Source organism: Myxine glutinosa, chromosome 10, assembly GCF_964187855.1.
Source record: "Myxine glutinosa chromosome 10, kmMyxGlut1.1, whole genome shotgun sequence".
NCBI lineage: Eukaryota > Metazoa > Chordata > Myxini > Myxiniformes > Myxinidae > Myxine > Myxine glutinosa.
In genome coordinates, this window is record NC_136270.1 from 123,740,203 (window position 1) to 123,811,666 (window position 71,464).

General features: G+C 47.0%; 3 protein-coding genes and 2 long non-coding RNA genes across 11 annotated transcripts in view; 3 read left to right on the plus strand and 2 right to left on the minus strand.

Moving 5' to 3' along the window:
* The first annotated feature begins 3,116 nt into the window (after positions 1-3,116).
* Positions 3,117-46,425, plus strand: ST3GAL2 (ST3 beta-galactoside alpha-2,3-sialyltransferase 2). Of its 7 annotated transcripts, none has more exons than XM_078786050.1 (8): positions 3,180-3,431; positions 3,545-3,568; positions 15,326-15,614; positions 17,630-17,823; positions 24,000-24,179; positions 24,289-24,334; positions 42,904-43,023; positions 43,162-46,425. In XM_078786050.1, the coding sequence occupies exons 3-8, from the start codon at positions 15,354-15,356 to the stop codon at positions 43,333-43,335; spliced, it is 975 nt and encodes a 324-aa protein (XP_078642176.1). In that variant the 5' UTR covers positions 3,180-3,431; positions 3,545-3,568; positions 15,326-15,353; the 3' UTR covers positions 43,336-46,425. The 7 variants fall into 7 exon arrangements, with proteins under 7 accessions (XP_078642175.1, XP_078642176.1, XP_067982272.2 ...); XM_068126171.2 differs by having other exon boundaries at positions 3,192-3,431; positions 42,904-43,071; XM_078786049.1 differs by lacking the exon at positions 3,545-3,568 and having other exon boundaries at positions 3,117-3,431.
* A 6,425-nt stretch (positions 46,426-52,850) lies between these two features.
* On the minus strand, positions 52,851-53,953 carry LOC144894089 (uncharacterized). The gene is made up of 3 exons (XR_013624803.1): positions 53,804-53,953; positions 53,043-53,140; positions 52,851-52,883 (listed from the first exon to the last, which is right to left on the minus strand). It is a non-coding gene; the product is annotated as an uncharacterized LOC144894089 (long non-coding RNA).
* Positions 53,954-54,016: 63 nt separating this feature from the next.
* Positions 54,017-59,098, plus strand: LOC137433563 (uncharacterized). Its single transcript, XR_013624655.1, has 3 exons — positions 54,017-54,194; positions 54,441-54,545; positions 59,005-59,098. It is a non-coding gene; the product is annotated as an uncharacterized LOC137433563 (long non-coding RNA).
* A 6,631-nt stretch (positions 59,099-65,729) lies between these two features.
* Positions 65,730-69,344, plus strand: NDUFB9 (NADH:ubiquinone oxidoreductase subunit B9). Its single transcript, XM_068126156.2, has 4 exons — positions 65,730-65,874; positions 65,991-66,183; positions 67,811-67,924; positions 69,082-69,344. The coding sequence occupies exons 1-4, from the start codon at positions 65,789-65,791 to the stop codon at positions 69,208-69,210; spliced, it is 522 nt and encodes a 173-aa protein (XP_067982257.1). The 5' UTR covers positions 65,730-65,788; the 3' UTR covers positions 69,211-69,344.
* A 1,209-nt stretch (positions 69,345-70,553) lies between these two features.
* LOC137433797 (1-acylglycerol-3-phosphate O-acyltransferase ABHD5) overlaps positions 70,554-71,464 on the minus strand; it is a 36,220-nt gene continuing 35,309 nt past the window's right edge. Inside the window, exon 7 of the mRNA XM_078786051.1 lies at positions 70,554-71,464. This exon is cut by the window's right edge and continues 577 nt beyond it. The gene's annotated coding sequence lies outside the window, so the exon portion shown is untranslated.

Here is a 71,464-nt window from a genome sequence, read left to right on the forward strand (position 1 = left end):
AGATATTGAATTTCTTTTTTTTGAAGTGGAATGAGTTGGAGAGGAAATTGAGAAAAGCCTTTTAAATAGGAAGAAAAACAGCGTGTTGTAATATACCACTGAATAAAAAACAGAAGGGGAAAGGTTAAACATATTTTAAAATATTTAAACAGAACTATGAACAATCTTATATGCACAAAAATACCAACGGGGGGAGAGCCGAGAGGGACCACCGCGAGTCACGTGAACAGGGCAAACGGTGGATGGCAAGGAGATAATGGGGGTGGGGCGAACAGCACACCTGGACAGAAAATACAGGATGAGACAACAGTACACGTGGAGAAAATAAAATAAATGTTTTTGTTTTTTTTTGTTTTTTTTTGGGGGGGGGGGTGGGGAATTAGAACGTTAGACAGTATTATGTTCGGGGTAGAAGGGAAAAAACCAAGAGCCAAGCAAAACACACTTAAGTTAACAAAACACCGACGGGGGTACAACTACAAGGCCACACACGAGGGGCAGAAAACGATTAATTAATTACGAGTTACAGGAAATTCAAACCAAAACTAACTATAATCAAACAATATCACATGGACGATAAAATAACGAATTGAAATTTGACAATCTATCTGGGGAAATGGGGGAGAAACACGTGGTCGAAGAACGAACGAACGAATAAGAATGAATAAACGAATGAGCACAGAGAAGGTAGTCTTTTTTTTTGTTTTTTTTTTAGTTGAGATTTACATAAGGAAGTAGGCTTTGGGGTGGAAAGACTGCGAAAACAGAGAACGAAAGTTATTGGATCACAAACGACAGGCGCTGAGAGAAAAACAAAGCCTCAAGGTTGTACAGTGTACACTGTACAAGACCTCGAGACGACACGAATTAACGCGATTTTCAATACAGGTATGAAAGATTTGCACCGAAAATCTTTGACGGGACAATAAACGTACATACACCATAAAAGAAATACAGTTATAACGAAAATACAAATTGGAACAATGACTTAACTTCGATTTCGATGGAGAGCGTGGAGACCTGCGAAAAAACGAACCGTCGCCAGCAAGACCGGAAACTTTCCTCGCTTTTCCCGGGTTGATTCCTTCAAACTGTCTGGAATGTATGTGTCCCACACAACATCCAACCTTGTGGCATTCTGTAGCTGCTTCACCAGGTAGGGGATGAACACCTTGTCTGCATACTCAATGAACGTGCTGACTGCAGTAGTCGGCAGACAGTGCACAATGACAGCACCATCCAGTACAATGCAGTCATAGGTTGAAGGTGGCTCAGGCTGCTCGGGCTGCTCAATACATTTCAGTAGATCGGACTTTGTGTTTGGTAAATGCAGATTACCAAAGTCTGAGAGAGAAGGTGGAAAGGGTTGTATCTCATGGGCAAAGAATTCCTTCAGGTCACCCTCGCGACTTTGCATGGCAATGTACAACTGGCCAAAAAGTGCCACATTGTTCTGGAGCACTTTGATCTTCTTCCCCTGCTTTGTCGGGGCCTTGGGTTTAGGTCTCTTGAAGAGAGCCAGTGAGTTCTTCTTGATTGGGTCATGTATAGAGCAGCTGCGATCTTCAAGTACACTCTTGACATACTCCTGATATTGCTTTATGCCTGTGTCTTCCAATGTGCGTAGTGCGGATACTACAGACTCATCCATGCAATTGCGACTGTCGAGTGTCACTAGCTCTTCAAAATCATCAAGGAAGGGGTTTCCCATTCTGTTGAAGGTTTCAGAAAGATTGTTTACTTCCTTCTGAAATGTTTTTTGTGATGCAAGGCCCTGTTCATGGTTCCGAAAATCTGGGTCATCATTGGGAAAGTATTCTTCCTCAAACTGTGTTTGCAATCTGGCCAACTCGGGACCTGTTAACATCCAGCGTCTAAATGCGACAGGGTTTCCTGTGAGTCCAATACAACCACCAGAGCCTTTGACTTTCGCGTTCTCCTGTTCATGAGCTTGGTCAAATGGGATAGTAGAGAATATTGTAGAACTAGAATATTGTAATTGTAGAATATTGTAGAATATTGTAGATAGTAGAACTTGATCACTGAAGTTCTGTAATTAAAGATAAGAACTTGAAAAGTTGCTTACTTACCATAAAATATGTAGATTGTTAACAAAGGAGGCCAGAAAACTTTCCACCAATACATGTGCTTAGCAGTATAGTAAAGACAGCCTGTAGTCACAATGTCGCCCTCTAAATTAGGTATATAACTACGGATACCCACAAGGGTCACATTAAGGTTAGGATAAAAGCATAATTAAAACATTCACATTATTTCCATGTTCAAACCCTTGTCTCAAGAACGCACTATCGTGAGAAAAAATAGTTTAGATCACTTTTAAATTCAATTAGTTTGGATGTTGCAGTCAATATTATGTAGTTTGATTTCTTTGATCTTTAGACCTACGGGAAATAAACAACCATGTTGTCCATATGTGGTAGGTTATTTGTGTATCTTTTTTAAAAATAGGGCTTCAATAAAAATATTCCGGTATAATATAATCATACTTTGGTACAATTTAGCCATCGTATGACCGCTAAAAACCAAGGAAATTGCTATTTCAGCATAAATGGCGGCCATTTTGGATTTTTATGTTTTACTTTAATATTTCAGGAGGGTGACCGAACATGTTGAGGACATGGTTCTGATATTTAAGTAATATTTTGATACAATTTGGCTTTCCTCTAACAACTACAACCCAAGAAAATTGGTATTTTATCATGAACGGCAGCCATCTTGGATTTGTTTGTGTTACCATGGTTACGTACATATTTCGAGAGGGCTCCTCGGCTAAAATCAACTGATATACCCTAAGGAAGCCTCACACCAAAAATGGCGCTTTTGTCCGCCCGGTAACGGTAATCTTGAAAATTGACCCCAAGCCACCCCGCTACCAAATGCAATACCCTCTCCTCCTGCGAGTGAATAACACCACAATCTCTCCACACTACAGCACAATGTTGCCCCCCCCCCCCATCTCCACCATCTCCACCATTTCTCATGCAAAAAATTCCACGATTCCAATCACCACTTAATTGTAGCTGTCTGAAAAAAAAAGTAATATCAATACAATTCGTGCTCTAACCACCAGTTCCACTGATATTGACATCCTTGCTGCGCTTGAGCATTTACAGCGCTTTGGCAGTCTCCTCTTATGCGCTGAAGAAAACCATGACGGTATCGTTAGCGGCAGTACAGATGTCCTTTTTTTTTTCTTTTTCTTTTTTGTTCTCCTGCATTGTCGGTGTGTAAAGTTTTGCTTTGTAGTCTAATGTTAGTTATCGGTGTGTTTTAATTGGTGACACGGAAAGACTTCATTAAGCCGATAAATCAATTCATAGGTGTATTGAACGCAAAAGGGCGCAGGGCGCAGTTACGGAGATGGAGTCTGCTTAGTGGGGCCTCATAACTCGGCTCTTCATCTGCATAAGGTCGGAATATTTTTTTAATTTACCCGATCAGATATTCATTCTTTCATCATCATTCACCCAATGCAATGTTTGCGCTTTACGCTCCCTACCTTATTTTTTTGTTTCTCTTTCAGTTTGTGTGAGTTTTGTTTCTTGAGGTAAGTAAAATAACGGATGTTCTGGACCTGGTAAACACAATTCAATCATTATTAATTACATAAATCACAGTATTGTATTGTTCGTGTCATTTGACGAACCTTTCCCTTTGGATTCGCTGGTTAGTTAAAATTTTAATTGTGTGGAAATTTTCATTGCCTTCGCAAACTTACCAGGGCAGGGATGAACAGCTTGGTTTTCCTAATGTAATACTAATGGTAATAGCGTTATTACCCTGCGCCCGCGAAGCGAAAAGCGGTGTTAAGCATTTAGTGCCGTGTGTGCCGTGTGTGCCGTGTGTGCCGTGTGTGTGTGTGTGTGTGTGTGTGCCGTGTGTGTGCGTGTGCCGTGTGTGCCGTGTGTCGTGTGTCGTGTGTGTGTGTGTGTGTGTGCCGTGTGTGTGTGTGTGTGTGTGTGTGTGCCGTGTGTGTGTGTGCCGTGTGTGTGTGTGCCGTGTGTGTGTGCCGTGTGTGTGTGCTATGCGCGTGTGCGCCGTGTACGTGTGCGTGTACGTTTGTGTGTGTGTGTGTGTGCCGTGTACGTGTGTGTGTGTGTGTGTGCCGTGTACGTGTGTGTGTGTGTGTGTGCCGTGTACGTGTGTGTGTGTGCCGTGTACGTGTGTGTGTGTGCCGTGTACGTGTGTGTGTGTGCGTGCCGTGTACGGCGTGTGTGTGCGTGCCGTGTACGGCGTGTGTGGGCGCGCCGTGTACGGCGTGTGTGGGCGCGCCGTGTACGGCGTGTGTGGGCGCGCCGTGTACGGCGTGTGTGGGCGCGCCGTGTACGGCGTGTGTGGGCGCGCCGTGTACGGCGTGTGTGGGCGCGCCGTGTACGGCGTGTGTGGGCGCGCCGTGTACGGCGTGTGTGGGCGCGCCGTGTACGGCGTGTGTGGGCGCGCCGTGTACGGCGTGTGTGGGCGCGCCGTGTACGGCGTGTGTGGGCGCGCCGTGTACGGCGTGTGTGGGCGCGCCGTGTACGGCGTGTGTGGGCGCGCCGTGTACGGCGTGTGTGGGCGCGCCGTGTACGGCGTGTGTGGGCGCGCCGTGTACGGCGTGTGTGGGCGCGCCGTGTACGGCGTGTGTGGGCGCGCCGTGTACGGCGTGTGTGGGCGCGCCGTGTACGGCGTGTGTGGGCGCGCCGTGTACGGCGTGTGTGGGCGCGCCGTGTACGGCGTGTGTGGACGCGCCGTGTACGGCGTGTGTGGACGCGCCGTGTACGGCGTGTGTGGGCGCGCCGTGTACGGCGTGTGTGGGCGCGCCGTGTACGGCGTGTGTGGGCGCGCCGTGTACGGCGTGTGTGGGCGCGCCGTGTACGTGCGTGTGTGGGCGCGGGTGTGCGCCGTGTGTGTGTGTGCGCTGTACGTGTGCGCGCGCTGTACGTGTGTGCGCTGTACGTGTGCGCGCGCTGTACGTGTACGTCGTGTACGTACGCGCGCCGTGTACATACGTGCGCCGTGTACATACGTGTGCCGTGCGCTGTGTACGTGTGTGTGCACCATACGTGTGTGTGCGCCGTACGTGTCTATATTTTAAAAATCAATTTTCTCAGCAACAGTTGGTCCGATTGACACTAAATTTTACCATGGAAGCCCCTCTGCCTGTAGAAAGTTTTTATTCATAATTATGACGTCATAGGTCAAGTGGTACGGACGCCATCTTGGAAAAACGTTACACCTCTATCTCCCAAACCGCTGAATGGAAAAATATTGAAACATGGCTCATTGTCAAGTACTCACCATGGGAAATAAGATATGTTAACGATGATCTTCTGACCCAGCTATGTTCCCTCTCCCCCTCAATCCTCCTTGGTGATTTCAATATCCACATGGACTCCACTGACTCCACGCTAACCACTGACTTCACTGATTTACTCACCTGCTTTAACCTCACTCAACATGTCAACTTTCCTACCCATAACCGTGGTCACATTTTGGACCTTGTCTGCTCTACTGGACTAATTTTGCACCATCTCTCTGGCTCCGACCTCACTCTCTCTGACCACCTAGCCATCACTCTGACCATCAACATCCCCACCCCAGCACCAAGGCATTATCGCACTATCAACTTCCGTAAGCTAAACGCTCTTTCACCTGCCTCATTCTCATCGACCCTCTCTGAAAAAATGTCCACTTCTCCCTTCGTTGACCTCCACACCCCTTCTGACCTCACTGACTACTACAACCACACTCTCTCCTCCTGCCTTGACCAACTTGCGCCTATAAAAACCAAAACAGTTTCTTTCACCCATTCTGCTCCCTGGTTTACCCCTGAACTCCGCCTGATGAAAACTCGTGCTCGCCAACTTGAAAGACTCCGCAATAAAACAGGTCTCACAGTTCACTCCCAGGCCTACAAGGACCACATACAACACTATAAAGATGCCCTCTCCCGCGCCCGCTCCGCCTACTACTCTCAAATTATCCACCCTGGCTCCGGAAACCCAAAAGCACTCTTCTCTACAATAAACAAACTCCTCAGCCCCCTGAACACCACCACCCAGTCATTCACAATAGACAACTGCATCTCCTTCCTTTCATTCTTCCAACGCAAAATTGAAAACATCTACAACAGCTTGACCACCGCCACACCCGCTCCCCCTCAAACCACATGCCCCCCCTTATCCTGCCATCCCCTGTCTCAATTCTCCCCAGTCTCCCCTACTGACCTCTCTGAACTCCTCATTGGAATGAAAACTGCCACCTGCACTCTTGACCCCATCCCCTCCAGCTTTGTCAAGGCCTCCCTTCCTGCTCTCTCTCCACTTATCATTGCAACAATAAACTCCTCCCTGTCTACAGGCATCGTCCCACCATCCCTCAAAATTGCTGCTGTTACCCCCATTCTGAAAAAACCTGGACTAAACCCTGACACCCTAAATAACTTCAGACCCATCTCCAACCTACCCTTTCTGTCAAAGGTTTTGGAACGCGCTGTAGCCACTCAACTCAAACATCACCTCTCTGCCAATAACCTGTATGAAACATTCCAATCCGAATTCCGCTCCAACCACAGTACTGAAACTGCTCTCCTCAAAATCACCAACGACCTTCTCCTCTCCTCTGACGCTGGCAACCTCAACATTCTCATCCTCCTCGACCTCAGCGCCGCCTTTGACACCATCGATCACACCATCCTCCTCACCCGACTTGAAACCACCTTTAACATTACCGGCACTGCCCTCTCTTGGATTAAATCATACCTCTCTGACAGACGTCAGTTCATCTCCATCAATAACTGCAAATCCCCCACTGCTCCCCTCCCCCAAGGTGTCCCCCAAGGTTCAGTTCTTGGCCCCCTCCTCTTCATCCTTTACCCGTCCCCCCTCGGTCACTTAATCCGCCGTCATGGTCTCCAATTCCACTGCTTCGCCGATGACATCCAGCTTTTCATCTCCACCAAGTCCATCTCCACCGCCACCCACTCTATCCTGACAAACTGCATCACTGAAATAAAATCCTGGCTTCAAATCAACTTCCTCAAACTTAACTGTGATAAATCTGAAATAATCATCATTGGCCCAAAAACGCTCACCAAGTCCACCCATAACTTTGCCCTCAACATCGACGGTTTCCCAGTATCCACCTCCCCTCACATCCGGAATCTTGGCATCATCTTTGACCAAACCCTCTCCTTCGACAAATACACTAAACAGATCACAAAGACAGCCTTCTTTCACCTGAAAAACATCGCCCGTCTCCGTCCATCCTTCTCCTCCGTGGCTGCAGAAACCCTCATCCACGCCTTCATCACTTCCCGTCTGGACTACTGCAATAGCCTCCTTTATGGTTCACCCTCAACAATCACCAATAAACTCCAATACATTCAGAACTCCGCTGCCCGTCTACTCACCCATTCCCGGACCCGTGACCACATCACCCCCGTCCTTTACAAGCTTCACTGGCTCCCCATCTCCCAGAGAATCCAGTACAAAATCCTCCTCTTGACCTACAAAGCCCTCCATAACCTGGCCCCATCCTACCTGGCTGACCTCCTCTCCAGACACACTCCCACCCGCAACCTCCGCTCTGCTGGTACCAACCTCCTGACCCCCCCCCCATCCGGACCAAATTTAGATCCTGGGGGGACAGGGCCTTCTCCATCGCTGCTCCCACCCTCTGGAACTCGCTACCTCACACCATCAGAGACTCCTCCTCACTCACCACATTCAAAACATCACTCAAGACCCACCTGTTCAACACTGCATTCAACATTTAACCCACAGCATCTAACCCCTGACTATCTCCTCTCCTTCTCCCTCCTTTGTGCTTTGAATATTTCCCTATTGATTCTTCTTTTTTTGCAATTGTCTTTATGTTTTGCTATGCATTATGTTTTGCACTCTGTCAAAGCGTCTTTGGGCTTCCTGAAAAGCGCTATATAAAATAAATGCATTATTATTATTATGATATCATCGGTGCCTTCGTTATGACGTCATAATTAGACAAGTACAACACATCCGATCATTGTGAATTTTTTTTTTTCAGCAACTGTTGGTCTGATGGGCACGAAATTTTCACCATAGGAGCGCCTCCTCATGTAGAATATTTTGATGATAATAATGACATCATAGGGCATTTGGTACAGGCGCCATCTTGGAAAAACCGAAAAATGTTGCACCTCTATCTCCAAAAACGCTGCATGGAAAAATTTTAAACATGGCTCATTGTAAAGAACTTTATATGGGGAATAGGTGTTGTTAACGATGACATCATTGGTGCATAATTATGACGTCATTCGACAGGGACAACGTTTAGTCTGATCAGTTTGAAATGTATTGAACGTGATCTATGCAACAATTATATTGGAGAATATAAATTTTTGATGTCATCACTCACGTGGTCTGGCAGCCATATTGGATCAAAGAAAAAAACAAAATGTTCAAAAACAGAAGAGTTGGCTCGCAACAAGTTGAATGCGCAGGGTAAGTATTCGATGAACACCATGTAGTTTTATTGTCTGTTTTTTCGGTTTCTATCGTGGAGGAAAGAAAACTCGCTCTGCCCACGTGTTTTTATTACCTGCGCTACCAAAGGTGGATGGAGGTTACGTTATTCACCCCTGTCTGTTTGTTACTTGCAAAATCGAAGATTTTTCAACTGTATTGGTCGGTCCATTTTGTTATTCTGTTTGTCAATCACCCACAGGTCACAATTCTAAACCGATCGTCATGAACCTTTACCAAGTTAGAGGTCGTCACAACTGAGAAGCCTATTTATTTTTGAGGTCGAATTTCTTAAATCGTCATTTTCCATCCGATTGACTTGAAAATTCCACAGGATTTGCATACTGGCTCACTGAAGTGGGAGACCAACTATTTCTGAGGTCAAAGTCAAACGTCTAAAATCATTTTTCATCGAAAAAATCGTCAACTTTCATCCGATTGGCCTAAGCTTTGATCAAGATCACTTTTGATCTGAAGGGCAATGTTAACATTCATGAAATGGGCAATTTGATGTATCCATGGCAACTTCTTTTGGTGGGGGAGGCGGTGGATTTTGCAAGTATCGTGCTTTGCACGACATCTTTCTTGTTTGTCTGTCTACTTGTGAAGAAGATGTATAAAAAAAGTTGTGGAGGAATTCGTCCGAAACGTGGTGGACAGGTTGGGTGTGTGACGAGGACAAATCGATTTGATTTTGGTGGAAAAAAACAAAAACCAGATACGATAATTTTTTAAAATGAATCTTCACCATTGCGAGATGGGCCGAAAAACGATATACCTGTACAGTATAGCAGGATTTCGCAACCTTTTTGCCTCCGCGGCCCCCCTGTATCCAATAGAATGTTCCAGGGACCCCAGGGCTAGGCCTAGATAAGATACCCCTCCTCTTTTTTTGCTGTAATGATATCAAAAGTGCTTGCTTAAAATTAAAAAAAACTTTATTAAATGAAAAAGTGGTTGCTGGTACTTGTACTACTACACTGCTCGATAGCTATTAATCCAGCAAACGAGGCAAACTTGATGGGAGGCCTGCTGCTGGTGACTAGCACTCTACTTCATGGGAGGCCTGCTGCTGGTGACTAATGCTCTACTTGATGAGAGGCCTGCTGCTGGTGACGAATGCTCTACTTGATGAGAGGCCTGCTGCTGGTGACGAATGCTCTACTTGATGAGAGGCCTGCTGCTGGTGACGAATGCTCTACTTGATGAGAGGCCTGCTGCTGGTGACTAATGCTCTACTTGATGCGAGGCCTGCTGCTGGTGACTAATGCTCTACTTGATGCGAGGCCTGCTGCTCGTGACTAATGCTCTACTTGATGAGAGGCCTGCTGCTGGTGACTAATGCTCTACTTCATGGGAGGCCTGCTGCTGGTGACTAATGCTCTACTTCATGCGAGGCCTGCTGCTGGTGACTAATGCTCTACTTGATGAGAGGCCTGCTGCTAGTGACTAATGCTCTACTTCATGGGAGGCCTGCTGCTGGTGACTAATGCTCTACTTCATGCGAGGCCTGCTGCTGGTGACTAATGCTCTACTTGATGAGAGGCCTGCTGCTGGTGACTAATGCTCTACTTCATGGGAGGCCTGCTGCTGGTGACTAATGCTCTACTTGATGCGAGGCCTGCTGCTGGTGACGAATGCTCTACTTGTTGCGAGGCCTGCTGCTGGTGACGAATGCTCTACTTGATGCGAGGCCTGCTGCTGTGACGAGCAATAATACTGTCTATGCGCGGGGAGATCTTTGATAAGCGGACAGCATGTCATCTTCAATGTTTAATCTTGACCTATATTTGTTTTCAGTGGTGTCATGGCTGAACAGCCAGCCTCACATAGGTATGTGCTGCTGAATGGTATTAACACCTGTATTGCTGCATCATGGCATACCTGGAACTCATCACAACACTGAGCCCACAATGTTTCCATTTTGCGATATTTCCCCCTCCTTGACATGACTCCCCCTGTCGCTCCCATAGTGAGCAGGTGTACTCGTATTAAATATTAAGCAATAGAAGCACGATATGTTAAAAACTCGAATGGGTCAATAATTTTCCCCTGCCATCTCGCAGACCCCCTGCGGCACTCTGTGGCCTCTTGAGGTCCTGGGACCCCGGTTGAGGAACCCAGCAGTATAGCACAATATTTCAAAAAGTTGCGGACCGATTATCACAAAACTAGGTGGATGAGTTGGTTAGATGACATGAACAAGCCAATTAGATTACTTTCATGTCAGGATCCAGATCTGGCCTAGCAGTGGGATACAAAACATAAACTGTTCAGCCGGGTGGGCGTATGCGCTCTAGTGAGTACCGTTCTAGTTATCATTACCTCACCTGGACTTTAGTCTCGTGAGCTTATGCGATCGAGCAGTGTCCGTGGGTCAGTCAGTGAATCCGTAAACACTTCAGTCATTAATACAAAACACACAATTTAATGAAACTTAGCCACAAGTTTCATATCTGACGCCTAAAGAAGGCGTATTTACCGCATCAAAATCTGCACTCATTGAGGTCTTCAGGGAGGTTTTGACCCCCAAAATAAATATTTGCTTGCTTCAAAACTACACACAAGACTTTGATGAAACTTGACCACAACCATCATCACCCGTGATGTACCAAAGTTTGTTCACGGCATAAAATCAGGGTTTAAAGATGGCTCTGGGGCGCTTAAATCCCCCCCCCCCCCAAAATAGGTATTTGCTCTCTTCTCAAACTACTCACCTAATGTCAATGAAACTTAACCACAACCTTCATCACCCATGATGTACCATTGAAGTTTGTTCACAGCATTTTAAAAAATCACGGTCTAAGGGAGTCTGCGGAGGATTTGAGTGACTTTCTCTTGACCAGGTGAGCTTCAGGACCTGCGGTCCCATTTTTATTATCACCTCCGCCACGGAAGTTGGGCGGAGCATCCTTTTTTGCCGAAAATTGCTATAAGACAGTATAGGAGAAAATGTACAAATGGATAAGTTTTCAGCTGAAAAAGTAAAATTGTTTCAATATCCTGGGAGATCGACGACCCAGAATTATGACTCATTTGAGATCAAAACTGAACTATATCTCAGAAGAATTCCCCATGTTTCCAAATTTTCAAACAAAGGAAAAAAAAAAATCCAACTGAAGTGATAATCAAGTCGTTCTTATTACATGGAGCTTGGACGTTGACAAAGAAAGGTAAAAGCAAACTGAACTGGGACTCAGAATGGTTTAGATGCGTGTTTAGAGCAAGGATGGAAGGGACTTTTCAAGGAGACGAGCGTGGGATAGGATGACCTTGAGCATTCTGTACTGCTGCAATATCCTCGAACTCACATCAGGAGTGGAGACGTGCTGGCAGGAATGAGAGGAGTTTTAAATTCCAAATTAGAGAGGTGAGCGCCATTGGTGAAGTAAAATCATTTTTGAACCTCAAAAGAATTGCAGATTCTGTCTTAATCAGTTAGAGTTCAGAATAGTAGAGGAAGGCTGTTAGATTCCAGGAAGGTAAAGTTTGAGGGCATGAGAGAGTTCCATGCTGCAGATTGGAAGATGTTAACAAGAGGGCACTCGGCATCAGAGAAACTGGTAACCTTCGATGAGAAAATTCAGTGTAGTGGTACACTATACAGAGTAGGTATATTTCAATGAGGTGTAAACCTAGAGGCAGAAAGAAACCAGGGTAGTTGAGAAGGGAGGTGTAAGAAGTGCTATTAAGGATAAGCAGAATGCATTTATTGGGTATAAAGGAAAACAAAAACAGGGCTTTTATCAGTACAGTATAGTAGAAAACAGGGGCTAGTTAAGAAAAAAAATAATGCAAGCCAAAAGAGAATTATTGTCAAGGATATGGCCAAGAACATTAAATGTGATAGCAAGAAATTTATATATACCCAAGGGTCTAAGTGATAAAGAACAGGTTAAGACCAGTGTGGGCACAGGGAGATTTGTTGGTGATGAAGGTTGGATGGTCGGCTTATTAAATACTTTCTTTGCTTCAACATTTATACAATAACTAGCAATGTTACCCATAATGCCGGGTCCCTCCTCCCACCACACGCTCCATCTGGACTCCCACCCCTTACCCTGCCTCCCTCCTCCCACACCACCAGTTCTCACTCCTCCCCCTCTCTCCCCTCCTCTCCTCCCCTCCCTCCTCCTCCCACATCATCCCACATTATCTCTTCCCCTCCCTCCTCTCCTTCCCCTCCCTCCTCCCCTTCTCCTTCCCCTCCCTCCTCCCATACCTCTCCCTCCTCCCCTCCCCCTCACTCCTCTTTCCCCTTCCTCCTCCCCATCCCCTTCCTCCTCCCCATCCCCTTCCTCCTCCCCATCCCCTTCCTCCTCCCCACCCCCTCCCTCTTACCCATCTCCTCCCTCTTACCCATCTCCTCCCTCTTACCCATCCCATCCCTCTTCCCCATGCCCTCCCTCTTCCCCATGCCCTCACTCTTCCTCATGCCCTCACTCTTCCCCATGCCCTCACTCTTCCCCATGCCCTCCCTCTTCCCCATGCCCTCCCTCTTCCCCATGCCCTCCCTCTTCCCCATGCCCTCCCTCTTCCCCATGCCCTCCCTCTTCCCCATGCCCTCCCTCCACCGAGGACAGACGATTTTTACGTGCTAAGCGCTTCAGCACTCGGTGGTCTCGTTCTGTGAGCTTGTGTGGCCGACCACTTCACGGCTGAGCTGTTGTTTCTCCTAGACGTTTCCACTTCACAATAACAGCACTTACAGGTGACCAGGGCATCTCTAGCAGGGCAGAAATTTGATGAACTGACTTGTTGGAAAGGCGGCATCCTATGACAGTGGCACGTTGAAAGTCACTGAGCTCTTCAGTACGGCCCATTCTACTGCCAATGTTTGTCTATGGAGATTGCATGGCTGTGTGCTTGATTTATAGATACCTGTCAGCAATGGGTGTGGCTGAAATGGCCGAATCCACTAATTTGCATCGGTGTGTTCGCATACTTTTGGCCATGTAGTGTATATTCCAAAACACTCGTTGATCATGTGCGTTAAGTTTCACATCGATCTTTTGAACTGTTCTGGAGAAAATGAATTTTATGGTTTCTTCTTCTTCAAATGAAAACATTCTGGCTGCCAGACCGTGCAACCAATCGTGTTGAAATTTTAAACATGTATTCCCTTTGACGACTAAATCTAACTTGTCAAGTTTGATTTTAGTGGGTTAAGCCGTTTAAAAAAAAAAGAAAAAGAAAAAGAACCCAGATTCAAAAATTTTATTTGGGCTGCGAGACCATGTGATCTATGAATTATTGGGGAACGTATGTGAAGTTTCTACTTTATCTGTCTAGCCATTCTGGAGGTGATTTTTATTTATTTATTTTTTTTAAAGGTTTATTCTTCAAAAAATCATAGCTGCCAAACCATGTGATCAATGACAAAATGGCCGGGGATTCATTTGTTCGTCATGGATAGGCGATCATGCCTGTAAAGTTTCGCCTCGATCTGTTCAGCCATTTCAGAAAAGGGTTTTAATGGTTTTTAAGAGTTTTATGTTCAATCCAATATGGCACAGAGTGGTGCACAGCAAAGGCACCAGGAAGTGTAGCGAGGAAGAAAAAAAAAAGGAAAAAAAAGAATAAAGCTCTCCCAATCCTCTTGATGAAATTAAAGCAGACCGAAAAAGCCATGGAGGCTGCAACAATGACCGTCTTCCCGACCTCCTGCCCACAACTACGGAAAGGATATCCTTGGCATTTGTGCAGCAAAACAGTCCCATGCACATGCAGCAGAGAACACCAAGGTCCACACAGACCAAGCAGCGGGTGTACGGGCGCAGGAATGTGCACGGTGGTGGGCCCAACGGCGAGCAGATAAGTCATGAGCAGAGAGAGGGCAGCTGTGGCAGGAAGGGAGTGCCAGTTTGCAACGCCAAGGCATGCCCAAAATGTCGTCTGCAAACCCGAGGAGAAGCATGTGAGAGAGCCAGGAGTGCAGCCAGGACCCGAATCGGTGCAAATCCAGGACAGTTCCTGCCTAACCAGCAGCCCAAGGAGGGCACGGGTACGAGGGCAAAATGCAGAGCCACTCGCCACTCGAGCTAGAAGCCACTATGGCACCACTCACGGCTCCTAAGGATTCAGGCACTCTTCCATCACAATCCTTGCTGAAAACTGCGCCAATCAAACCAACCACCAGAAGTCTCCCGGCCTCTGCAGGAGTGACCCGAAAGGTCACGAGCCCAGACATCACTGAGTGCCACATTCACGAACCATTTGATTAAGTCCATGCTGGCAAGGGAAAGAGGGTGCACCTCGCCGGCACCGAGAGTATCCGAAGGTCGGTCACTGCAGAACCACCTAGGCCTCAGAGGCATGACTTAAGCAACAAAAACCGTGTGATAAAGGCCGCTCAGGGGGCCTGGACAGTCATTATGAATCGATTTTGAAGCATTGGAACGTCCTCATTCGCTACATTTAAATATGAGTTGGAAGAAACTTAAGCATTCTTTTCAACACGAGGCGCACACACACACACACGACACATTCCCACAAATCCAGGGTGACACCCATCAGCTGGCAACGTCATCACGGTGCTTCCTGAACATCACTACGATGAACATTACCGCTGGCGACACTATCAAAATTACTGAAGATTGTTAACTAGTGATAGAGCAAACGATTACTGTAATAACCATTTCCTGCACACTTTTATTTTTCCTGGTGTTTGAAAAGTGCCGCCATGCCTATATTATGAGATCATCCCACGAGTGTTGCCCTAATGTTGTATAATGTACGTCATCCCACGAGTGTTGCCCTAATGTTGTATAATGTACGTTGTTCTCGATGAAAATCTAGTCAACACAGTCTTATTTTTACAGGCCAAAAGGAAAACAACAGGCCAGCAACATGGTCACCAGAGCAGCCTTCATCAGCAGACACCAGCTTGTGTTGGTGCTGCTCAGCACCTTGCTTATTGTAGGCATCTGGTACTTCGGGAGTCGACCTGACCGCAGCTTTAACACGCTGCCCTATGTGCCAAGCACTCGTGGTTGTGCAACGCATCCCCGCTCGTCGACTTGGTTTGACATCCGCTTCAACTCTTCTGCAAGTCCGATCTGGACGCCAAAAAACAAGGAACTACCTGCACACGTCCGCGATTGGTGGCTGGTAAATCACATTACTTCGCTATGTCTGGGAAGCCGGTCTTTAAATGTCATTCTGTTTTACAGGTTGGAAGTGACAAACTGCATTGCAGATTTCAGCACTTTGGCGAAGGAACCTAGACAGACGTGATCGGTTGTACACGAAGTGAAATCTGAAGTTTGATGCCAAGAGTGCCAAGTGAAATACGAGTTTATTGATTGGGGGTAATCGATTGGGGGCTGATTAGCTCAAGGGTGAAACTTTGAAAGGTCGATGGAGAGAATCCAAAGGAAGTTGCTGCCATTCCTGGTGCAAAGCATCCTCTGACTGTGCCGGGGTCTGCACAGGAGGGTCCGCTTTCTTAAATATTTGCCCAAGAGCGTCGCAAATGTGCTCTATTGGGTTTAAATCGGGACTTCTTGCTGGCAAAGAAATAACATTCTTTCACAAGTTATCGGTAGCTGCCTGAGAATGGTGTGGTCTGCCATTGTCATCGATGAATACAGGTCTTATGAGAAGTGGGTGGTTGTGAAAATGTAGAACACCATGCCGAGCTCGCTGCTTTGTGTTCTGTGGTGAAAAGGGGGCGTCTTGTCGGTCTTTTTGATCCGCAGCAGAAATGCAATTCCAGATATTTGTGGCTAACCTCCAAAGAAGATTCCATTCATGCTGCCACATTGTGCTTGCAGTAAAAATGATATCTGGTAGGCATTATCAGAACTATATTTTCATGTGCTGGAGGTCACTCTGAGGCTTCCAGATTGAGGCCTGTCTTCAACATCATGAATTGTTTTGTCTATGTTGGCGGACCAATCTGCCGACAAGTCTGATAGAAGCCAAGGTGACGTCAAATTTCACTGCATGCAAGACATCCCCTCTGTCACCCCAACCCCCACCATTATTCATCATGTTATCATTTGAGAAGTGTCTACATGCCGCTTGTGAAATCGCTGCAAGTACATTCGTCGGTCTGTTTGTCAATCACCGACAGGTGGAAATTCTCCACGAAACCACCTGGTGGAGCTGGTCAAATGGTCGAAGTATATCGTTTTGAGGTCAAAGGTTACGGTCATGATCCTTAATTTTCTCCGATCTACTTGAAATTTGAACAGGGTTTGCATGTTGGGTCACTAAAGCCTATTGATTTTGAGGACAAAAGATCAAGGTCATATAAAATTGCTCGCACGTTAAACATTGCAAAGTTGTGCATGCACACGCGCAGACACAGACGCATGCAGACACAGACGCACGCAGACACAGACGCACGCAGACACAGACGCACGCAGACACAGACGCACGCAGACACAGACGCACGCAGACACAGACGCACGCAGACACAGACGCACGCAGACACAGACGCACGCAGACACAGACGCACGCAGACACAGACGCACGCAGACACAGACGCACGCAGACACAGACGCACGCAGACACAGACGCACGCAGACACAGACACACACAGACACACACCTTGGGCCCCATTTAACATTAGTTGATTTACAGTACTCAACATTTGATTGATTTTTTTTTTATTCTGAATGTATAATTGTGGTAGTTTTGTACAAAAACGCCAAGGTACATGAAAACACACCAGAGTATAATTTTCACTTTGCCAACTCACTATTTGCACGGATAAAAGTTTCTATTGCTCATAGAAACGTTGCGACTGACATGTTCCATCTCCCTTTGAGTGCAAATGTTTAACAAATCATGGACCACGCATCTCTTAAATGCACTTGCAATGCAAAGCAGCGCAAGGTTTTGAGCGAATTGTGAAGAAGCAAAAGAAGTCTTGCATTTATTTGGTAATTACCAAAAGCACAGTGCACAAGTAGGAATGTAGAGTCGTCAAGCATGCACGTGCTTTGTTCAAACTTGATATGTACACAAACTGACGGTCTATTGACCCATTCAAACTTTTATCGTTAATGTGAATAACATGATCCCATGTTTCTGTTAATGGTGAGCGATCCTTGGTAGTTGAGCATCGTTCAGTGCATAAACTCCCTCCTCTGGGCTCCCATTGACCTCACCCACAGGGGTTGCAACAACAGGGTGATATTGGCCTCCCGGTTGTTCTGGCCAAGTTATTTCGGCTCATTCGTGCAGACAAACGTGCAGCCGTCGAGCATTCAGAGACTGCATGTCTTACCTGCGCTCTGGTTGGAAACTCTGGAAACCTGAAGGACTCTGGCTTTGGACGTGAGATCGACGGACACACTTACGTGCTGAGGTAAAGGATCAATGGATTCCCTCCGCCTATTGATCGGTTTTCCTGCAGCGAAAGCACCTTGAAGCTCATTTGCTTTTGTGACAGTCAAATGTTACAGTCAAATTTTTATTTTGCAACGCATTCTTCATGCCGTTTGTTTGTTTTTCAAGGCAACAATGTGACACTTTTTCTCTTTGTAACTTCGTTTTATGAGGGCCATCCGGATGGACCAGCTAACTTCACCTCCCTTCAAAAGGACTGTGGACTCATTGGTGCAAGGCCTTGCATGTGAAGCACCAAGGCGATAGTTTATAATCGGCCTCTTCCATCTTTCGAGACGAAACGCACACACCAGATGGTTGAAAGACCTGACTCTCTTGACATTTGTATCTGAGTATATGTATATTTTTGGTTGTTTGTAAATACCTTGCTCTTCATATTTTCCTTCTCTTTAAGCCTTCTTGGTTATGAAAATAATCGGTACCAAATTTTCCATTTTAATATTCGATGCTTTGTTTGGCCAAACTAATATTGGAGGTAGAAATAGAGAAAATCTGCTGATTTCATTCACTCGAGATGAATATACATGACTTAAATTTTTGATAACTGATAACCAGGCTCTCAGGTTCATGGAAGACATGTCGCATACCAATCGTGCAAACCCATAGACAGACACCAGGACGCATGACTTGGATTTTAACATGAGACAAATGCAGCTGTTGACCTTTAAGGGAAGTAACTTCCTGGAGCGCCCTGGGTGCCGACAGCACCATCCAACGGGTTTTTGTATACAAGATCGAGGCTCGTGTAAGAGATGACATTGATCACAAAAAGACAAACTGACACATAAAACATATGATAAAGGGAGCGGGAGACAAGATGGGGAGAGAGAGGGAAGCACACAAGCACAACATTTGAGAGCAGGGACATCGGGAGATTTGGGGGAAGGGGGCATGGGAGGAGGGCAGGGGTGGGAGAGGTATAAAACACATGGACACTGCTAGGACTTCCAGGAAAGAAGTCGGTATTTCAAAAAAGTGGATCTGGGGTGAATTCACGGGGGTAGAAAAGATCAAGGTTTTGGATGGCGGAAGATGACAGATGGTGGTGAACAGCTGTTTCAAAGACCTGGAGGGGAGTGGGATTGAAGAGAGTGAAGGAGTTTGTTCCAGCAGTGGGAGAAAAGAGGAATGAGAGTCTTTATTTTGGCAGTTTAACCATAAGAGGGTTTCTGGCAGATCCTGTGTGACCTCTAGGAATATTTGGGGGGACAGAACACAGACAAAGCTGGGGGAGCAAGGCCGGTGTGCGGCAGGAGCACCGGCCCAGAGGGGAGAACAGTATTCCATTGAGCTGCGGATGAAAGCCTTGTATGTGGTGAGGAGCTCGGGTGTGCCAAGGAAGGACTTCGCACGACGGAGGATGCCCAGTCGGCGACTGGCTTTGGAGGCCAGCTTGGAAATGTGGTTTTCCCAGGAAAGATCATGGCAGATTGTGAGACCCAAAAGCTTGAGTGACAGAACTTCTTTTAAGCGGATTGTAGAGAAAGTAGATGGGAGGGTTGTCCAGTCGGTCTTTTCGGAGAGACATAGTGAGAGTGTGAGATTTGTCAGGATTGAAAGACATGTTTCACTTATTTGACCAGACTAATTTTGTCCAGGTCTGCAGAGAGTGAAGAGGCTGCAGGCTGCCAATCTGAGGGATGAGGTATGGAGCGGCAGAGAGTGGTCATCAGCAAAGAGATGGAGAGGATTTTCCAGAGTCAGAAAGATTATTGATGAAGACCAGAAAAAGCACAGGGCCCAGAACACTGCCTTGGGGAACTCCAGCCTGAACAGGAAGGGGAGATGAGAGAAACCCATTCAGGGCCACACATTGACTACGACGAGAGAGGAAGTCTGCCAGCCATGCGTGGAGATTTCCATGGATACCATAGGAGGAGAGTTTGGTGAGATCAACAGAAACTTCAGCAATGGTGGTGTTATTACCCAATTAAACACGTGATATGTCAAGGGAGACGGCTCTGATTTCCTGTTTGGCATTGAGGACCTCCATTCATTGTTGAGACAGCAGAAGCAGCATGTCCAGAGTAGAATGACCTGGTCTGAATCCAAATTGATGATCGGAGATCAAGCCATTGGGGAAGAGGAAGGATTTGATGTCAGAAGCGATGATCGATTCCATGACCTTGCTGATTATTGCGAGCAGGCTGATTGGTCTGTAGTTGCAAGGATCTGTTTTTGCACCTTTTTTGTGTAAAGCGGTATTGTTGGCTGATTTCCAAACTGATGGCAGATGACCTTGAGCAAAAGAGAGGGTGAAGAGAACAGAGAGAGGGAGTGAAAGAGCTGCATAGCAGGATTTTAGGACCCGTGGGCTGATGCCGTCTGGTCCAGTTGCAGAATCAGTCGAGGTTTGACAAAAACGTCTCTACCATGTCAGGAGAGAAGGACACAGAGTCCAGGAGCAGCTGGGTACGACTGGGTACGGTGGGTCCAGAGAGAGACGGGTTCGGGACACAAGATTTTGAGGCAAATGCAGAGTTGAGGCATTCAGCTTTTTCACGTGCTGTGTCAGCTGTGTAGTCATTTGAGGTAAGGGAGAGGGTGGAGGGGGAACAAACAGCAGAAACAGATTTGACCATACGTCACCAGGATTTGGAGGAGGGAGACAGGTTTGAGAGTTCAGTCTTGAAAGTAGAGAGATATTGTTTCCTGGCTTTCCTGAGGGTAGACACACACTTGTTCTGAGCTTTGTGAAAGGAAATGAGATTGCCTTCAGTTGGATTTGCCCTCCATGAGGAGAAGGCAAGTTATTTCAGGGCAACTGCCTCACCACAATATTCAGTGTACCATGGACGGGAGGAAGGGTAACACAACTGAAGACGAGATGGGATAAATCTGTGCATGAGAGAGAGAGCAGTTTGCTTTGGAAGAATTCCCAGGAAGAATTGATGTCAGAGGCAGTAGAGATGGGAGACAAGTCCAGATGATTGATGGCTGCTTGCAGACCGTGCCAGTTGGCCTGAGTGAAATGCCAGACTCGGCGATGCTGAGGAGGCTCTCTGAGAATGGCCAGAGAGATGTCCACTTCAACAAGCACATGATCAGAAGTACCGATTGGAGCAGAAGAAGAGCAGCAGACATTTGCAGGGAAGTTGGCCATAACCAAGTCTAGAAGAGAAGATACTCCATTGACTGAGATCCGGGTCGGGAAATTGCCAATTGTGTCAGTCCCAGTGAGTTGCAGAAGTCCTTTTCTGAGGTGCCATGGCTGGTGTGAGAGGAACCCACACCCAGCCAGCTGGCATGATGACAGTTGAAATCGTCACATATGAGGGAGAGAGAGAGTTGGGATGAATGGATAGAAGTTGGTCCATGTCAGACAGGGAGATGTAAATGGAGTCATCACTGTTTGGAGGACGGTACAGAACACATATGAACAAAAGGTGGGAGCGAAGGGGAAGCCATAGCCAGAGGTACTCCTGGGGGTGAGGTGGAGAGAGGGCAGTGCAAGGAGTGAGGAAGAGAGTTTTTGATAAAGATAGCAACCTCACCTCCAGGATGAGGCTCAGGTCTATCATACCTGAGGAGGGAGTAACCAGGAAGAGATATTAAGGAATCAGAGACATCATGAAGGAGGAAAGTTTCTGTTAAGCAGATTATGTCTGGTTTTTCAGAAGCAACCTGAATGGAGAGATCAATCAGGTTTGAGCGAAGGCCCCGGATGTTTGAGGTCCATACCGTTAAGGAAGAGGGACGGGGAGCATCGGGTACAGGACAGGGGAGGGGTAGGGTATGATGAGGGAGAAGAGGAGGAGGTTGCGAGAGCTGTTGATAGTGTGTCGGAGATTGCAGAAGAGTTAGGAGAAAGGGAAGGATGAGGAGGACAAATGGTTTGATGGTGATGGGAAGTGGCACAGTGAGGTGTTGTTTGAGGGGGGGGGAAGGAAAAGTCAAAGGTTGGAGGAGGTGGAGTTATGTGATGGTTGGTAGAGGAAGTGGGGAGGAGGCAGCTTTGAGGAGGAGGAGGGAGGGGGGAAGAATTGGAGAAAAATGGTAGGGGGGAAGTTTTGAAGGGGAGGGGTGAGGGGGAAGTTTTGAAGGGGAGGGGTGAGGCGGGGAGTTTTGAAGGGGGGGTTTTGTCGGAAACCTGAGTTTTACCTTGCTTCCAATGGCGGTTAGCATACACCGATCGACATTCTGCTGATTCCATCCATCATTACTTACTTGACCTGATCGTAGGGTACCAATACTGTATTATTCGGCCTACAAGTCGAGTTGGCTAATTTTCCGGTCGATTTGGAGTGCAAGACGAAGCTCGATCAACTACGGTAGGTACCAAAACTGTCAGTCTGGATGATAGAGGTGTTGGTACCTGCCTGACACTCACTACAGTACTTTCAGGGTCATGAATATTGAACTGTTTTGTGCATGTTATTTGAATTAGCATGTGGGATGACCTTTCGGATAAATAAGTAAATAGCTTTTCAACATGTTTGTTTTCATATTGTGGTGCGGTATTTAAAACAAGCTTCAGAATCATTGTCTTAAACCACAGAGAAGTTGATTCTTAGTAAAAGTCGATTCCACAAACCTCGACTTTGTGTACCAAAAAAACAGTCAAGGGCCGAACTTCCGGGGAAAAAAAAGTGGGGACTTGTATCCCGTAAAATACTGTAATTTGGGCAATTCCTTTGTCTCTCCCAGTGTTATTGGTGCGTTACAGCTTTGTTCTCCTGGTTCCTTTAAATCTCAATTATTATTTTTTGTAAAATAGCAGGGCTGTTGAAAGAACAAGGTTAGATCGACAGTGGGGTAGTGGCGAATATTGGGCACAACAGGCAAGGGGGGGGATACAGAAAAGAGAGGGACACCAAAATCGGCAAGTGAGAGGGTTCGGTGCGGAATGGTTAATGGGGATGACAAAGGTCATGGGTCAGAATGGGCACGAGGTGGTAATGCACTGCCTGCTTGAAGCTCGAGAGGGAAGAGTAAGACTTCTGGAATGCAGTTCCATAGATGTGCGAAGCAAGGAATAATGTATCGGTCTGTCCTGGAGCTGTGCTGAAGGGCTGTCGTGTGGTGTGAGCCCCCAGAGAAGCATACCGGGCCTAAATCGAGTCGAGTACACCAAAGCGGTCTTCCGTGGTGAGACGTTGTATCTTTGTAAACAAAATGTTTGAACCCGATACTGATCTCTGTTGATCGGGACATTGAATGGGAACCTGCACTTTCATTCGGCCCTCGTGTATCACCATTGCAAATTTCCTCGTTTCCAAACACTTATACCAATTGTAGGAAATTAACAATTGTAATTTCATAGCATGTGTATGTTTCCATTACTTTCTTATGAATTTATGTTTTCTATTCTTATTGAACGTTCTCGTCTGCTTGCCTGCAGCTTTGTCCACCCATGCTTCTGCTGCTGCTGCTGTTGTTGTTGTTGTTGACCCTTATCTTGCTGTTTTGCACCACCCAATGTTTCCACCCTCGTTTGTCCAGCTTTTCCAAAAGCCTCACCCTTTGTGAACAATACACGGTGTTGTCGATATAATGGGGTTTTTTTTTATAAACTCGTGACTCAGAATGGCATTTCCCAAAAACTGCTTCGTGATTATTTCAATCGAACCTGGTGATCGGTGGTAGTTTTTGAAGCATAATAACAAGTAAACTGCAAAAAAAAGACTGCATTTTACAGTATGTTGTCTGGTCAACATCAAACACCACCTTTGCTGAAGAATGTGTCGTGGTAATTGGTGCCACAATCTATCTTGGTGCATTCCTCTGTTCTCAAATTAATTTGGCTATAATAATTGTACTAAAAATAATTAATACCGACTTCTCTTCCAAGGAATGTTGATGCACGAGGAGCTCATTAGGCCCATGAAAGCCTGAGCTATTATTACCAACTTGTGGTTGTTTCGCCTATCACGACTTCCTGTTTTGTTCCCAGAATCCTTCAGGGTTCTCCCCGGCCCCAGATTCTCTGCTAATCCATGCTTCATTGTGATTTCCAGGTAGAAGTCGAACTGTGGGTATTATAATGGTCATGTCTTGCATTCGGTGCGTGTTTCTCAACTCTTGGCACAATGGCCATATTTTTTGTTTGCATAAGTGTGCTTTTCTTCAACCGATAACACAATTGGTGGTGTAAGAATGTTGTCACGCAGGTTAAGATGCCCCTGGGATTTGCAGGATGAACATGGCACCGACACATGGCTTTGAGCGCGACGTTGGGAGCATTACGACGCACCACTTCATGTATCCCGAGAGTGCTATAAATGCTGGTGCGAACCGCTCATATGTGATCATCCCCTTCAAGATTTTGGACCTCCTGTGGGTCACCAGCGCTTTGGGAAAAGGCTGGATCACCAAGTGAGCCACAACACTGGTCAGGCACCTTGTGTGTGTGTGTGTGTGTGTTGCATCCAAGTGTTTGTCTGGCTAATTGTAACGTGCATTCCTCCGATTGTACCATTCGCAGAACCTATGCTCCGGTTCTTCGCTTCCTGCATACTAGGCCAGAAAATGTGAGTCTTACGAGTTTTTTTTTGGTGGAGGAGGTTATGTTACTGTGTAAATATAAATAAATAAATAAATATTTTTTATGGCGAATGATGTTCACAGTTGAACTCTGAGCTGCATTCTGCTCTCGAGTGAATACTATCCACTTCTGTACTTTTCTGTCACTTTCTATCATCTGCTTGACAAGACACTAAGTAGAAGGTGGTTCGGTGGTTGGCTAGTTTACATTGGTGGCCATCAAAATGCTATCATGGTATTTCTAACAGGAAGGAGTCTGTGTTGTGGGGGTAGTATCATGGTAAAAGTCAAAATTCTTTGATCAAGTGTTGCTTTCCATTGGTCCTCTACGTTTAGCCATGCCAAGTGACGTCAACATTGTCATCCTGGGTAGATGTTCCATCGCCTACACTCGAACCACCACTTGGCGTTTGTCGCTTAAGAATAAGCGTCGCACATTTTCATCACTCGATGTTTAACCTGCTGAAAACTGTGATGGATGTTTATAAAAGTTTAATGTTTAACGGTCCTAATTTGTGATTGAGGGCAGTTGCAAATCTTCATCACAATCATCATCCTCTTTCTTACCACTCACTCACTGATATAAATGTTTAGTACTTTCTAGGTATACTTTCTAGTTGCAGCAAATGGTTTTATTCAACCAAACAGAAACATTCAATCATGAAGAAAACTGAAATGGAAATTAAATAAATCAACAGGATTATTATGACTAATTAATTGACATGTGGGAAAATTGCATGCCCAGACTAGGAATTGAACCCAGGTCCTCTGGAAAACCGTAACAGTGCTCTGCCATCTGAGCTACCTGGGTGACCCTGACTGAGCATGCAATTTACCCACATATAGAATTGCCACTCTTTCTTTCTTTCTGTAAATATGTCAATTAATCTATATCTAATATATATATATATATATATATACAGTGATGTGAAAAAGTAAGTACACCCCATGTAAAGTTTTGACTTTTTCAACATATTTCAACATACAGCGATTTGATCTTCATTTCCACAATATTGATAGTATAGATAAAGGTGATATAATACAACAAATATCATGAAACATTTACATTTTGTAGTCCATTGTATAATTTAAATAAACATAAATGCAAATTTTGCATGTGGAAAAAGTAAGTACACCCCTATATTTATCATTACTTCAAATACCTAAAATTAGAATCAGGTGCACCAGCTCAGGTGCAAATGATTAGAACATCGTTAGAGAGGATCTTGGAGGAACCAGTCTTATTTAAACCTCAGACATTTAGTTTGCTCTTTGTTGTTGAAGTGTGCGGCGTCACCATGCCGAGATCAAAAGAGCTCTCTGAGGCCTTCAGAAAGAAGGTTATAGATGCCTACCGCAAAATGCTGAAAGAAGTCTCTAAGAACCCCAGAATGTCATCACGGGACCTACAGGTATCTCTTGCCACTGTTCATGTCAAAGTGCACGAGTCTACCATTAGAAAGAGGCTGCACAAATTTGATCTACATGGGAGGTGCGTCAGGAGGAAAACTTTGCTGTCCAGATAGAACATCAGGGCAAGACTAAAGTTTGCCAATGAACACCGAGGCAAAGACCAGCACTTCTGGAACAATGTGCCCTGGACAGATGAGTCAAAGGGAGAGCTATTTGGCCACAGTACCAGAAGACATGTTTGGCGAAAACCAAAGACAGCATTTGACCACAAGAACCTGATACCAACTGTAAAGCATGGTGGTAGAAATATTATGGTTTGGGGCAGCTTTGCTGCATCAGGGCCTGGGCAGCTCACCATCATAGAATCCACTATGAATTCTTCATTGTACCAGAGGGTGCTTGAGGATAATGTGAGGCCATCTGTCGGAAAGTTGAAGCTCAACCGAAGGTGGACCTTGCAACATGACAATGACCCTAAACATACCAGTAAATCCACCAAGGAATGGCTGAAAAGAAAGAAATGGAGGGTTCTGGAATGGCCAAGTCAAAGCCCGGATCTAAATCCCATCGAGATGTTGTGGGGGGATTTGAAACAAGCTGTGCATGCAAGAAACCCCTCAAACATCGCACAGCTGAAATAATTCTGCATGGAGGAGTGGGCAAAAATTTCTCCCAGTTGGTCAGAGACTGGTACAGTTATAAGAAACGCCTACTTGAGGTTGTTTCTGCCAAAGGGGGCAATACCACCTATTCGAGCCAAGGGTGTACTTACTTTTCCCACATGCAAAATTTGCATTTATGTTTATTTAAATTATACAATGGACTACAAAATGTAAATGTTTCATGATATTTGTTATTTTATATCACCTTTATCTATCAATATTGTTGAAATGAAGATCAAATAGCTGTACGTTGAAATATGTTGAGAAAGTCAAAACTTTACATGGGGTGTACTTACCTTTACACGTGACTGTGTGTATATATATATATATATATATATATATATATATATATATATATATATATATATATATATATATATATATATATACAGTGGAACCTTGACTTACGAGTTTAATCCGTTCCGTGACCGAGCTCGTAAGTCAAATTGCTCGTATCTCAAATCAAATTTCCCCATTGAAATGCTATTAATCCGTTCCAGCCCGCCAAAAACCACACCAATTTTTTTTAAATATACAGTATATATAAAAATATCTCGCGCTTTATATTTCACCTGTATGCAGCATACAAGTTGGCAGGATGGCCTGGACTGGAGGTACGCACACTTGACTCTAAAGTCTAAACTGTCCAGCCTGGGTTTGAATCCCGACCCAGCTATAACCTGTCATGGGTGAATCACAGGCAGGGTGATTCATCAATGGGTGTACCGCTAAACTGGGCGCCCCGTTTGCGTCCCATTAGTTGTTGGATGTTAAGGATCTCACCGTGTTTTCCACAAAGAGAAGGCGAGCTATCGCCGGCACTCTGAACAAGTTGACGGCAGAGATACTGTACTTGCACGGCATGATAACCACGTGTCGCACGATCTCTTGTCATGGTCCACAAGATTATCACAGAGAGGTGCAGCTTCCAGCGTTTCGAGATCTGATCCAGGCCTATCCAACGAGACCGGTCCCAGCGTTCTAGGCCCGGTGGTTGTCTCAGACGGACCCGACAACGGCAGTGTTCGTTTTAACTCGATTCGATTCGAGCGCCGACGTGCCGGCGAACAAAACCGGTCATATCTTTTGAACGCGTGGCTCGATTTTTACAAAAAAAATACACGATCAAAATACACGATCGATACAAAACACGATCAAACTTTTTCTTGAAGGTCTGAACCGTGCGCTCAAAACGATACCGAGTTTGACCCTGAGAGAGCCGTTTTGCGCCGGCAAAGGCGCCTTGTGTGACGTGAGGACCACGTCGTGCTGCATAGATTATCATAAATTATCATATCATTATCGGCGGCGTTATATATCATTAGCGCTATACGACAGAGATACTGTACGTGCACGGCAAGATAACCACGTGACCGGAGCCCACCTGGCGGCGTAAACTCAAAATAACCGAAATGCGAAATCTAAAATGCAGCGCTATACTACGACAGAGATACTGTACGTGCACGGCAAGATAACCACGTGACCGGGTGGCGAAAGCTAGTAACTCGGATCTCGGCTCGCATCTCAAAGCAATAAACTGCCAGAGTGACGGCTCGTATCTCGAAAAACTCGTAAGTTGGGGCACTCGTAAGTCGAGGTTCCACTGTATATATATATATATATGTATGTGTATGTGTGTGTGTGTGTGTATATATGTGTGTGTATATATATGTGTGTATATATATATATATATATATATATATATATATATATATATATATATATATATATATATATATATATATATATATATATAATGTTGCGAATATGGGATTTGGCCTCCATATCCGCTTGTAAATATTCCCCTATTTCCCCAATACTCCCCAACTATCCCCAATCCCCCATTCCCTAGTCCCATTGTCTGTAAACAACACTCTGTAGAACCGACCTTCCCCTTTTTCCCCCATTAAATGTCGTGCCCAGGTCCACCGCATCTCACGTAGACAACTTTCGGACATCTTGCTAGTTATTCTTAGTCTATGTCAGTTAAGGACTCGTTTCCATTAATTCTGACTCTTCGTTGCACCAGAATGTGATTATATGGCACCAGTAGTGAGTTTAGGACCTTCCCAAACCTCCTCCCATCTTCTTCCCCAAACAACAACTACAACAACAACTACAACAGCAACTACAACAACTACAACAACGGCGCGCGCGGGGAGTGTGCGTCCTCACTCCGGCTCGGTTAGCCGCCATTACCCATGTGCGCTCCGACGGGGTTACCACGAAGGGGCTCCCTGTCAGCCCCTCGTCAAGGGCGGAGCAGGTAACCCCCCCCGCACGCACCCAATGAGAAGCAACGGGCCGATTCCATCTGGGGCGGAGCTAACGAGCCGAGGGCGTGTCACTCCCCGCCGGATATACGCGGCCACTTACCGGACGTGACGAGAGATGCGCCCCCAGCTTGAAGAAGAGCCAGTCACCACCTCCGAGCGCTGAGTGAGACCTCCCGCATCTCTGTACCGGAGCGGGTCGATTTGTCCCTGAGCCAAGAGTGCACCTTGAGCCATCGACCAACCCGCCTTTCCTTGCCATCAATCCCCGTGTGAGTCAGTTTTTGTCCCGTTTATCTGTCGTCTGTCAGGGAATAAGATAAGTGTGTCTAAGTGCCTGTCTTTCTATGCTGTCCCTCTTGTAGTTGTAATCTGACCTTCCGCCCTAATATAACCTCCTCCGGAGGTCTTGAGAACTGAACCCTTGGTGTCGTGTCATTTGAATCCCAGCCGTTGTGTCCTTTTCCTTCATTGACCTAGCATAGCGCGACTCGGACAAGATTCGAGTATAATCGGGTAACTTGTGCGGACACGGCGGCCATTCCGCTCGGCCCACCATAACATCAAAGTCGTGTCTGTAACAATTGGTGTCGAGGAGCGAGATTGGACCCGGAGCGCGTTTACGCGCTCGAAATTATAAAGGCGAAATTTGAATTTGTTTTACGAAAATAAAAACCCGAATTTTGAAAGTCGCGCTATGGCGGATCAAGACAGCTGGGTTCCGGTAGAGGAGAGTGAGGCAGGGTCGGTCCAGGACCAAATAGAGGGACGCGAGGAGAGCGAAGCAGCGAGGGTAGCAGACGCACAAATTAGCGTCGTTGCGCCCGACATGGCGGGCGCGCGAAATGGCGCCTCGCACATGGCCACGGCGCCCACGCCCGCGACCGTGGCAGCGCCCCTGGTGGATTCGAACCTTTTCCTCCTGCAAATGGGGGCCCTTATGGAGAGGCTAGAAGCAAAAATGGGGGTAATGGGGAACCGGATAGAGGCTCAGAGTGAGCAAATGGGGGTAATGAGGGACGAAGCGAGGGGTACCGGTGAGGGGTTAGACAATAATTTTAAGGGTTTAGACAAGAAATTTGGGAAGTTAGACGACAAATTTGAGGGGTTAGACAATAATTTTAAGGGTTTAGACAAGAAATTTGGGAAGTTAGACGACAAATTTGAGGGGTTAGACAACGGGATAAAAGAAGTGAAAAATGGGTTAGAGGGGTTAGAAAACAGGATGGAAGGCAAATTGAGGGACATGAGGGACCAAGCGGAAAGGGAAGTTAACCAAATGGGGCAGCAGATAGCGGGGGTCAGAATGGGGGTAGAAACCAAACTGGATGCTCACAGGGAGGAAATGGAGCAGATGAGGGTGGCATCTGGGCAGGAGATGCAAGTGATGGGAGAGGAGATCAGAAGAGGAGTGAGTGAGGAGGTCGGAGGAGTGCGCGAGGAGGTGAGGCACTGTAAGGAGCACATGGAGAAGGAGGTGAGAAAGGGGACTGTAAAGTTACAAGGGGGCATAGAGGACCTGACGCAGGAGGTGGAGCAGCTGACGGTCGGACAGACGGAGTTAGTGGAGCAGGTTCAAAGGAACACTGCGGTATTAGGAGGTTTAAAAGCGACACAGAAAGAACTAAAAGATGACTTGGTAGCGACGAAGAGGGAATGTCAGATGGTACGTGAGGGACTGACAACGAGGCTGGACGAGGTGATAGAGGTAATGGAGACGAAGGACCGGCAGGTGAGGACGCACATGGAAACGGTCAAGGTAGCCTTGGAGGACGAGCTTGAGGAGACGTACCGGGGAATAAAAGAGGTGAAGCAGAAATTAGAAGAAGTGGAAGAAGGGATGAGCGAAATTAAGAAGCGACGGAGAGAGGATAAGAAGGAGATAAAAGAGGAAGTAAAAGAATTGGTCCAAAGTCTGTGTTTGGATCGTGATGATGTGCTCATTAACCGGATGAGGGATTCGCAGGTGATGGAGGAGAAGCGAAGAGAAAGAGGACCCGGTGTAAGTGGTGACCAATATGGTCGTGCGTATGATGCGCCAGGTGATTTAATAAGCTTGGGGGTCGAGATGGACCCGGGTGTTCGTGAGAGGCCATTGGTGAAGTGTGCGACAGGTCTGGTGTGCGAAAGAGGAGGTGTGCGAGAAAGTCCGACTCTGGGGTGTGTGAGGAAAAAGTGCGTGCCAAGGAGTGAGGGTGCTGGCGAGAGTGAGTCGGTCGTAGCGCATGTGCGAGGGAGCACATGGGAGCGAGTAGTGAGGAGTGTTACGGAGGGTGTAAAGGGAGAATGCACGCCTGTGGTGAGTGTTACAGAGGATGTAACGGGAGAGGGTGTGCGAGAAAGGTGTGTGACGGACAGGTGCATGGGGAAAGAGTGCGCTGTCAAAAGTAAGGAAGAGTGTACACCTGTGGTGAGTGTTACAGAGGGTGTAACGGGAGAGTGTGCGCGAGAGAGGTGTGTGACGGACAGGTGCATGGGGAAAGAGTGCGCTGTCGAGAGTAAGGGTGAGTGCGTTGTCAAGAGTGGAGGTGAGAGTAGTGAGAGTGACAAGGAGAGTGAGTTGGTTGTGACAGGTGAGCGAGGATGTACACCTGGGATGGAAGGATGCACACCTGGAATGGTAGAGCGTGAGTGGGAATGCACGCTGGAGTTGGTGGTGAGGCACGTGGTTGGGTGTGCGAATGAGAGCACACCTGTGATTGTCACAGAGGAGGGGGCGCGAAGAGGTGTGTTGGTGAGGTGTGCGACCAACGAATGTGTGCCAAAGTGTTCGGTGGTCAGGTGTGTGACCAAGGCTGTGAGTGGAATGGGTGTACCTGGGTGTGTAAGGAAAGGTACGAGGAGCATGGAAACGGCTGGATGTGTGAGAAAGGAACGGGCTGCGGGGTGTAAGAATCCAGGTGAGGCATCGAAGGTAACCAGGTTAGAGGTTAGGTCGACTTTTAGCCGAATCGGGCCCTCGGTGCGTGCTGGGCCTCGCTTTGAACGGCCGCGTCCGTGCTCCACTAGGCGGAGCGGGCAGCCCGATAGAAAGGGTCGTCATGGCGACCACTTTTTGTTGAGGCATTCCGGCAGGTCGAGATCGGGACATTGGATGGCTCCACGCCGAGATGGTGCGTGGGATCTCGGCCCGGGTAAGCCCCCGTCCCTGCCCCGAATGCCGGACGCATCCAGCCGCCGGCACAAAACAACCAGCATCCATTGCTCGGCTTTACGAAGCCGGGCTTTGGACAGGAATTGGCGCACCGAGAGGCATTAGTGAGTAGACGGGGTGATGAGGTTAGTGTTTTGGACCCAAAATTAGAGAAAAACAAAATTTGATGATTGGCAAGGGATTGGCAGTAGTGATTGGCAGATGATGGGTAGAGATTGGCAAATTTTTGATTTGTCGAAATTTGATGTGCAAAATTGGTAGTGAGCGATGGGCCCGGTGGGTAAGGCTGGCATCCCTGCCACCCTTCCCATGGTGGGGGCAAAGGAGCAATAGCTTATGGGGTTGATGGCAGTGAAAACTAGCCCGGGTGGGTTAGGTTATATTGATAGGGCCCTAGAAGATGACATTAGGTAACGCTAAGGTTAGTTAGTGACTGATACCTGTAGTGGGGACGCAGGTAGATTAGTGTGGATGATAATGACGTGGGAGCGCAATAGTTTAAAGGGACGACTGGGAAGCGCAAGTTTCAGAGGGGAGTAGTTAGCTGAGATGATGCCGTGTGTGTGAGGATTGAACAGGTGAGAATTGAACAGGTGTGATTGCACAGGTGTGCAACTGGACAGGTGTGTGTGGAGCAGTGTGTGAGTAGTGAGTGTTGTGGATCAGCGCGAATGCGCTTGGGGAGAGAAGGGTGCAGGCGGCACCAAGAGTGAAAACACAGGTGTGCAGGTACAGGTGTGTGGAGAGAGTTGGAGTAAGTGGTACGGAGTGGTGTGCATGGTGCGAAGGTGTGGATGGGGGAAGAGTGGACCCTTTTCACGAGTACCCGGGGCGGGTAGTGTAAGTGTTAGGTAGAGGGTATAGGTAAATTGTGGTTGGCTATTGGCATTTGTGGTGCGGTTGCAGAATGGTATTGTGGATGGGTGCATTAGTGTTGTGGAAATGGCTGGGCGTGTAGCCTGTTAGTGCGTGTAGTTGGTTGGGCACTCCACCACTGTGAGGATGTTGGCCAGGTGAGGCCGCAGGTGGGCTCTGGGAGCCGGTAGAGTTGTGGGTGGGTGCCTGAGGATCCCGGGTGTGGATCGGGTAGCCCAGTGCCAGAGAGGGCACCGAGTGGGGAGAGCGCCAGAGGGCCTTCCCCAGGTAGTTAGGTTAGGGTAAGGAGCAGGTAAGCTCGGAGGCAACTGCAGTGGTGGAGGTGTGCAGGTGGGTAGACCCGCTGGGAGAGGTACACGCCACAGCCCAGAAATTGTGCGAGGGCACCGGGAGATGAATCGGGGGAGTGAGACCCCAAATTGAAAAGCACCACAGTTTGGTCAATGGGCATTGGTTTTTAGAACCCATAGTGTAAGAGGGCCAATGGTTTGGCCGGAGAAAGACCCCGGGTAGTGTAAAGTTGTTAAAGTCATTTAGGAAATAGTTAGGATTGATGAACCTGTCGCACCATACGCAGCCACTTACCTGTGGTGATGATGATGACTCCACACCTGTGTTTTCTTTGTTTTGTGTTGCAGGAAATGAGATTGCTGTGGATTTGTGAGACGCATCACGACGTGGATGAGACATTGGGGTGATTCCATCTCTCCCTCCCTAGGAGGGACTGATGATGAATTGGTGATAGCAAATTATGATGTTGAGTTGGAGATGGCAAATTTAGATGAAAGTTGAAAATGGCAAATTTGATTGGTTAGGAGGGAGAGAAGACGAATTTGGTTTATGGGAGGAACGGGGAAGACAGTAGGGACGTTTGTTGATTTGTAAAATAGATGTTTATGGGTAGTGTTGTGTTGTGTGGATACAGTAAGGGGTAAGGGAGGGGCCATGTAGGTTACCTGGTGGGGGGGGGGGGGGAGCGTACGGTAGGAACGTACCTGTCTCACCTGGTTCCCATGTGCCCCTAGTGTGCATTACCTTGTGTTGCGTGCACTTTTGCGCCCTTACCACCTTACTCACTTGTCTGCTTCTTTTGTCTCCCACCTCCGAGGATCTGGCTTTGGGGCAGAGAGAGAGGAGAGAGAGGAGAGAGAGGTGCTGGCTACGCAGTTGTGGGCCTTCACTTTCGCTGCTTGCTGCCTGGATCGATACACCATATGGACCGCAATGTTTGTGGCCACCCACCATGGACCGCAGTTCTTTTGCGGCCAAGCACCACCCATGGATGGACCTATGGGTCAACGTGGCACCTATGCCATACAAGGTGAACCACTAACAGTTGGCCCCCTGACGGCCACAATAGAGAAATGGACGCGGTTGGCGCCTTTCTTTATTTTTTTTGAAAGAGGCAAGAACACCAAGTGCACCACACGAAGGCAAGACCAGCGGCAGAACATCGGCCGGCTGCGACACCACCGGTGATTTATAAACACTTTATTGGTGCACCGGATGGTGCTGACTGTGTGATGGGGTGGTGCTTTTGGTGCTGGGAAGGGGTGCTCTGCACATTATTAAAGGCCGTAGGCCACAGAGCACTCGTGGGTTGGTGTATCGATGCTGGCATGCGTGCTCTCTCTATGCATAACATCTGCATGTGTTCCTCCAAAAACAGGTCCTGGATCGTCGTGTAAATAGCAGCGTAGTCTTGTAAATAATGCTCCCTACCGGCTGTATGTTTAGTTTGCGAATTCTTTCCGCAATTCGGTTATCCTGTGGGTGTGTTTCTGTGAGGAGAAGGGTGCAACGTCGCAGGGGGACATATTTACTCATTTGTGAATATCTGTAAAACTGTCGCACTCAGGGTAGAGTTAATAGTAGAGGGAACTACATCTGAGTGCCACACTAAAATAGGTAAAAATTTATCGGGTCGGGACGCCCCGAGGGTAGAGAAGGGTGCAATGTTGCGAATATGGGATTTGGCCTCCATATCCGCTTGTAAATATTCCCCTATTTCCCAAATACTCCCCAACTATCCCCAATCCCCCATTCCCTAGTCCCATTGTCTGTAAACAACACTCTGTAGAACCGACCTTCCCCTTTTTCCCCCATTAAATGTCGTGCCCAGGTCCACCGCATCTCACGTAGACAACTTTCGGACATCTTGCTAGTTATTCTTAGTCTATGTCAGTTAAGGACTCGTTTCCATTAATTCTGACTCTTCGTTGCACCAGAATGTGATTATATGGCACCAGTAGTGAGTTTAGGACCTTCCCAAACCTCCTCCCATCTTCTTCCCCAAACAACAACTACAACAACAACTACAACAGCAACTACAACAACTACAACAACGGCGCGCGCGGGGAGTGTGCGTCCTCACTCCGGCTCGGTTAGCCGCCATTACCCATGTGCGCTCCGACGGGGTTACCACGAAGGGGCTCCCTGTCAGCCCCTCGTCAAGGGCGGAGCAGGTAACCCCCCCCCCCCCGCATGCACCCAATGAGAAGCAACGGGCCGATTCCATCTGGGGCGGAGCTAACGAGCCGAGGGCGTGTCACTCCCCGCCGGATATACGCGGCCACTTACCGGACGTGACGAGAGATGCGCCCCCAGCTTGAAGAAGAGCCAGTCACCACCTCCGAGCGCTGAGTGAGACCTCCCGCATCTCTGGACCGGAGCGGGTCGATTTGTCCCTGAGCCAAGAGTGCACCTTGAGCCATCGACCAACCCGCCTTTCCTTGCCATCAATCCCCGTGTGAGTCAGTTTTTGTCCCGTTTATCTGTCGTCTGTCAGGGAATAAGATAAGTGTGTCTAAGTGCCTGTCTTTCTATGCTGTCCCTCTTGTAGTTGTAATCTGACCTTCCGCCCTAATATAACCTCCTCCGGAGGTCTTGAGAACTGAACCCTTGGTGTCGTGTCATTTGAATCCCAGCCGTTGTGTCCTTTTCCTTCATTGACCTAGCATAGCGCGACTCGGACAAGGTTCGAGTATAATCGGGTAACTTGTGCGGACACGGCGGCCATTCCGCTCGGCCCACCATAACATCAAAGTCGTGTCTGTAACAATATATATATATATACATACATACAGACTTGGCATTTAATATGGAATATTTTTTTTTTCTTGACTTGGGTTTACTTTCTTAACTCAGTATATCAATCTGGTGAGTTTCTTTTACACTTTGGTGATTTATTTGTTAAAAGAACCATGTCACTGATTGTCTGTCGCAGCAAGAAGTCAACAACAGGATTATATCACAGGTGGCGTGGCAAAATGTACGGACAGGTGCATTTGATGATTGGCTTCACAGTCGGGTATACAAGGGTTGTTGCATTCTGTATTAGTGGAAAACAACTGCTGCATGTCTCCAAAAGTTATTGCCGCTTCCTCTGGAGATGGTCCATCAACTCGACAATGCTGTTTGTCATGGAGTTGTGGCTTTACGAAATTACGGCATGAAACAGCGTGCTATTGCTCGGGAGTATGGCATCACTCAAGGACAGGTGTCAAAGATCCTGAAACGAAATGCTTAGAGGGGTGTCCCTACTCCAATACCGAGGCCGGGACGTCCCCGCAGAACCACAAGGAGGGATGATCACCAGCTGCACCGGTTAGTCCGCAATGGCCGTACCAAGTCAGCTAATCGGCTTCGGGCAAAGTGGCAGCAACTGACAAATGTGCCTGTATCCAGAAGGCTAGTCAACCAACGACTGGTTCAAGCAGGCTATCGTGCCAGGCGTCCCCTGAGAAAGCCACGCCTGACCAGACAACACCGCCAGCGCCGATTGCAGTGTGCCAGAGAGCACTGTCAATGGCAACCAGGACACTGGAATCACGTGATCTTCAGTGACGAGTCTAGATTTCTGGTCTATCGTCAAGGTGGCCACGTCCGAGTGCGCAGACAAGTGCATGAAGCCTACAACAAAGATTGTATAGTGCCAAGAGTCCGGTCGGGTGACCGTTTGGGCTGCTTTTCATGCAAGGGGCAAAACTGACCTGGTTGTTCTGAATGGAAACCTGAACCAGTTCAAGTACAGGGCCATTCTGGAAGAAACATTGCTTCCATTTGCTCGTGCAGCCTTTCGAGGAAACTTTGTCTTCCAAGATGACAATGCACGGCCTCATCGTGCTCGCATGATCCAACACTTTCTTGCTGACCGTGGTGTAGAGCATATGGAGTGGCCTGCCATGTCCCCGGATATGAATCCGATCGAGAACTTGTGGGTAGAATTAACGCGTCAAATCGACCACTTGGACCAGCAGCCGACCTCTGTGCGTGAATTGCAGCAGGCTATTGTCACTGCATGGCAAGCGATTCCTGTCCAAACCTTGGCAAATCTCGTGAACAGCATGCCTCAATGTGTACTTGCTCTCCTGAATGCTCGTGGGGTTGCACGAAGTACTGAACTGTAATTTTACTCTCCGTAATTCCAGTCGTAATTTAACTTTTGTTTTTGTTAAAAACATTTTTGGCTAATGTGCAAAATAAAGAGATACTTCTGGAAAACGTACAGAAGTTTAACACAGTACTGTCCATGAATTGAGTTCGATATCAGTTTACATCACTTTCAAGGATCAATTTATTTGCTTCGAAATGTCAAATGTGGTTTTTGTTTCTTTTAAAGGTCACATGAACAAAATCTAGAATAATTTCAACATAATTCCAATGAACTTTTGGTTCTAAGTCATCTTGAAAAGTAAGTTCACCCCCACAGAAAAAATATTCCATATTAAATGCCAAGTCTGTATATCTCTATATATATATTGTTACGGAAACGGCGCTCCCCTTAGCAAGGGGGGGGAGGGGGGTTAATCCCCCTTCTATTTGCACTGGCCGTCTCCGATCCTGAAGCTACCCCGCTCCCCTGTGGGGTGGGATTGGCCGAGGTGATTGGTCAAGGGATTCCCGTACACCCCCGCCAATCCCTCCACAAGGCAGGTGGGTAATATCCGCTCGAAACCACGGACAAGATGGTATTTGCCGAGCGGGTTAGCAGTCCGAAGTTCGAGCCATTAACAGAGAACTAAACCCGATCCTGAGCGTTGGCCGAATCGTGCCACGTATATCAATTGGTAAAAGACCAAGACGATCGGATGAGAATGAAGAAGACAAAGGTAGAAAGAACAGGTATTTATTAATTACTATTTACACAACCAAAGAAAAGAAAGAAACGAAGGTAATTTACAGTGAAAGATAGGAGACACAGGGCAGCTTATACTTACACAGGCTTAACTTATACCCCAAGACAGAACAAACAAGACAAACTCACGTACACGAATGGATAGTATGGCAGGGATGGTATGGCTTGAAGGGAGAGAAGAGTCCATTCAGGATGGCAGGCTGGAGGCGAACGGCCGCCGACTCCTCCGCAATCTGGTTCACGCGCAGGTTCGTTCGCAGCAGCGCGTCAGAGCTTCGCGCGCAGGGTGGTTCCAAGCGGCGTTTCCCTCAGGCCTCGTACGTCCTCCGCCTCATGCGTTCTCTCTCCACTGCTTTGCCTGCCCTCCTTTCTACAGAAGCACTCCTCAGAACTCTCTCACTTTGGTTCAGCGCACCTCCCTCAGAACTCTGCTCACCTCTCCACAGAACTCTGCTCACCTCTCCACAGAACTCTGCTCACCTCTCCACAGAACTCTGCTCACCTCTCCACAGAACTCTGCTCACCTCTCCACAGAACTCTGCTCACCTCTCCACAGAACTCTGCTCACCTCTCCACAGAACTCTGGTGGGGGCTCCGCGCAACGGGTTATATAGCGCCACACCCTGGAACGTTCGCGAAACTGCTTGATCGTTCTCTCTCCGCCCTCTCAAGCCAAACCCACTCATTCTTGGTTGGTTGATCGGGGCTGGCTGACTCCTCCTCTTGATGAAGATGGGCGGGCCACGCCCTTCTTCTCCGAGTTAGAGCACATGGGCAATGGCGGCGAATGCAGTTGGTAATGGAGGTAATGCAGTTGATGGAGGCAAACGCAGTTGGTAATGGAGGCAATGCAGTTGGTAATGGAGGTTCTGGGGCCATCGAAAGGGGATCTATCTTATTTGATTTTGGTGCAACGTAAGATCGACTATTGGACACACAGCCTTATCTGAAACACAGACTAATGAAATAACTATAGAGAGGTTCTGATTGGCTACGTGCTTGTACATGGACTAGCTAAGGTGCACTCATTTCAATTAACAGCCAATTAAGGGGGAAATGTACACGGGGGGTTATTAGGGATTTTAATACTAAATTTGATAAAGTGGAGGTTCTAAAAACCGCAACTATATATATATATCCGCAACTATCGTCTTAATAGACGATTTTGGTCCTCATTGGTTAGATTTTTTGCAGTATGCCGTCCTGACGAGGGTCAATAAGCCCGAAATCTGGATTGGCGGCTCTGCTTGATGTTTAGCCAATGGGGACCAATGAATAAATCTCTGTCTGTTGACAGAGTGGCCGGGCTGAGGCCTCCAGAAGACCCTTTGGGTCGGAGGTGACGCTTTGGTCTAGGACTTCGGTCCACAGGAGATCGGGACAGCGCTCGTCACGCTGTTATGTTCGTTGATTATATATATATATATATATATATATATATATATATATATATATATATATATATATATATATACAGTGATCCCTCGTTTATCGCGGGGGTTACGTTCCAGAACCCCCCGCGATAGACGAAAATCCGCGAAGTAGCGACCATATTTTTATTTTATTATTTATATATATTTTAAAGCTTTATGACCCTCCCCACACTCTTATTAACCTTTCCCATACTCTTATAAACACTTCCTATACTCTTAAACACTTTTTACACTCTTAAACATACGTAATTTTAACAACATATAAAATTCTAATGGGTACTCACCATTGAAGATACTGTAGCTACCCATGGGTTCCCCAAGCAAGACCAGCATCAGAATCTCCTTGCTCCAGCCGGTGACGTCACCGGCGGGGATCCCCGGCGCGAGAGTGGCTGGTCACGTGACCGCTAAAGCGTGCCGCGCTTTGCGGGTATAATCAGCTACACCTGTTGATCACGTGACCGCCGAAGCATGCCACGCTTGACTGAGAGGCGTGGCTTTCGGTTTCTGGTTGTGCTTTATAATGCAGCCCGATAAACGGGTTTTCAGTGTTCCCGAGTTGGTTTTGAGAATAAATATCTTCTCGGACGAGTTTGTGTCTTGCCCGTCATTTCGTCCGTATCAAGCAAGAGCCCCGGCTCTTCAATACTACAACTTGCGTGATGAAGATGATGATGAATTAGCTGTGCAGTACTGATGACGATGAAGGTGATGACGATGATGAATGTACTGCACAGCCAGAAAGAGCATTACAGTTACCCATTACGTGGGTAACTAGTGCAAATGGAAGCTGCCGCATCTGCGTTTTCCATACGCACGACTCTTTGTCTACCCTTCTACTGTACACTATGTACAGTATTTTATTTCTTGTAATATGTTTTAACTACTGTATTTTTCTTATTTCTTTACGTTTTTTAATTTTTTAGGCTAGAAAATGCTTATTTTACCACAAAAATATTTAAAATAATAGTATATAAAAATACATTTATACCGCAAAATCCCGCGATATAGCGAAAAATCGGCGATATAATTTTACATATACTAGCGAGAAAAACCCGCGATGTACCGAAGCCGCGAAAAGTGAACCGCGATATAGCGAGGGATGACTGTATATATATATATATATATATATATATATATATATATATATATATATATATATATATATATATTGTCGCGTCTGCTTGATCGTTCTCTCTCCGCCCTCTCAAGCCAAACCCACTCATTCTTGGTTGGTTGATCGGGGCTGGCTGACTCCTGGCTGACTATATATATATTGTCGCGCGAATCCCTCAGTTAATACCAGGACTCGCGGATGACCAAACGGGGTTTAACTCCGAGGCGACAATCAACTCTGTTTCAGCTATAAAAGCACGGGAGGAAGAATGAAGAGGAAGAAGTGGCAAGCGCGTACCTGTAATGCGGAATGAACTCAAATGGGAATCCGGGGAAAAATGTACAAAAATAAACAGGTTTATTTCAGAACCCAATTCACCGAAATGCGACAGAAGAACTAACTATGGTTCCTAAACCGGGATCCTGCACTCAGACTTCATATACAGGACAAGGGGAATTAATTAAATAAAAGAATCGTCATGTATTTGTGAAACGTGGTGCGAGCTTATCTTTGTCTGCAGTGGTGCGTCCGTCGTCCAACGCGGCCCCGTCCGGCCCCGACGCCGGCGTGCAGAAACTTCAGTCCGCCTCGCTCGCGCGCTCCTACAGGCCCCGAGCGGCCCGCTCAGCGGCACGCCCCGCTCCAAGCTCCTCGTCGGTCGCACACGAGGTCCGTTCGCTCACCGCACCGAGCCTCGCTCCCAGCACCAAAAGCACCGTGAAGGACCGAGCACTGCTCCAAGCACCATGACGAACCAAAAGCACCCAGAAGACTCAGGGAAGATGCCAACGACCACAAAGGGAAGAAGAGCCAACAGATCTCCAAGAGCGAAGCACGAAGGGTCCAGCGCAGAGAGAGACAAAATGTCCTCGAGCGAGTCCTTTTGTCACCTGGCGTGTGACGTCAATTTTTTCTCTGCCCCAACCAGAGCCTCTTATCTTCTTGGTCTCTCGAACCATCTCCTGCCACCGGCGCTTGTCCTCCAATCAGCAACCCGCTGTTAAGGAGCGGCTTGGCGCCCTACGCACCAATTGGCTGAATCTTCGCGCCCTCTACACCAACCAATCACCGTTCCCTGGGCGTGGTTATAGCTTGTCTCACACGATGTTCGATGCCCCCGCCGTTGTTGTACGCGGCCGCTTCCTGCTTGTCTTCCAAAGTCGTTGTGGTAAGGGAGGGGAATTATTTAATGTGTGCACGATGGGACCTATCTAAGTGTCTAAATGAGTGCGTTGCCATAATGGACACTGGGTTGGCGACAGAGGAGACGACAAATGAAGAAATTTTACCCATAATCCCTGCACTACTTAGCACGCCCCGCGGGGACACCAATACAGCTTAGACCGACATCCGGGCTAAACAGAACTTATTACATATAGATTCCCGATCACGACAGTCGAGTTACCTACCTATACAGATCTATCTGGCTCGAGATATTCCTCTACCCAAATTCATAACAATATATATATATATATAGATATATGTATATATACATACACACACACACACACAATAACAACAGGCATTTTAAGGCCATTTTCCCTGCTCGAGCGGGGGTTAGCCTTGCGGTCCCCATGACAATATTCTCCATTTTGCCCTATTTTCTGCATCTCCCCTTGTTAATCCCCTTGCCCGCATTTCTTCTTCCACCACCTTCAGCCAAGTCTCCCCGGTTTTCCCCGTCCTCTACTTCCTTCTACATTCATTTCCATCACTATTCTCAACCAGTCACTTTCATCCTTCCTCAACACATGACCAAACCATCTCAACCTGTTTGATGGTGATTGGGTGGGGGCACAGTGAGGTGTTTTTTTTTTTGTTTTTTTTGTTGTTTTTTTAATGTAAGGGCTAACAACCACAAAAAACAAACGTACACATAAAACATATAATAAAGGGAGCGGGACACAAGATGGGGAGAGAGAGGGAAGCACAAAAGCACAACAACGGTAGAGAATTTATGGGAGCGAGACATGGGTAATGAACATAGAGCAGCAACGAAGGTTTGAAAGGGTGGAAATGCGAGTGGTTCGACGGATGTGCGGAGTATCGTTGAGAGAGAGGAAGACAAATGATGAATTGCGAAAGATGATGGGAATATTGCCTGTGATTGATGCCGTGAAGAGGAACAGGTTGAGATGGTTTGGTCATGTGTTGAGGAAGGATGAAAGTGACTGGTTGAGAAGAGTGATGGAATTGAATGTAGAAGGAAGTAGAAGACGGGGAAGACCGAGAAAGACTTGGCTAAAGATGGTGGAAGAAGAAATGCGGGCAAGGGGGTTAACAAGGAGAGATGCAGAAAATAGGGCAAAATGGAGAAGATTGTCATGGGGACCATGAGGCTAACCCCCGGTCTTGCAGGGAAAATGACATTAAAATGCCTGGTTGTTGTTGTTGTTGTTGTTGTTGTTGTTGTTGTACAGCAGTCGCGTATTATTGTTTAAAGTTGCAGTTCTTTTTGTTTGTTTGTTTGTTTCCCCCCCGCCCCGCTCAGGTTCATATTTACAATCCTGCGTTCATGAAGTATGTTCATGACCATTGGACTAACGGCCATGGGCGTTACCCCTCCACGGGCATGCTGGCGGTCATCTTCTCGCTGCACATCTGCCGTGTGGTAGGAGCGTCGACCCCGCGTGTTGTTCGGTTCTTAGGAACGTTTCCGGTACGAGAGATGCACACGGTCAGTCGGTTGGTCAATACCCTTGTTTATTTTTAATGTCAGCTGTTTTTCACCCTCTTCGTTACTCGGCAGGTGGATGTTTATGGCTTTGGTGCAGATGAGCGTGGAAACTGGCATCACTACTGGGAGAACAATCGGTATGCTGGAGAATTCCGGTTGACGGGAGTGCACGATGCAGATGAAGAAAACCACGTGTTGCTCCGATTAGCCGCACATGGCCACATCCGCCTCCGCCGTCCCTCGTAGCCCGGATAGCTTTGTCCCCACCCCAGAAATGTCAAAAACCTTGATTCGTTACAACTACAGGTATTTCTTCACACAAAAATGTTTTTGAGAACTCCACCAATACTACTTTGTTCTTGGGGCGAAAGTTGCTTTTGCTCATTTTTGAAAACGTTGCTCTTTGGACGAAGAACTCTCGGGGTTTTCCGAACACATGATAAAGTTTCCCGTTTGCCCCTTTGAATGAATTTCCTGGCAGTCGGAGCTAACACCTGATGACTGGCCCGCTGCCTGGTCTACCTTTTGAACCGGGATCATTGTGACGGGCCAGACATGTTCTGTCCGATGGCGGGTTTAAGTGACATATTCTCTGTCCGGCCTTAGGGTCATGCACTTACAGAATTTGACAAAGATCTGAATTTGAGGACTGGTTTATGGACATGTATGAGGGGGTTATCAGCCGACTGACTGCACGTGATAGATACCTGCATGTGTGCTAGGCCGGGAACGTTTCGACCACAATACCCCTCCTTGGACATGCACAAAATGCAGCTTCGTCAGCTTAATTTCCAATAAGATTGTGATTCTTATTCATCAAGGTCGTGATTGATTGATTGTTTACCTTCTTATTTGTGTGCAGTGATGAAAAGCTGAAGGAATGATTGTAAATACACCCTGATCCATGCTGTATCACACATGCTTGTGGGATGATAACATTCGCTGATTGCAAAGTACAGTATCCCTGTTTTTAATTATTAATTACTTGCAAAATCGAAGATTTTTCAAGTATATTGGTCGGTCGCGTTTGTGGTTCTGTCTGTCTTTGTTTGTTTGTCTCTGTCACCGGCCTACAAGTCACAATTCTAAACCAATCGTCACGAAACTTCACCAAGTTGTCTAGGTCGTCCCAATTGAGAAGCCGATTGATTTTGAGGTCAAAGGTTATCTGGAGGTCAAATTTCTAAAATCGCCATTTTAAATCCGATTGACTTGAAAATTGAAAAGCATTTGTATGAATGAATGAATGAATGATCGTTTTAAGGCCATTTTCCCCGCTAAAGCGGGGGTTAACCTTGCGGGCCCCATGACAATCATGGTTCCCTGTTTGAGGCAATGTTTTTATGGCCGGATGCCCTTCCTAACGCCAACCCTTGGTCGCCTCCTACGATGCGCAGGGATACGGTGTACCTATTCTAAACCGGGGTACACACCGGGATCATTCATCCCAGCAAGCTGGTACTCAATTTGCCGACCTCGGAAGGATGACAGGCTGAGTCAACCCCCCTGGCGTTAATTCAGCGATCGACCGGGATTCGAACTCAGGATCCTCGGATCCCAAGCCGGCACCCTAACCGCTAAGCCAACACCAGGCTGACTAGGCTAATTTGTATATTGTCACTAAATTGGGAAATGAACTATTTTTGAGGTCCAAAGGTCAACTCAAGGGCAAACTTCCAAAATCATCAATTTTCATCTGAAAACCGTCAATTTTCATCCGATTGACTTGAAAATTGAACAGCATTTGCATATCGAGTCACTAAATAGGGAAACTAACTATTTTTGAGGTCAAAGATCAACTCAAGGTCAACCTTACAAAATCATCATTTTTCATCTGAAAAATCGTCACTTTTCCTGTTGACCCGAGCTTTGATCAAGATTGTCAATTTTAATCTTGATGAAATGGACAATTTGCTGTATCAACGGAATTTTTTTTGGGGGGAGGAGGGAGGGGGGGTTAGATTTTGCAAGTATCGTGCTCTGCATGATGTCTTCTTCTTTGTTTTTTTTTGAAAGGTAATGGAAGACTTCCCTGTAGATTTATTTAAAGATCAAAGGAAATCGAGACCATTCATGGTGTTTCACTCTGTACTGTACATCACCACTACTAGTGAATACGTCGAAGGGCATGAGAAATGACCATGAACCTCCTCCTCAATGTTGGAAGAAACTCGAACCACTTGTCCCTTCTTGCCGTCCAGGTATTAGTTCCGACCCCATCTGACGTGTCATCGGTTGTTGCTGGTTTGTTCCTCGTGGATAATGTGATCTCTTCATTATCGATCGAGTAAGGCCCACGTTCGTATGTTGCAAGATGCACACCTGAAAAGGGCAGTAATGCTGATCTGGTATTCTCGGTTTGCTACCTCGGAGACATGCTGAATGGAGAAGGTGGATCAGACTCGGCAACGGTTGCTCGAGTGAGATGTGCATGGAAGAAGTTTTGGGAATTGAGTGGCGTGCTGATGAGGAGGAGAGTGTCGCTGAAGCTGAAGGGAAAGGAGTATGCTGCATGTGTGAGAAGTGTTATGATTTATGGGAGCGAGACATGGGTAATGAACGTAGAGCAGCAACGAAGGCTGGAAAGGGTGGAAATGCGAATGGTTCGATGGATGTGCGGAGTATCGTTGAGAGAGAGGAAGACAAATGATGAATTGCGAAAGATGATGGGAATATTGCCTGTGATTGATGCTGTGAAGAGGAACAGGTTGAGATGGTTTGGTCATGTATTGAGGAAGGATGAAAGTGACTGGTTGAGAAGAGTGATGGAAGTTAATGTAGAAGGAAGTAGAGGACGGGGAAGACCGAGAAAGACTTGGCTAAAGATGGTGGAAGAAGAAATGCGGGCAAGGGGGTTAACAAGGAGAGATGCAGAAAATAGGGCAAAATGGAGAAGATTGTCATGGGGACCGCAAGGCTAACCCCCGCTCTAGCAGGGAACATGGCCTTAAAATGCATGTTGTTACCTGGAACCACCTCGCTCCGACGCGCTCGCACCTCGTACACCTTGAATACTTTCCTATTGCACACAGCACGCCCCATTCACACGCACCTTCATTTCAGGGTAGTACGCAATCCGCGTGCACGTTTTGTACCCTCAATTTCATGGCCTAAGATGTGTTTGTTCATTTGTTTTCATGTTTTATTGAAACCAGACCAATATATCAAGGTGTACAATCAGCGGGATTTTCAGATTATAAATCCTTGAAACATGTTTTTGTTTTTAAAAGGTGCTGTCGTGAATTAGTGATTGATACAAATAGGTAAAGCATCTTTTTCTGTTGTAGGTTTTGTTTTTTTGCAGTCCAAATAAAAATGAAGAATGTATTCATAGTATATCATGAACCTATCTTGTCATTCCTCCCTTTCTTCAATGTCGAGCGAGATTTGACAAATTACGGAAAACAAACAAACTTAGAAAATGCATTCAAGCCTCACGTCTCACCTGGAGCACGGAAGGAACTACTCCGAATTGGGTTCAGATCTGGTGACTCAGAAGGCCATGGCATATGACTGACATCAGTCATGCTCCTCAAACCATCGGACGACCGACCTGGATACGTGCTCTGGATGGGAGCATTGGGGGTTTTCATGGCTTAAATTCTTTTAATTGAAAAAAAATAAACAAACATGAAAGTGTCACTGGGATCAAAAAACAAGCCAGAGCTGCCAGAGCTGCCAGTGATGACCGGGTACCACAAGAAGTCCTGCTTTGATATGACCCCACTTTGATCAGACACATGACGTCCTATTTTTTTTTTTAAACTACATTCAGAATTGGATTTAAAAAAATTTAATTCAAATGAATAAAAAAAAAGCTTGCATTCAAAATTAATTGTTAAACAATGGGGCGATACCCCTGGTGCTCACCTGGTAGAATAAACACTTTACTGCACTGACTAAAGGTATTTTAAACCAATTTCAATGGTTGCTAGAAGACAGGGCAGCATGTAGAATCATACTAACATAATCATAAGACTTTAAACAAACAAACAAAAAATACCTATTTTGGGGGGCAAGCCCCACCTCCAACCCCGTGTATGTCCTCAGACCCCAATTTTTTAAATCCCAGGAAGAAACTTTGCTATAACACAGGTGATTAAGGTTGTGGTCAAGTTTCATCACTCATCAGAATTGCGTGTGTAGTTTCTGAGAAGAAAGCAAATACCTATTTTGGGGAGCAACCCCCTGTAGACTCCCACAGGGCCAGATTTTTAATGCTGTGAACAAAGTTCGGTACATTGTGGGTGATGAAGGTTGTGGTGAAGTTTCATCGAAATCGTGTGTGTAGTTTCAAAGAAAAAAAGAGCAAATTCCTATTTTGGGGGTCAAACATGGATCCACTTTGACCCCCAGTCGACCCCCTTAGACCGCGAATTCTTTAATGCCGTGAATAAACTTTAGTCACAACACAACAAATATCATTTGTGCCAACTTTGGTCGCTATCAGATCAGCGGTTTAGAAGAAGAAGTTTGAAGTGTTTACGGACGGACGACACGCCATCGCATAAGCTCACCTGACCTTCGTTCCAGGTGAGCTAAAAATGGCTGGAAGACTGCAAGGCCGATGACGTTTGCATTGTCAAACTATATTCCGAAACACTCGATCATATATGTGAAGTTTCACATCGATCTTGTAAGCCGTTCTGGAAAAGATAAAATTGTAAGGTTTCTTCTTTCTCATATAATTAAACATTCTGGCTGCCAAACCGTGCAACCGATCACGTTGAAATTTTAAATGTTTATTCCCTTTGACGACTCAATCTTACTTGTAAAGTTACTTTTTTTTTTTTTTTGCATACAACATCGAGGGTCGTGAAAGAGCGAACAATAATCACACAAAAAGTCAAACCGACACATAAAACACAAAATAAGGGGAGCGATAGACGAGATGGGGAGAGAGGGGGAAGGACACAAACACAACATTTGAGAGCAGGGACATCGAGAGAACTGTGGGAGGGAGAGGGCTTGGGGGGAGGTGGGAGAGGTAGAAAACATATGGACACTGCAAGCACTTCCAGGAAAGAAGTTGGAATTTCAAAAAAGTGTATCTGGGGTGAATTAGCAGGGGTAGAAAAAAAATCAAGGTTTTGGATGGGGGAAGATAAGATTTTTTTTTTTTTTTTTTTTAATACAAGATCGAGGCTCGTGAAAGAGCCAACATTAATCACACAAAAAGTCAAACCGACACATAAAACACAAAATAAGGGGAGCGGTAGACAAGAGGGGGAAGGACACAAACACAACATTTGAGAGCAGGGACATCGGGAGATCTGTGGAAGGGAGAGGTCTTGGGGGGAGGAGGCATGGGAAGGGGGAGGGAGGGGAGAAATATAAAACACAAGGACACTGCAAGGACTTCCAGGACGGAAGTTGGTATTTCAAAAAAGTGAATCTGGGGTGAATTAGCGGGGGTAGAAAAGATCAAGGTTTTGGATGGGGGAAGATAAGAGATGGTGGTGAACAGCTGTTTTAAAGACCTGGAGGAGGAGTGGGATTGAAGAGAGTGAGGGAGTTTGTTCCATAGGTGGGAGAAAAGGGGAATGAAAGAGTGAAGGTGAGCAGAGAGCCTAGATTTTGGCAGTTTAACCATCAGAGGGTTGCAGGCAGATCTTGTGCGACTTGTAGGAATATTTGGGGGACAGAGCACAGAGAGAGCTGGGGGTGCAAGGCCGGAGAGGAGTCGGTAGAAGACAGAAAGACCACCAACCTGTCTGCGGTGAGTGAGTGAAAGGCCCTCGGAGATAGCTTCATCGCAGGAGATTCAAAAAATTCCAATATTCTGAAAGCTTTGGTTTCAACAGCGTGAAGACGAGCTAGGTGTGAGGCAGGAGCACCAGCCCAGAGGTGAGAACAGTATTCCATTGAGCTGCGGATGAAAGCCTTGTATGTGGTGAGGAGCTCAGGTGTGCCAAGGAAGGACTTCGCACGACGGAGGATGCCCAGTCGGCGACTGGCTTTGGAGGCCAGATTTGAAATGTGGTTTTCCCAGGAAAGATCATAGCAGATAGTGAGACCCAAAAGCTTGAGTGACAGAACTTCTTGGAGAGGACTGTTGAGAAAGTGGATGAGAGGGTTGTCCAGTCAGTCTTTTCGGAGAGACATAGTAAGAGTGGGAGATTTGACTTAAGCCGTTTCAAAAAAAAAAAAAAAACAGATTCAAAAGATTAAACGTTTATGGCTGCCAGACCATGTGTCCAATCAGGATGAAATTTAAAGCATAAATTCCCCATGATTGTTCGATCATAATTGTGAATTTTCGCATCGATCAATGAAGCGGTTCCAGAGACAGAATTTAAAAAAATTTTTTGTTGTTCAATCCAATATGGCTGCCTGACCATGTGACCAATTAATTATTTGGGAACAACATGGTATCACCAAGCCATGGGGAACATGTTCGTGAAGTTTCTACTCGATCCATCCGGCCCTCCTGAAGGAGTTGATTTTTTAATTGTTGTTCAAAAAAAAAATCATAGCTGCCAAACCATGTGACCTATGACATCATTGCATGGAACGTTTTTCTTTGTCATGGATAGGTGATCATACCTGTAAAGTTTTGCCTCGCTCTGTTCAGCCGTTTCAGAGAAGGGTTTTATGTTCAATCCAATATGGCTGCCAAACCACGTGACCGATGACGTCATCAATTTAATTCTCCCATACAATTTTTTGCATAGATCATGATCAAGAAATTTCATACAGATCGGATCAAGTGTAGTGCAGGCATTTTACGCAAAAAAAGGGTCAACCTCACACTAATTGCAACAGAAGCAAACTCAACTGATTTGTGTATCCTCAATATGTCCTGAATGAGGAAAAAAAAGTGTTAAGGAATTGCATGGGTGGAAAGTTTTGAAAAATGCATAAATATGATCCTACCCAAAAACCGATTTTTAGCCCTTTCTGCTAGATTTGACTATGCTGTATTTCTTTCCTTGAAGCATAGATATATATATATAGATTGGCAGTTGCCGGCCAAGCGCAAGCGGCCGAGCGAGATTTGCGTCCGCCATCTTGCCGCAGGATAACTGGGCGTTGTCATCAATCTGCGCTGCTGGTAGCCAGTGGTAGGTGCCACGTCTTAATGAAGTCTGACGTCGGCCAGGCTTCAAATATCACAATGTGCTTTAGGCCTTTGCTGTAATTATATTTTGAAAGGAGTGGGAAGTCAAAAGATGTTTGGAGACTCTTGTAACGGGCTCGAGAGAGGAAAAGGAAGACGTGACTGGCACTGACAGCTCTTGTTTCAGGATTCGCGATGGTACTCTATATCAGCCTGTGGATATGGCCTGTTGTTTGTTCAGCGATTTGTTGACCATTCAACAAGGATAAATGCAAAGTCATGCATATTGGTCCTGGCAACAAACATATCGACAACATGGAAGATAAAGAATTGAGCGAAACATCACCAGAAAATGAATCTTGGTGTACGGATTAATATAATGATCTCAAACCCAGACTGCAATGCTCCAAGGCCGCAGCTGAAGCCATTTTGGGACTAATAAACAGACCATTTAAATACATGGACAAGGATTAATTCATCATATTGTACAATACAGTACCTTATACTGAGCGAGGGGTCTGGGACTATTTGCCCCAGTGTGAGAACAATATGTTCACATATTAATTATTGTAACAGTGTCAAGGCGTTCATTGTTTGACTTGCTATTTGCAGGAGTTGAGGGTTGTCACTCACAAGCACAATGTGGATCTGTCATCATTGAATTTAACTGCTTTCTTTAACATTTGAACTTGTCCACTTTTGCGTTGAAAATAGCAATAAATATATAGGCTTACATTATATGCACCACACTTTCCTTGCGGTTTGAACTCTGCCTCACAGCAACAGCAGACCAGCACATCACACTAGTTAACGACGGTGCAATCTTCGCAACACCAACGAAAACTGCTCTCCCAAGCAAAGTTGAAGGGATATGAACAGAAAACTTACGCAGACACCGACACAAAATACCAGCAGCTGTGGCCAAATCTCTGCCAAGCATTTGTTGGTTTCCTGTGCAAATATTAACGGAGAAATATTTGTTTGAATTAAAGATGCCACTGTAGCGGTTACCGCTGGATGCACACAATCGCCTTGCACCGGCCAGAACACGGCCAGACGCGCCTCTCCCGGGCATGCCCGGACTCACTGTTCCCGGGCACGCCCGAACCTCCCGGGCACACCCGGTCTCGTCTTTCCCGGGCATGCCCGCTCTCGCCTTTCCAGGGCTCGCCCAGAGCGTCCGGGCATGCCCGCTATCGCCTTTCCAGGGCTCACCCAGAGCGTCCGGGCATGCCCGCTATCGCCTTTCCAGGGCTCACCCAGAGCGTCCGGGCATGCCCGCTATCGCCTTTCCAGGGCTCGCCCAGAGCGTCCGGGCATGCCCGCTATCGCCTTTCCAGGGCTCGCCCAGAGCGTCCGGGCATGCCCGCTATCGCCTTTCCAGGGCTCGCCCAGAGCGTCCGGGCATGCCCGCTATCGCCTTTCCAGGGCTCGCCCAGAGCGTCCGGGCATGCCCGCTCTCGCCTTTCCAGTGCTCGTCCAGAGCGCCCGGGCACGCCCAGCCTCGACTTGCCAGGCCGCAGCCAAACACGCCCGGGCAGGTCCAGACTCGCCTTTCCAAGGCTCGCCCTTGACACCCGGGCATGCCCGGTATAGCTTTTGCCGGGCAAACTTCCCGACATAAATGTGTATATATATTGCTGCCCGATAAACGGGCTTTTGTCAGAATACCTGAGCTGTTTTGTTTCAATAAAGCAACTCGGACGAATTCCGTCTTTGGTCGCGTCACTTCTTTCGACTCGCGTTGGAGCGCAGCTCCTTCACCACTATCATTGCGCAATTTTAATAAAAAGAATCAAAGATTGTTACATGTAATATATTCATGGATATACACAGAGCTAAGAAATAAAACCACATCACACGTTAACAACATTTTAATAAAACACAAATACACGGGTTAGTGATATCACACATGTACATATGTACACTGAGTGTGTGTACAGTAAATGTACACTGGGTATGCCTGTCAATCACTGGCCTTTGAACAGCACCAGCTTGGTTGACTCGTGTCTTATTGACATCCCCATTCGCCTAACATTGTAGGTCTTTGCAATGTGGTGCTGCCTCAGGTCATAATAAGCATTGGTGAGAATACCTATCAGGTCGTACAGGTGATTATGTATGCCATATTGGGTTTCAATGATATGATTGCCCATATCAAAGAGTTCTTCTGAAGCTGTCATTTCCTTCACACATAGTAGAACCTGCTGAAATGTACAGAGTTTGACTGTGTGCACATCCATAAGGCTCTGGATGGCCTTCTCAGCAGTGTGCAAGACCTTCACCACACCTGGTGATGGGATCATAAGACCACCATTGTTCTTCAGCCTGAGCAGGTGGTAGGACTGAGAATAATCCTGAGGCATCGAATCGGAGAACAAAGCAAGTCTGCAAGTGTTGCACTGCACAGCTTTGCACACACGCCTGACTATCCATCGTGGTCCCCCTGTGCTGTCTTTCCCTCGTGGTCCCCCTGTGCTGTCTTTCCTTCGTGGTCCCCCTGTGCTGTCTTTCCCTCGTGGTCCCCCTGTGCTGTCTTTCCCTCGTGGTCCCCCTGTGCTGTCTTTCCCTCGTGGTTGTCAGCTCTTTCACGAGCCTCGATTCAGTATACAAAAAAAAAAAGAAAAAAAAAAAAAAGGACACGACATCCCAGGGCTTTGGCTTCCACCCCTCTACCCGTTTCATCTGAATACACCATTTCCTTCTTTCTTCATGCCCTTCACTGGTGGGGAAGCTGAAAATAAGATAGCTAATTGTTTAAATTCAATCTGATTGAGCTGCATGGAAAGCAGACCTCAAACCTGCAGATTTTATTAGGTCTACTACCCTGTAAACACAAATAAGAGATATACATGTCATATATTTAGAAGAGATATTGTGGTATTCAACTTACAGATGAAATGTCAGACCATTCCCCTTCCTCTGTATATTTCGGCATCTTGCATGTGCACACTGCCTGGGCATCTTAACTGTAGCCTAGGCTACTCCCTCCTATATTTGAAGAAAGAACAAGCACAATGTAAAAGTTAATGCTTATATTTATAATGCTTATATAAATATAATAGGCCTACCTTTGACTGCTTGGCAATAATATTGAATACAGGATAAGTCAACCCCTTGGTGTTGAAGATCTCGGTCGAGAAAATCTAACCCCATGAGAATTCCTGAACATGGCCAAGTTTCCTCATGAGTCATGGATAGTCCCAAATGTGCCCCAGAATCTCCTATCTTTATTCAATGATTTATGAGAACTGCATTTTGGAGGTACATGTACCTCATGGACAGAACATTTAAGAGAATTAACATTCTACTATGAACCAGTGTTAGTGTAGACAGGCAGACGATGCGTTAAATATCACTGTGGCGGACACAAAAGCCCACTGGCGTGGTGACATCATTCCACGCACCAAGTGGGCGGTGGCCACGCCCGAGGGGTAGGCGTGGCCTCATGATATACACCGGGCGACCAGCCCGGAGCAGTTCAGACTTCAGTGTTACAGTGTGCTCTTACAATAAAGACGTTTATATGTTACCGCTTGTCCGCTTCCTCCTTGCTCACAAGCAGCGCGCGTAACGCCGCGCTTTATCACCAAAGTTACAACATTATCAGAGTCTGGCAACTGAATGTGTTTTAATCCAATGTACGACACTAACCTGATACTTTGTTCGCCAGTTGTAGTCAATTTAATCAACAATAACTTGCAAATGACGATGACGCGAGTGCATTCCACAGATGGCAACTTGAAAGCTTTCCTGTGGCAAGATGGCGGCCGGAAATCTCGCCCTGTCGTGACCCACTGCCAATCTATATATATATATCTATGCCTTGAAGCAAAAAAACATCTATATAATAATAGCGTCCGCTGATTGGACAGTCGAAGGCGACAGCAAGCCGTCCGCTGATTGGACAGTCGAAGGCGACAGCAAGCCGTCCGCCGATTGGACATTCGAAGGCGACAGCAAGCCGTCCACTGAGTGGACAATCCTGAGCATGCATTTGTGCCGGTGTCATCGATCGCGGTGTACGCTATACTAACCTCATCAGGTGGGTTTTCCATAATTTCCTCCAGCTATAATAATTAGCTAGCTATTTATTACATTATGTTACATTGTACATATTCTGCTAACTAGTTTAAACACGCCGCGCACGCCACAACTACAGTGCTCTTTTCTGAGTTATGAACCCTCTAACATCCTCTGCACATCCCTGACTAGGATCCAGTTCCAAACATGCACGTTTTCAACCGTGCGTGCATATTTTTCAACGTGCATATTTTTTTTCCACTTTCAGGAAATGGAGGCATATGAACAGTGTGTCATTTGCAAGCAGTCTGTGGACGGAGGAGGGTCGTCAGTATCAACACTTGGAGAGAAGGGAAGTTCATCTATCAACCAGGCCAGTAAAAAAAGGGGAGACAATATTCATGCTGTACCTGGTGATAAGATACACAAAGACTGTCGCTGGACATACATTAATCCACAACAGATAGCCAAGGACGGTTCAATCACGGTTCATGGACCAAGATGTTCAACTTTTTTAGAGTTTGTTCCAAGGGCTCTTTTCAGGATCATCACTGAACCCGGGATTGCCTCCAGTTGTAGTTCATTTTTATGGTTATATTCCTGGGGATGGTTTTTAAAATATCAGCAACCAGGCAACAAGAGTCAGAAACAAGTACAAGCAGTGAGAGTCCTACACTAAGATCGACTACAGGGAGGTTCTCTTACAGTACTGATTGCCTGTTTTGTGGCACACCAGCTCAGTTTGGAAAAAAGAGAAAGAAGCCAAGTGAAGTCAGTGTTTTCCAAGTCAGGACAATTGAATTCAAGGACACGCTTTTGGCAACATGTCGTGCACGAGGTGATGACTGGTCAGAGACTGTGAAGGCACGGATTCTGCATGTGCATGACCTACATGCAGCAGATGCAGTCTACCACCAGACTTGCAGTGTGAATTTTCGCACATACAAGCCAGATACCAGTAGCGTATCAGACAAACACAGAAGACTCCAAGAGGAGGAAGGCTGGTCGGCCTGTCGTTGATGAGAGGACAGCAGCATTCTTGGAGGTTGTGAAGTATATAGAAGAAAATGATGACGAGCAGATCACCATAAATGATCTAATTGACCTCATGCAGCAGAAGCTTGCACACAGTGAACATGAACCATACGGTTACACCCATATGAAGAGGAGTCTGCAAAAACACTTCGGTGAGAAGATAATATACACCAAGATCAATGGGAAACCAAACGTGGTTACCATCAGGACAACAGCCAGGGTGGTGCTGCAAGACTACTATGAGACACAGCAGAAACAAACAAACACAGAAGATCAAGAGAAGATCAAGCTTGTGCAGGCAGCTGCAAAGCTCATCAAACAAGATATCAAAGACATCAGGTTATCCTATGAGTCTTACCCAGCTCTTGATGACATAGAATCGCAAGAGGCTGGCGTCAGATTTCTTCCAGATACTCCGCGTGCTCCTGGAAGAACTATTTGCCGGGACCAAAACTCAAGCCAAAGTGGCGGCAATTGGACAAGCAATGATGCAGGCAACTAGACCAAGAGTCATGTTAGCACCACTTCAGTTTGGGGTGGGCGTGCAACTATATCACCACTTTGCATCGCGGTTCCTCATTGATACTCTTCATCACCTTGGGTTTTGTTGCGCATACCAGGAGGTGCACCAGTTTGAACGAAATGCAGCCAAATTCCATGGAACAAACATTCCTGACCTATCGACAGAGTTTGTCCAATATGTAGCTGACAATGTCGACCATAACATCCGCACGCTTGATGGCCTTGGTACATTCCATGGTATAGGAATGATTGCAGCCATAACCCCTGGAATTAGATCAAGGCTACTTCCTTGGATGTGGCAATGGTTGGAAGGGTACAAGTACGGTACCACAAAGACGAAAGGCACAATTTGACGGCACTGACCTACCAGAAGCTTGTCAACCTTCAGGTCCAGAACAGCTGTGAAAATCTTGATGTCCTGTGGAAAGCATCCGTCCTCTTTGGGTCTCCCAGACCTGCATGGTCAGGTATGATGCAGTTCGTGCATTATGGTGACCACCCTGGCAAAGCAACTGTTATGCTTCTGCCGATGATCGATCTGAATCCCCGTGATAGCACATGCATATTCTCGACCCTGACATTTGTTAGTGAGCATGCACGATGCCACAATGTCACCCCAATAATCACGTTTGATCAGCCACTCTGGTGGAAGGCTCTCATGATTATCAACTCTGAGCCAATGGAAAGTGATCTGAGACGAATAGTCTTGCGTTTGGGTGGCTTCCATGCAGAAATGAGCTTCCTCGGTTGCATCGGACACTTGATGGCCTCATCTGGGCTACAAGAACTGCTGGAGTTGATCTATGCCCCAAATGCAGTAATCCACATGATGTGTGGCAAAGCTGTTGCGCGAGCAGTTCGTGCACACTCAATTGTTGATGCAGCCCTCAATGCACTGATGCTATCAAACGTGTTCGATTTCCATCTACCACAGCAATCTGGAACTCCAGACAACAGTAAGGATGGAGAGTCAGAGTCAGCTGAAGCAGCTGCAGCTGCAAGGCCACCGGATCATCAGATAACAGATGGAAGCAGAGATGCTGACTTGGAGGGAGCTTATAAGATCTATGAGAAGCTGATAAATGGGGCTATATCTGCTGAAGAAGTTTGTCAGTCTGAAGTTCTAGTGAGAATCAAAGACCGCCTTCAAAAGCACATCGAGTCCACCAAGAAGTCCTCTAGAACTTCAGCTCTCTGGGTTCAGTACATGGACATGCTGGACATCCTACGAAAATACATCAGTGCAGAATGCACTGGAAACTGGGCCTTACATCTGCAGGCTATCCAGGACATGCTACCCTATCTGGCAGCATCAGGGCACAATCTTTACACCAAATCTGCCAGGGTGTACCTTCAGCAGATGCACAACCTCAAGACTGAACACCCAGAAGTCCAACAACGTTTCGAGGAAGGGTTCCACGTGATTCGGCGAAGCGATCGCCTATGGGCAGGTCTCTCACCTGACCTGGTCATTGAGCAGGTTCTGATGAGAAGTTTAAAAAACAGTGGTGGGCTCACACGAGGGCGAGGGATGACGGAGCAACAGCGTCTGTTGTGGCTGCTATCGATGCCCGCCTGTGCAGAAGTAAACCAGGCAATGGAGGGACTCACGGGGGTCAACTACAACACTGGAGAGCAGAACAAAGACATGACCAAAGCAAGGCAATCCCGTGACTGGAAGGACACACTGACAGTTCTCAGTTATCTACAGGAGCACAATCCATTCAGCAATGCCCTAGTTTCCGGAATATTGCCACTGGGGAGAATGCCCTTTGCACCGTCAACGTTGATACAGCACAGTCCGTTGGCACTGCGATACTGAAGTCCATGGATGGACTAACACCTGCTGAGTTCACCTTCAAGAGGAAGGATCAAGCTGTCACTCTCGGCATGAAGTCTTCTGTAAGGATCGATGGAGATCAAATTCAAGTTGATCCACAGCTTCTCTTCCAGAGACTGGTCATAGTGGCACAGAACAGTGATGAACTCGAGTCAGCCCTCAAATATGAGCTATGTAGCTATCCCCCAGCCCTATTTGATTCCTCTCTACTGCTTCGAGAAGCAAAGAAGCCAGCCCTTGCCGACGCCATCTGGGGTCTTATCGGGCCTCATGTTCCAGCAGATAATGTAGTTGATGGCTGCCAGTATGTCTTGGATGGTGGAGCACTTCTTCAACGCATCCCATGGTCCCATGGATCTACTTATAAAGACATATGCCACCAGTATACGGAGTATGTAACGAAGAAGTATGGCAAGGCTGTAGTGGTGTTTGATGGGTATGAAAGTAACAACACAAAGGACATGACACACCACAGACCACCACCACCACCACACACCACAGAAAAGGGAAGATTGGTGCCACTGTGACATTTACAGCCGACATGATTGTCACAATGCAGAAGGAACAGTTCCTGGCCAACAGGCAGAACAAGCAGCAATTTCTTTCCATGTTAAGTGAAGAACTGCAGAAGGCAAACTGTGAGACATACCATGCCTCAGGAGATGCTGACCTGCTGATTGTGCAGAAAGCTGTGCAGTGTGCTACCACCAACAATACTGTGCTAATGGGGGATGATACAGACCTCTTAGTCCTTCTCTGCTGCCATGCAAGCCTGGACTCCCATGACCTGTTCTTTTGTTCTGAGTCAAGGAAGACAACAAAGAAGCCTCGCATTTGGAACATCAAGGCTACAAAACAACTACTTGGCCCAGACATATGTAAGCACATCTTGTTCTTACATGCAGTTCTTGGATGTGACACTACATCTCGCCTCCACGGGATCGGGAAGGGAGCTTCCCTCAAGAAATTCAAAGAAAGCGACATATTCCGAGAGCAAGCCGAGGTGTTCTATGCACATTCAGCCTCTACAGATGATGTGGCAGAAGCAGGAGAGAAAGCGATGGTGATTCTCTACAATGGAACATCAACTGACTCCCTGGACTCCCTCCGATATCATCGGTTCTGTGAGAAGGTGGCATCTAGCTCTACTTACGTTCGGCCACAGGTCTCACCACCAACATCAGGAGCAGCAAAGTTTCACAGCCTGCGTGTCTACTTGCAAGTACAAGAATGGAAGGGATCTACATCTGGTACATTTACATTTTACTGTGTGCCCTGATTGCTGCTATGTTTATTCTTGTATTTTAGTATATTAATTTCAGTTAATATATTAAGTTCAATTACTGTGATGTTCTGTGTATCTTGTGTATTATTTTCACTACCTTCTGTATCATTGCTGCTGTGACAAAACCAAATTCCCTGTCTTATCTTACAGATGGACCTCGTCCTACAGAGTGGGGATGGCAGAAGTGTGTCGAGGGGTTTGTGCCAGTTCAGACAACCCTACCCCCTGCTCCTGAAAAGCTTCTGCCGGTCATCAAGTGCAACTGCCAGGCTGACTGCAGCACCCCGAGATGCACATGCAAAAAGAACAATATCGAGTGCACTCCGGCATGTGGAAACTGCAGGGGATCCAGCTGCACTAACTCAATACACATGCCCTGTGACGACGATGATGACATTGTGTAGTGTTATATGTATTCTGTACACATATTTCATTGGTTCAATCGTTTGATCAACAGTTGATCAGTTACGTGATGATGTGATCACAATAAATTCTCATCACTGATACTCTGTATGTGTTTTTTTTGCTTCAAGGAAAAAAATACAGCATAGACAAATCTAGCAGAAAGGGCTAAAAATCGGTTTTTGGGTCGGATCATATTTATGCATTTTTCAAAACTTTCCACCCATGCAATTCCTTAACACTTTTTTTTCCTCATTCAGGACATATTGAGGATACACAAATCAGTTGAGTTTGCTTCTGTTGCAATTAGTGTGAGGTCAAGTCACATTATTAGTGTTCTAGTTGTTGAATTATAACATCACTAGCAGAAGTACCCGGCATTGCCGGGCGGGGGAGGGGAGGGGGTGGGGGGAGGGGAGGGGGTGGGGGGAGGGGAGGGGAGGGGAACGGGGGGAGAGCGAATCCTTGGTAAAGCGAGCGATTTTTTTTTTCATAGCCTCATCGCCTCATAGCGTTCATAGCGTCATAGCGTTCATAGCGTCATAGCGATTTTTTTTTTCATAGCGTCATAGCGGCATATCGTTCATAGCGTCATAGCGTTTCATAGCGTCATATCGTTTATAGCGTCATAGCGTTTCATAGCGTCATAGCGTCATAGCGTTTCATAGCGTCATATCGTTCATAGCGTCATATCGTTCATAGCGTTTCATAGCGTTTCATAGCGTCATATCGTTCATATCGTTCATAGCGTTTCATAGCGTCATAGCGTTCATATCGTTCATAGCGTTTCATAGCGTCATAGCGTTTCATAGTGTCATAGCGATTTTTTTTTCATAGCGTCATAGCGTCATAACGTTCATAGCGTCATCACGTGATCGCTCTGAGCGAATCAGCGCCCACCTGCTCTGATTCCGTTGATTCCGTGCGCTTAAATGCGCTGAGGTAAATATGAATAAAAAATATGGATCGTCAAATATTTTGAGTTTGGCCATGTTCGTCCCAGGCTCAATGGCCATGTCTATGCCAAATATCAAGCACGTAAGCCTCTCCATTTAGGAGTCTATCGGTAACATTACACACACACACACACACACACACACACAAACTGTGTTTTATATATATAGATAAGCAATGGTGGGGCAGTGTTTTAAAGCCTCCTTGCTTTGTTTCCTCTGTAGGCAGATTCATTTTATTTTATCTTTTAATTTTTTCTAAGTTGTCCATGGGTCTTTGTTTAATGGATCTCTTTATCCCGGACCCTCCTTGAGTGTTTCTTCATTGGCACCCTCCTCCTCCTTTCCCTCCTCCCGCCTCCACACTACCCCTCCACCTCCAGCTCGTTGGGGAGTGGGTGGGGGATAGCAAGGCAAGCACAGACGCTGCACTCTGGTCCCGCACTGAATGGGGCAAGGGGACCTGAACCTCCTCTCTGCTCTCCTCCCCTCTTCTTTCCTCCTCCTCCTTTCCTCCCTCCATCCTCGCCTCATCCTCCTTTACTGGGGGAGGGAGACGAAGAGACAAGCACAGCAGACACTGCAACACCTGTACTTGTCCCAGGGTTATGTACAAATGATGTGTGTGCATTTGTACTCACGTGTGCTCAATGCTCATATGGTGGTTCGATGTTTGCTGGGAATCCTCAGTCTCCGTTACTCTCGATGAACATGGCAAAACGGGAGTAAAGGTGGATATTCCACCGAGATGCAGCCAATGCTCCCCAGAAGCTGGTCGAAGGTCTCGGCAGGTAAACCCGTCATGAAATGTTTTTTGTTTTATTTCAGGAGCCAAAAATAGCAATGCTTCGGAGTGACCAGGGCGGTGGTTAAAACAAAATGAAGTACAAAAGTTTGTCGGGTTGTCGTGAACAGCGAGCGGGTGGTGAAGTACCACCCTGCTGAAAGTCCCAAGTAAAACAAAAGAACAGTGAAGTACAGCATTTACCTGCTCCACGTTATTGTGCCTTTTAGCTCCAAACCCTTCAAGAGGAGAAAATCCACCTAAAACAAACGCTCTTCTTCCCACTGGTGCTTCGTCCTCTCATACTGTGAGAGTTGATTGGTTGTAAACCACGCCTACTAATGTTTTAAACCACGCCCACTAACGTTTTAAACCACGCCCACTAAGGTTTTAAACCACGCCAATTAACGTTTTAAACCACGCCCACTAACGTTTTAAACTACGCCCCACTAACGTTTTAAACCACGCCCACTAACGTTTTAAACCACACCCATTAACGCTTTAAACCACGCCCACTAACGTTTTAAACTACGCCCCACTAACATTTTAAACTACGCCCCACTAACGTTTTAAACCACGGCCACTCACGTTTTAAACCACGCCCACTAAGGTTTTAAACCACGCCCATTAATGTTTTAAACCACGCCCACTAACGTTTTAAACCACGGCCACTCACGTTTTAAACCACGCCCACTAAGGTTTTAAACCACGCCCATTAATGTTTTAAACCACGCCCACTAACATTTTAAACTACGCCCCACTAACGTTTTAAACCACGCCCACTAACGTTTTAAACTACGCCCATTAACGTTTTAAACTACGTCCCACTAGCGTTTTAAACCACGCCCACTAACGTTTTAAACCACGCCCATTAACGTTTTAAACCATGCCCACGAACGTTTTAAACCACAGCCACTCACGTTTTAAACCACGCCCACTAAGGTTTTAAACCACGCCCATTAACGTTTTAAACCACGCCCACGAACGCTTTAAACCACGCCCACTAACGTTTTAAACCACGCCCACTAACGCTTTAAACCACGCCCACTAACTGAACGTTTGCTGGGAGCGTGTTGGTATGTGAGGAACAAGGTTGGTGAATTGATTCTGCCCGCACCGTCTGTTCATGTAGAAAACGATGCATCATGTAAAACTAGATCTCGCTACATTAACCTTCGAGATTGCTGGAGAAGGATGAAAACAGCAATCGATAATCCCGCACTGGTGGTGTGTGATGAAAGAATTACATGCAATGAAAAATAAGCACAGATCATGCAGATCAATCGTTCAACTTGTTGGAAACACCTGACCGAATCTCGCCAAGTGAACATGTCACCCAGACCTGGTTTTTCTGACCAGGAGGAGCATGTTGAGTCACAGGAGCAGATGCATCTCCTGCAGTTGAGGATGAGGAATGGTGCTTTCCTCCCGCCGATTCTGATTTAGTGAAATAATCACTCTCCAGATGAGCCTCCAGGTGAGCTTCTTTCAGGCAATCGATACGGACAGACTCTCGTTTGCCCTGTATGTCACTAATGAAATACTTGGGAGGTCTGCGCATCACTCCAAAAGGAGGTTTCATTGAAATAGTGCGTGTAGTTTCAGAGAAGAGAGCAAGTACCGACTTCTTTCCTGGAAGTCCAAGCAGTGTCCATGTTTTATACCTCGCCCCTCCCCCCCCTCCTACATGACATTACAGCAAAAACAGTCTCCTGGAGTATTCGTACACCATTGGATTTCCAAGTATGGCACACCATCTACCATCTACCTTCACTACAGATCGGGGTCACCATTTGAATCCCACCTGTTCACCAAGTCCACGAGCCTGTTGGGATGCACTCGTACCTGCTTATTACCGAGAAGCCCAGGTTGAGCGTTTCTCCGCCAATTGAAGGCAGCTTTGAAAACTCAATCGGTGTTACGAATATCTCCCTCTTGTTCTGCTCGACATTCACACGACCAATAAGGATGGTCGGGTGTACACCTGCTTGTTTATGGTACCACCCTTAAAACTACCAGGACAAATGGTCGCACCAAGTCGCCCTACATTACTGGACCCATCCAGTTATGTACATCGACTACACGAACACATGTCCGGTACTTCGCGAGCTACGATCATAACGAGCTACAACTCCAGTTCCAAGAAGACATGAACTGTTCGCATGTTTTTAGCTCACCTGGAACGAACTTCCAGGGAGCTTTGCGATTGCGCGTCATCAGTCAGTCCGTCCGTCAGTCCATCAGTCAGTCAGTCCATCAGTCAGTCAGTCCATCAGTCAGTCCGTCCGCCAGTCCATCGGTCAGTCCGTCAGTCAGTCCATCAGTCAGTCAGTCCATCAGTCAGTCAGTCCATCAGTCAGTCCGTCCGCCAGTCCATCGGTCAGTCCGTCCATCAGTCCATCAGTCAGTCCGTCCATCAGCCCATCAGTCAGTCAGTCCATCAGTCAGTCAGTCCATCAGTCAGTCAGTCCATCAGTCAGTCCGTCCATCAGTCCATCAGTCAGTCAGTCTGTCAGTCCATCAGTCAGTCAGTCAATCAGTCAGTCAGTCCGCCAGTCCATCAGTCAGTCCATCCGTCAGTCCATCCGTCAGTCCATCAGTCAGTCAGTCCATCAGTCAGTCAGTCCATCAGTCTGTCCGTCCATCAGTCAGTCCGTCCATCAGTCAGTCCGTCCGTCAGTCCATCAGTCAGTCCATCCGTCACTCCATCAGTCAGTCAGTCCGTTTGTCCGTCTGTCCGTCAGTCAGTCCGTCAGTCCGTCTGTCCGTCAGTTTGTAAACACTTGAAATTTCTCCGAAACCGCTGATGGGACTGTGCCAAACTTGGCACAAATGATAATTGTTGTGCTGTGACTAAAGTTTGTTCATGGCATTGAAAAAATCGAGGTCTAAGGGGTGTTCCGGGGTCAACGTGGATCCAGGTCTCATCCTCCTCCCCTGCCCCCCCCCCCCCCCCCCTCAAAAATAGGTATTTGCTTTCTTTTCTGAAACTACACACACGATTTTGATGAAACTTGATCACAACCTTCATCACCCATGATGTAGCAAAGATTGTTCATGGCATTAAAAACATCGGGGTCTGAGGGGGATTGTGGGGGGTTTGAGTGGCTGTTGCTCCTGATCCAGGTGAGCGTCAGGTCATATTTTTGCTTGGCTCATAAGGGCGATCCCCAAAAAGGTTACACAAAGAAAAATTTCGACTCAGGTAGTGATTCTTGGGGAAAATGCCAGGGGCATAGAAAAGGCCCCTTTATATGGATATGTGCCATGTGGCAAAGTAGAGAAAAGAAGGGACATTCCATAGCTTGTAGAAAATGCCAAACAATATAAAATAAGGGACATTCCAAAAAATCTCGTGTGCATGCTGAACTACCCTTGTGTTCTTAGGAAGAACCAAGTAATGCTACAGAAAAGTTCATATAAAGGGGCGTCCTACATATATTGGTTAAAATAGATTTACTTCTTCATGCAGCGGTATGAATCAAATTGGCGACCCTTTATATGAAGTTTTCTGGAGCATTACTTGGTTCCTCCTAAGAACACAAGGGTAGTCCAGCATGCACACAAAATTTTCTGAATGTCCCTTCTTTTCTATCGTCTGGTATTTTCTACAAGCTATGGAATTGTCCCTTCTTTTCTCTACTCTGCCACATGGCACATCCCATATAGAGGGGCCTTTTCTATGCCCCTGGCATTTTCCCCAAGAATACAGTATTTAAAGCGCCTTCAGAAAGTATTCACACCCCTTGACTTTTTCACATTTTGTTGTGTTACAGCCTCAATTCAAAATGCATTAAATTGAGATTTTTTTGTCAATTATCTACACATGATACCACATAATGTCAAAGTGGAATTTTTTTGGGGGGGAAATGTTGGCCCCCAAAAAATTGGTAGTTGAATTCAGTGACCAAATGTGAAAATCCTCTTCCAATTTCAAGACAATTGGATGAAAATTGAGGATTTTAGAAACTTTTGGCCTATGTTGACCTTTTGGCCTATGCTGACCACAAAAGGGTGATCACTGATCACTATTTCAAATGGGCATGTAACATGTGGTAAACTTTAAATTTCTTCCGTTGAACGGTTTTCGATTTACGCTCTTAACAAAATGCAGACACGTACTGTATGTACATATGAGGTAGTGTACATATGAGGTACATATGAGGTAGTACATACATACGTACGTACATATGTGCACGATCACTTACCCCGTCCTTTCACTGAGCGAGAGCAGGTCAATTAAAAATTCGATTTTTGAGATATCCTGCTCACAGACAGACATGCTCACAGACAATTTGATTCCGCCCCCCCCCCCCCTTCCCATGTCTCCTCCCCCCCAAAGCTCTCCCTCCCACAGATCTCCCGATGTCCCTGATCTCAAATGTTGTACTTGTGTGCGTCCCTCTCTCTCCCCATCTTGTCTACCGCTCCCTTTATCCTATGTTTTATGTGTCCGTTTGTCTTTTTGTGATCAATGTTAGCTCCGACACGAGCCTCGATCTTGTATACAAATTTTTTTTTAAAGGTGGAACCATAACCTTGGTCTACCTTCGTTCGGTAGTAGAAGTAATTCATCTCATTTTCTCTGGTATCGACTTCCGTTCCGTGGTTTGCTTTTTGTCGATGTAGGAACCATCCCGTGAATACATCATTTGTAGAATGTTCGGCTCTGAATGAAACTCCACCAGGATGCATCCTCCAGTGCGCAAGAACGAAATACATTTACGCGATGACGTATACACGTGTCACGTAATGACGTAAAAAGGGTGACCTTTTGCCATTCCCCCTCAGCGTCATGGCGGCTTTGCTGTCGCATCAGCAGCGCGTATGTCGGTTTTACAAACGAGCCATTCGGAACCTGGAGTCATGGGTACGAGACAGGTAAGGGCACGACTCGGGACGTGGTACTTGGTACGGGGCACGGTACCGTCGGTACGACGCTGCACACTTGACCCCACACCTCTCACGCTGCAGGACGTCGTGGTCTGAGCGTGCAGGGCCGAGTTCCGTTTTCAGGCCACGATCCTGCGATCCCGAATCGACGCCGAGCGGACCGAGCCCGACCAGGTCCGAGCCGTTCGCCTCCTGCAGGACGCTGAGCGCGAGTTGTGGCACAACCTGCACCCATTACCGTACCGCTTCCCTTCGGCACCGGGGGGCACCATGTACGAGCGCTACGACTGTTACAAGGTGAGGGACCGTGTCGGAGCACCTGCTACGAGCAGCAGTTCTTAGTAGTTGTTGGTAGTTGATCGTCGTTAATGGTGTATGAGGAGACATTGTCGGTCAGCTTCGAGAAGATTTATCTCTGCAGAATTACCTTCAATACAATGGGATTGGTCGTTAAAAAGGTCTACCCCCACCACCGGCACTGCTACCAGTACCACCACCACCGGCACTGCTACCACCACCACCGGCACTGCTACCCCCACCACCGGCACTGCTACCACCACCACCGGCACTGCTACCACCACCACCGGCACTGCTACCACCACCACCGGCACTGCTACCACCACCACCGGCACTGCTACCACCACCACCGGCACTGCTACCACCACCACCGGCACTGCTACCCCCACCACCGGCACTGCTACCCCCACCACCGGCACTGCTACCCCCACCACCGGCACTGCTACCCCCACCACCGGCACTGCTACCCCCACCACCGGCACTGCTACCCCCACCACCGGCACTGCTACCCCCACCACCGGCACTGCTACCCCCACCACCGGCACTGCTACCCCCACCACCGGCACTGTTACCCCCACCACTGCTACCCCCACCACCGGCACACCTGCTACCACCACCACCGGCACTGCTACCACCACCACCGGCACTGCTACCCCCACCACCGGCACTGCTACCCCCAACACCGGCACTGCTACCCCCACCACCGGCACTGCTACCCCCACCACCGGCACTGCTACCACCACCACCGGCACTGCTACCGCCACCACCGGCACTGCTACCGCCACCACCGGCACTGCTACCGCCACCACCGGCACTGCTACCGCCAACACCGGCACTGCTACCGCCACCACCGGCACTGCTACCGCCAACACCGGCACTGCTACCGCCAACACCGGCACTGCTACCGCCAACCCCGGCACTGCTACCGCCAACACCGGCACTGCTACCGCCAACACCGGCACTGCTACCGCCAACACCGGCACTGCTACCGCCAACACCGGCACTGCTACCGCCAACACCGGCACTGCTACCGCCAACACCGGCACTGCTACCGCCACCAGCACTACTACCATCACCACCATCACTGTTACCGTCACCAGCACTACTACCACCACCACCATCACTGCTACCGTCACCATCACTGCTACCGTCACCAGCACTACTACCACCGCCACTGCTACCGTCACCATCACTGCTACCACCACCTCGTATTGTTGTGTAACGTTTAGTCTTTGTGGTTTTCGCTTCAAAAAGTCTTAGGATTTGAATTTGAAGGTTCCACAAACTGCATTGGTCTCTGGGGGATCGGGTCACCTTGGTCACCTTGGTGTTGTCTGTTTAAATAACAAACCAAAACATCACTTCGACCACCATCATGACGAGTTGATTGCCTCGTCTGATGTAGAAGGGATCAGTCAGCTTGAAGATCCACGGTCTTTGGGGACGGACATGCACCTGAATGGTCAAGGCCCTGCACTTCGTACAAATGTACTCGAAGGTTCTGGCTCTGGAACGACAGGTGTTGTATTTGCTCCGTGTATTTGTGAATGTGATGGTTCTTCTTCCCCCCCCCCCCCCCCCTCCTCCCCTCCTCCCTCTCTTCTCCACCTCTTCCTCTCCTCGCTAGGCCCCGGAATGGGTGTTGGATCTCTGGCATCCCACGGAAAAGGCTGCGTATCCCGACTACTTTACGAAGCGTGAAAAATGGAAGCAGCTTCGTGAAAAGAGTTGGCCACGAGAGGTGGGTCGCCCTTCTGGTTCCACCACATGTATCGGACCTCAGCGTGTTGTTGCTCTTTATACCAATTTGCCTCTTTAACGATGCGGGTAAAACAAATGTTGGCGATCCTATTGACCGATCCCGGTTGCCAGTGGTGCCATCTTGTGACGTCACTTTTGGGTGTCTGAATTTATGGTTTTAATGTCGTATGTTCTGAAATATGATATTGGAGCGAACAAAATGATCATGGTTTTATTTCCGCCAAATTTGGTATCGGTTATCCGAGTCTGGCAGGTGGGCGGTTTGATTCTAACCCTGTCCGAGTCATACCAAAGACAGGTAAATGGTGCGTTTCGCTTCTTCGTCGGGCGCTCAGCATTTAGAGGATAGAACACACACGTCCTGTGGGTTGGCATCTCATGAAGAAGAGGAGGGAATGTCCTTTATTATTCCACTGAGTGCAGAGAGAAAAGTGATGTTGCAAGTTCCCCAACCTCGGGAGCTGTTTGTCTGCATATGTCCGATTTGTCTAACAACTCCATGAGTCTTGTTAACAACTCTCCTCCCCCGTTCTTAACTCTTCTCTCCTTCATTTCTTCCTCCCTCTTCTCTCCCTTCCTCTATTCATCCACCTCCCCCGCCCCCTTGCCTCTCCCTTCCCTCCATATTCTTTCCTCCCCCCTTACCCTCCCCCCTTCCCTTCCTCTTCCCTCCATGCATCCTCCCTCTTCTGTCCCTTCCCTCCTACTCCAATACCTTAAAGGTATGTAGACGTCCCTCTGACCTGTTTCGGTTTGAATTCAGGCCTAGCTATAAACTGACGCTGGTGTTTCACGGGCAGGGCGAGCCATTTGTGTGTCCATGACATGAATGTTTAGCTAAACGACCAATCTGCCAGCAATGGGCATCGTGGTTTTCGTGACAAGGTGGCAAGGTATCGCTGGCACCCTGAACAAATTAAATTCCCGTTCACTCATGACCAAGCGCTTGGCAAATCTGCAAATGCCCTCCCAGTTGCGGCCTTTGTCCTGCGGTTGATTTAGCAGATGTGTGAAACCATTTCATACTTTGTTTGCTCCCTCATTAATCCATTTAAAATGTGAGTTCTCCTGGAATTTCCCAGCATCTTGTACTCCACTGCTCACTTACCTTTCCTAAACCATCTTCCCCAAAATCAGGTGCAACAGCTGCAGGAGGAGACTCCCAAAGAGGGTCCGATGAATGAGGCCTTGCCGCCGGCACGCCGTGACGTAGACCTTCCGCCTTTCTGGTGGAGTGAAGTGACACGACCGAGGGAAATGCCGTAGCTGGCCCCGATGGTGGCACCATCGTCCTCGGTGCCCAATCACATCTTTGTGCTGTATTCCGTGCCTTGAAAGAATCCATGGTTTTGAGTTGTTGCGGTTGCTGGATAAACATTAAATATTTCATTGCAGTGTGATGTATGTACTAGATTTTCTGTTTGCATGTTCAGCAGATCTCTCGTGTGTTATGCCTCGAATCCCAGTTAGCATGACCATGAACACCGAGCGGTCAAGATACACAGATTCCCAGTTAGTATGACCATGAACACCGAGCGATCAAGATCCACAGCTTCCCAGTTAGCATGACCATGAACACCGAGCGGTCAAGATCCACAACTTCCCAATTAGCATGACCATGAACACTGAGCGGTGAAGATTCACAGCTTCCCAGTTAGCATGACCATGAATACCGAGCGGTCAAGATCCACAGCTTCCCAGTTAGCATGACCATGAACACCGAGCGGTCAAGATCCACAGCTTCCCAGTTTGCATGACCATGAACACCGAGCGGTCAAGATCCACAGCTTCCCAGTTAGCATGACCATGAACACCGAGCAGTCAAGATCCACAACTTCCCAGTTAGCATGACCATGAACACCGAGCGGTCATGTTCCACAGCTTCCCAGTTTGCATGACCATGAACACCGAGCGGTCAAGATCCACAGCTTCCCAATTAGCATGACCGTGAACACCGAGCAGTCAAGATCCACAGCTTCCCAGTTAGCATGACCATAAACACCGAGCGGTCAAGATCCACAGCTTCCCAGTTAGCATGACCGTGAACACCGAGCGGTCAAGATCCACAGCTTCCCAGTTAGCATGACCAAGAACACCGAGCGGTCAAGTTCGACAGCTTCCCAGTTAGCATGACCATGAACACCGAGCGAGCGGTCCACATCCACAGCTTCCCAGTTACCATGACCATGAAGACCGAGCGGTCAAGATCCACAGCTTCCCAGTTAGCATGACCGTGAACACCGAGCGGTCAAGATCCACAGCTTCCCAGTTAGCATGACCATGAACACCGAGCGGTCAAGATCCACAGCTTCCCAGTTAGCATGACCATGAACACCGAGCGGTCATGTTCCACAGCTTCCCAGTTAGCATGACCATGAACACCGAGCGGTCAAGATCCACAGCTTCCCAGTTAGCATGACCATGAACACCGAGCGGTCAAGTTCGACAGCTTCCCAGTTAGCATGACCATGAACACCGAGCGAGCGGTCCACATCCACAGCTTCCCAGTTACCATGACCATGAAGACCGAGCGGTCAAGATCCACAGCTTCCCAGTTAGCATGACCATGAACACCAAGCGGTCACAACTAGGGTGAGAGGGAGAGGAAGTGCAACTGCAAAATTGAATTGTTTATTTGATCATCCAAAATTTATACCATTTGAAGGGAATGCAATACAGTCGGAATCGGATGTCCTTCCACCCCTAATTCTAACTAGCGTCAATGCTGATGAAAATTTATCCCAAAATAAATACTATTTACAATTTTAAGGACCGGTTTAGGAAGAAAGATATTCTTTTTGTACATTTTGCTTTTGTTGTCAAATAGAAGGCAAAACCAATCTTGTTCTGAATACGAGTACGATGAGGTGTGGATAACGGTTTGATTGACCATCAACACTTCATGGTGATTAAAAAGTGTAGAAAACTCTAAACAAATGACCATAAAGATCGTAATAGATTTTCTTTGGGTTGAAGCCACTGCAGTATGATATGATATTATACGAATACGCAGCGTCGCCACGTTCAACACACTACCACTTACTTGGGGGCATCACTCGAGCACTGCCGAGCTACTCACTGTTAACCGCTGAGGAGGGGTCCGAGTTGGGATTTGGTAACGACAACCAATAGAAACTGTGCTTGGGATTGCTGAAGGACAAACTATTATATAATAATGCCTTGTTTCAAAATATTCAGAAATATACTTACGATTAAACTCAGTGAAAAAGGGATAAAGTTAACTTTGTGTTCCAAACTTAGACGCCTTCTCCCTCTCATCCCCCTCCCCGCTTCTCTCTCTCTCTCTCTCTCTTCCCCCCACCTCCCCCCGCTTCTCTCTCTCTCTCTCTCCTCCCCCCACCTCCCCCCGCTTCTCTCTCTCTCTCTCTCTCTCTCTCTCTCTCTCTCTCTCTCTCTCTCTCTCTCTCTCTCTCTCTCTCTCTCTCTCTCTCTCTCTCTCTCTCTCTCTCTCTCTCTCTCTCTCTCTCTCTCTCTCTCTCTCTCTCTCTCCTCCCCCACC

What these genes read in the sequence shown, in the direction of transcription:
- NDUFB9 (XM_068126156.2), top strand. Translation starts at nt 65,789, where the DNA reads ATGGCGGCTTTGCTGTCGCATCAGCAGCGCGTATGTCGGTTTTACAAA. An exon ending in GAGTCATGGGTACGAGACAG is followed by an intron (nt 65,875 to 65,990) that starts GTAAGGGCACGA and finishes CTGAGCGTGCAG; the next exon opens with GGCCGAGTTCCGTTTTCAGG. An exon ending in AAAAGAGTTGGCCACGAGAG is followed by an intron (nt 67,925 to 69,081) that starts GTGGGTCGCCCT and finishes CCCCAAAATCAG; the next exon opens with GTGCAACAGCTGCAGGAGGA.
- ST3GAL2 (XM_068126167.2), top strand. Translation starts at nt 8,437, where the DNA reads ATGTTCAAAAACAGAAGAGTTGGCTCGCAACAAGTTGAATGCGCAGG. An exon ending in GGACACACTTACGTGCTGAG is followed by an intron (nt 17,824 to 23,999) that starts GTAAAGGATCAA and finishes TGGGATTTGCAG; the next exon opens with GATGAACATGGCACCGACAC. An exon ending in GGAAAAGGCTGGATCACCAA is followed by an intron (nt 24,180 to 24,288) that starts GTGAGCCACAAC and finishes TACCATTCGCAG; the next exon opens with AACCTATGCTCCGGTTCTTC.